Source organism: Triturus cristatus, chromosome 7 (assembly GCF_964204655.1).
Source record: "Triturus cristatus chromosome 7, aTriCri1.1, whole genome shotgun sequence".
NCBI classification, from domain to species: domain Eukaryota; kingdom Metazoa; phylum Chordata; class Amphibia; order Caudata; family Salamandridae; genus Triturus; species Triturus cristatus.
Genome location: NC_140590.1, coordinates 451,098,678 through 451,170,766, shown reverse-complemented (window position 1 = coordinate 451,170,766; position 72,089 = coordinate 451,098,678). Strand labels below are relative to the sequence as shown.

Genomic DNA, 72,089 nt, shown 5'->3' with positions numbered 1-72,089 from the left:
TCACCTAGGGAAGACAGGTGCATAGGTGTCTTTTGGTGTTGTGTCGGGTCGCGTCGTTGATTTCAATGTGAGCTGGCGAAGAAATGCTGCTGCCGTGAAGATGCAAAGTGTCCAAAGAGATCCAAGCCTGGATCGAAGATGAGAAGAACTTGAAAGCAGAGGGGACAGAGTCTGGGTCCCTAGCCAGTGATCAAGAAGGCGATGAGTGCTGGTCTTGAGCAGAGCATCGATGGTCCAGGATTCAGCTTCAGAGTTACGTCCAGTGTAATCTAAAGTCCTAAGGACTGGGTTCCCATACTTATACTAAGGTAGAGGGTTGGACATACTCTGGGGACCCACCTATGGGAGGGTTTGGAAAGAGGGGTGGCTACACCCATTTCCTCTGTCCTGTTTCGTGCCAGAGCAGGGGCTGGAAGCCCCTGAACCGGTTTGAGCTGGACTATGCACAGGGACACCAAATGTGCCCCCCCGTGCAGGACTTCAAAGCACTCAGAGAGTGCTCCCTCCCAGCCCCAATACACATAAGCCTGTCTGTGAGGTGGTTACACATCCCTGTGACAGGAAACCTATTGTCCAAGCCTCCCCTGCCGGAGTTTCGGTCAGCAGCAGGAGGCCAGACCCGTGTCTGTGGCTGCAGCATCCATTTTGTGATGCCATGGCTCTATTAAGTTTCTACTGGGTATACCAGTGCTGTCATGTCTCTCCCTCTAGAAGGGTGGGATCATACTCCCACACCAGTTACTGGTGTGGGGGTATGATTCCAAGTCGTTTGACACCAAACACGACATGCTTCCATGCAGCCAGTCCAAAGTTAGCATTTACCGTTTGGTTATAATGCACTTAAGAGTATACGGCCAAGCTGCACCGCTGACAACTCCGGAGAAGAGATTCTGAAGGCTGCAGAGGGGTTCAGCTCATGCCTGGGCACCCCTCACATATAACCAAGCACCCTGCCTTCAGGATTGATAAGGCCTGCCATAGGGGTGACTGATAGGTTTGTATGTGCAGTATATGGTGAGATATAGTGAACCTATATCTCAGTAAGGGGTGCATGCACCACCTTACTCAGGCTGGAGTAGCAGACCTGTGGTATCACTTTGGGAGGCTTTCCAGGGTCGGCATAATACATGCTTCAGTCCCTGGTAGGCCTCTGGGGTACCTATGCCCTGGGTACATAGTATACCGTATGCTAGGGACTTATAAGGGCACCTCGGATCCAATCTGAACTGTGCCTAAAGTACATGGAATCATTTTAGAGAGGAAGCAGCTAGGCTGGGGCCCTGAATAGCAGGGTCCCAGCCAGACTAAAGTCGAAACACAGTGAAACACCAGCAAAAAGTGGGGGGTAAACATGTGGAGCAGATCCTACTCTCCTACACACATGATCTCTATTTTGCAGGTGTAAATGATTCTGTAAAATCACCCAAAACCGGTCATTCACCCTGCAGTACATTTTGGGCGCTTAGATAAGTCTCAAACACAAACAAATACAGTATCCCGCCAATAAATCGCAGATTCCGACTTTATCTAACTGCCTCTCACCTTCCGAATTTCTATGAGAAGGCATACTCACTCATCCGCGTGCCTGACTCACGAGAAGCTGCCTAGGCACGAGAGGGCGCTCTGTTGGCAAACACCTCCTGGCAGATGCCAGAGTGTGCGACCAAGTGGAAGGAAGCTCTCTCAGTGACTAATTGCTGGCACAGGGAGGCGGCTTAATGCAGAGCAGATGGGGTCTTCGCAGTGTTATGATAGCAGATTTACATGCCCATCACAAACTGGCACCAATGCCTACGGGCTACCGTTCAAGCACCTTGCGAGTAGGCACCAAGCCATGGCAGCAGATGGGCACGAGTTTACAAGTGGCAGCCGGAGGCCGCGCAAATGCTCCGACGTAATTGGGAAAGCAGGCAATAACCACAATATTTTCTGAGCAGTTACGGGTCTCATTTCTCCACTTATAGCGGACAGTGTTAAATGTACTAACGAGTGCGTTCCTTTGTGATTTAATAGTCCTGCTGCTGCTTTGATGTTAGTGATGTTCCATTAATTAACAGGCTGAACACCGCTGGTTTGTGCGCGCATCTTGTAATCTAGGTTTAACGCTTTCGGACGACCTTTAGTGTCTCTTGCTAAACATGGATTTTGTCACACGTTTTAAGGCAACCACAGTGGCATATCGGGAAAGTTCTGAAGTGAATAACGGGAAAAGTCAAAATGCAAGAGTAACATATTAGTTGGTAACCAGTAACTGTGTACATTTGTGGGCCACATGTAAATGATTTACCTTCTTTCGCTCATGTTTCGTGTACCGTAAAATGGACATCCGAGGTGCACTTCTGAAACCCTCTAGATATATTTGTCATACCAGTACGACATGTCTTCCCTACTTACCTCATTTCGACTTCGCTACATCTTGTGGTCTACCTCTCACCTCTATATTTATTCATTGATGTGCCTTTTTATAAAGCACCTCCCCGGTATCAGGGCGCTTACAAAGTCAGTTTAATGGCAATGTTGCCGTGGCGAGGAAACAAAGGTACAGTAGATGGAAGAACAAAATAAAAGTTCATATAGAGCAGCAAAACATCTAGCAGGTGACTCATAAGTAAATGTATAGAAAATACAAATTTACGTCGTGAAAGAAGGGAGAATAGATCAGAGCGAAAAATAAAGTGTTCAATGGTAAACACTTGTTAATGGTGCTGGCAGAGGAGGCTTTACATCGTATTGATGGAAATACAGGATTGCGGGCCAGATGTACTAACGATTTTTGCGTCCGCAAATGGTTTTTAGACCCGCTTGCAACCGCAAAAAAGGTGTGGCCAATGTACTAATCCTATTTTGTGAGTCGCAAATCAATTTGCGACACGCAAAATAGGAATAGCGACTTGCTATTAGGTAGGGATGTTCCAAGGGCGTCCCTTCCTAATAGCGACTCCTGAAGCTATGTATGACTGTTATGCGACAGCAATTGCGGTAGCAAAACAGTTGTAGTTTACCATCCAAACCACTTGCAAACTGGGAGGGGTCCCCAGGCGACCCCTTTCCCTTTGTGAGTGGCTCTAAAAATATTTTTTAAGGGCAGGCAGTGGTCCCAGGGACCACTGCCTGCCCTTAAAAAATGAAACTGAAAAGTTTCATTTTATTTCTTAAATACATCCAGTTTTCCTTTAAGGAAAAGGGCTTCACTTTAAATAAAAACAAAAAACTGCTTTATTTAAAAGCAGTCCCAGACTTGGTGGTCTGCTGACCCCAGCAGGCCACCAATCCTGGGAGTGCCAGCCATTCCCAATGGGGTCACAAATTGCAACAGCCTCGTTAATATGCATGAGGCATGCAATTTGCGACCCCATTGGGAATCGCAAACAGTGGCTCGGACACTGTTGTGCATCCCAATTTGCGAGTTGCGAGTTGCACATGTGATGCAATTTGCATATTGGTGAGTCGTACATCTGGCCCCAGATGTACCACCATTTTTTGCGGTCACAAACGGGAATGATATGATCCACTGCGATAGATACAATAGAGATATGTTGATATACTGATATTAAATAATTAGCTAGCACTCACATGTAGCTGATGGAATAGGGGAGGGGTATTGAAATTTGTAAGCATATTAGCTGTGCAGAAGAATCTTGCGTTTACAGCATCTTCAGACAACAAATATCAAGCATGAATGTGTAGGTCTAGGGACAGTGGAGCTGTAAACAACCACACATTTGCAATTAGAAGACACAAGATGGCCGCCACTTCTCACTAGACTGAACACATGACACACTCATGCTCCCAGCATACATGGTCACCCACACCATCTCAATCTGTAGCATTTCTTTTTTTTTTTTTCATTATTTTTATTGGGCAGAGCAAAATAAACATAACAAAAACAGTTGTCAACAGAATATTTAACTAATTCTTTTCAATCAGGAAGCCGTATTCATTATACCTACAAAATCAACATGGATCAAATACCAGAACATAGAAAAAAGCATGTTGCAACAGTATTCTGGCTGCATCCTAAGCTGTTTATCAGTAAACAAATCTTACTAATTAAAATGCTAAAGAGCTAATGTGCTACAGTACCCAAAGAAAATCAAATGTATATTGTTCAAGGACCTATACATGAAATCAACATGCATAAAAGGATGGAGAAAGGCATATTGCTGCTATGGTACAGCCAGATCCTTAATTTTTGGGGGCACAACTTAAAAGATTATCGCAACCATTAACAAATGTACAAGTTTTGCAGTAAGAAGTGCTAATGTGCTAAAGTGCTATAGTGCCTTTAAGTGTGCATATCCAGAACACCAAAAGTGCAATGTGCTAAACCATCAAAGTGCTGACGTGCAAAAACTATATCATTTCTATTCCTACCATAGATTCAGAATTCTCAAAATACTTCGAAACAGCAGTGAATTTTCTTGTAGCTCCTACCCTCCTTGCATATCGTTTCATTTTATTTATCCACTTTAAATATGAGATTGCGTCTTCAGACCTCAGAATTCTGGAGGATTAAAGAGCGAGCAACAAGGGAGAAAATCACAATAAAGGTTTCCTCTGCTTTTATCAGGTCTCTCCTTACTCTGGAAATGCCGAAGAGTGCTATCTCGGCCTCTGGATGAAGCCTCTTCTGGATTGCCTGGTTTATAGCCGAGAAGATCTTAACCCAGAATTACTCTAATTTTGGACACATGAAGAATGTGTGAAGCCAATCCCCTTCCCCTTCTGCCTAGCATCGGAAACATCTATTCTCCACTTCCGGATATCTTTTGCTGAGAGTTTTAGGAGTATAGTATGCCAACCACTGAGACAGAAATGCCATCCTTTTAAAATTAACCAACAAACAACAATGGGTTTGGGTCTAATCAGTAAGGCTGAGCCCATTAAACAACAAAACAATGCAAATGCCAATACTGATTGTTCTTTTTCAAGACATTTTACCACGGCGTATGACCAGTTATCACTGACAGCCGGAACTATTAAATAGTCTTTATTTCAGATACGTTTTCCTTTTTCAATAATATCTTTTTAAAGAGTCACTTTTACACAATTATGTACAAAAAATTACAACACGACCCCATTTCTGAACGAAAAAACAAAAATCCGACAATCTGGACTCATCTCATCAATTTCATTCGCACCACTTCAAACACCCACAAACTTCCTACCACACTAGTGACATACCATGCATACATGCAACTCATACAACCATCTTTGGTCTCCTATCACCTTTGTCACTTTCATAGACCAAAGTAACACACCAAACAACATACACTTTTGAATACAAGTCTTTGTGCAATAACCCAAATTGAAAAAAACTTCCAATTACAACAAAAACAACTTTACAAAATGCATAACAACATTGCCCTCAGTTATTTGGTTCTCTGCCCTGTTGCTCTGTTGCCTTTCGCACTTGGAGCGCGAGGAGATTCCTGTTGGCTGGTCCCCTCCGCTGCTGATTACTGTGCCATTTCGCAGCCGCTGTGCGGGGGGACTAATGCCCCCAGAAGCCACTGCAGGTCGTCCCCGCTCACCCTCGCCCACGTCCGCGCCCGGAGGCGCACAAAATACCGGCGCCTCCTCCGCGTCGCGGGGGCGCCGGGCTAATAAAACAGTGGACTTTGTCATCTTCGGGACTTTAGGTTCGGTAAATATATTTGTAGTTATATTTGTTCTGGCTGTTCATTGTTCTGGTTGTTTTATTGTACTGACCTGTACTGACCTACTGCAAATTCTGTTGTATCTCCTGGTCCACCTGAGGTTTGTCGCTTACTATAGGGAAAGGGAAAGTGAAAGAAAAAAAAAGCACGACTAGTAGGACTGAAGGGTCTATTTCAAGGACCATGGACCAGTTTTTTACTAGGGCTGCGGTCGTGCTGGAACGAGAGATAGCACTAACCAAGAAGAGACTGTCATTAGATCCCATCTTCTCCAAGCGCTCCTCACTGGGTACTATTAGGGATGCTGTTACCCCAGAGCAGTTGGTCACCGATTCACCCCGTGATGATACAAGGCAGGTTACTAGCCGAGATTTGGAGGCTACTGATGTATCTAACGCTTGTTCTTCAGTAGCTCCTATGATCTCGAATTCATTACAAGGGCCCAGCTCCATAAAAGCGACTGTTTTACCTTCCAAATGCGGGAAAAGAAAGAGAGGGGCTGGGGCTCATAAGGGCAGGTGTCCCAAAATAATTAAAACCAGCAAATCTGGAGGGGCCTCAGTCATAGCACCTCATTTGGTAATTGAGAATACTTTGCCCAATCCTGAAGTTTTAGGGAAACAGACTACTGAGCTGCCTAAGCGCTGGCCTTTGAAAGCACAGTATACTGATAGCTTCTTTGACCAGACAGAGCATTTGATGAAGTCGTTAATGCTCCCCCTATTCGAAAGAATCAAACTAATCCTTGAAAATTGGGGGAATTGGGAAAAATAGTGATGGCGAATACTACTACATTAGAAAAGGTTGTGGGTTGCACTATAGTCCCAAATTGTGTTGCAAATTGTGTAGCAGAAGGAGGACCAGCGTTGGAGTTTGATGGTTTTCTTGCTGTCAGCTCCATTAATATCCCACCCCAAAACACCATGCATCCAAGACATCATGATAGTAGGGACACTACAGGGGTAATCAAGAATAGTCACCACAATAGTACGAGAGTTGATGTGTATGGGTGGGAGGGTAGGAAGGAGTCTGAACATGCCAAACTGTCAGTAGAGGTTATCCGTAAGGAGAAGGAGGTTGTAGGAACTGTTGTCAGGAAAAGGAAACATCCCTGTATCGATCTCCCCCCGATTCAGTGCCGTACACTGTGATATTGGCAGGGGTACCAGAGATCGAAGAGGAGAAACTGGAAAATCACAGGGAGCTGAAAAATAAAGTCATTTTTTGGCTTAGTAACAGTAGACCACTCCCTGGCCACATTAATGGTGAAATACTTCATGTAAGGAGGGTGAGCTGGTTGGGCAGTAGATGTAAGGACAAGGCAGGGGATTGTATTATTGTAAATTTTAGAGATCCCAGAGCAGTAAGGTTTATCTGTGAAGGAAGGGTCTCTAGAGGAGGGGGTGGGATCCAAACGCTTACTCTAAGTCACTTCTATCCTCGATCAACTTCAGGTACCACTCTGCTTACATGGAATAGGTTTGAAACACCCTATAGACATTCTAATCTTGCTTTTAGGCTAGAGAGTCACCTCCCTCGGGCTCACCATTTTGATACTTTATTCAATCACCCTATTTCTACCTATAACCAATTTGCCCCCTTGTACACTCTAGAGGAAAATGATTGACATGGGGATGGTAAGGATCTGGATAGGTTATTGTTATATGGGTGCCAGTTTCCAACCTCTGGGATAAGTGGTTGTAGTTCAGTATCACCGCCACATGACTCCCTCTTGCTCCAGTTCTCTCCTCCTATCTTCAATAATGTCGTGATGGGGAGTACTGCCTCTTGTAATATGGTGGATAGTCAGGTGGCTACGTCTAGCCCGTTATTCCTTCTGCGAAGGTAGCGTCATGGAAAATTGCGGGGCTGGAATCCAAATTACATCTACCAGACTGGGCTAGTTTTATCGATAAGACTGATATCTGGTCCTTTCAGGAAACTTGGGCAATAGCTCCACTTTTTCGCTCATGCTACTTGAACTTTTTTAAACCTGCAGCTAAGGGTATTAGGGGTAGACCTGTGGGCGGTTTGTCGATCTGGGTACGCCAACAAGATGGTGTGTCAGTGGTGGAGATTCCCATAGATAGCTCAGACATTATGGCTATTAGGGTCTGCTCCACTAAGGAGCTCAACATTATTATTATTAATATTTATTTAAGGGGGATCCCAGGCGGTAGATGTTCTCCAACAGCCCTTATATTAGAGGATTTCTTAGGAACCATAACTAAAAAAGTAAACAGGGTTGTTGTTGGGGACTTCAACACCTGATTTGAGCCTCTTGGAATGGATGATGGGAAGCTTACAGATGCTGAAGACTCTATGTGGGGCATACCTCAGTTGGAGCTGATACCCATCAAAAAATGGACGCAAGCGGCTTTGTTTATTAAGGGCTTGTGTCTCGAAAAGGGTATGCGGGCTGTTAATGGTAGATCGAAGTCTGATAGATCTGGGGTAGTGACCTTTGACAATGGAAGATCTGGGTCCCGTATCAATTATATACTGGTTAATGTGGAGTTGTGGTCGATGATAGACGATATGGTGGTTGTATGTAGACCAGAAAGCGACCATAACCCCCTAGTTTTGTCCATGCTTGATAACAGTTTTATTGATACTGTTATGGTTGACGTCCCTACTGTTCAGGCAAAAGTATTCTTAACTAATGATGAAAGAAGGGTACGCTGGCCTAAAATAGTTATTAATGAGGGTTTTATGTCCATGATTAGGATTTTGCTTATTAATACATTAGACAAACTCAATTGTTCTGAGTCCCAGGTTGAGATTAATGAAAAATTTCCCGGTATTCATATTGGGTTATTCTCAGAGCTTAAATCCTTCTTTGTTAAGAGTTTACCCCATAACTCCAAAAATAAAGAGTTGCGACCCCGATCCTGGTACGATAATGGTTGTAGACAGGCACAAAGAGCTTTGCTTGTTGCCATTAAATCTAGATTACCAGATGTTATTCATAGCTGTAGGGCTATTTATAAACGTGCCCAATTATCAGCTAAAAGGAATTGGGACGAGGATCGCTGGAAGGGGTTACTACAGGCGTGCAATGGGCGGAATATGACTGGATTTTGGTATCTCCTTAAGTGGGGTAACCACCCACAAGATGTGGTATTTACCACCCACGTGGAGCCACAGCAGTGGGTTTCGTATTTTGAAAACCAGTTCAAATTTAAGAGTAGGACTACAGCTGCGACACTGTCTCTTATGTGTAAGGAACCCTTGGTATTTCTCCCCTGTGAGGTGAAGTCTATTTTAAAGGCCATCCCGAGTGGCAAAGCACCGGGGCCCGATTGTATCCCTGCAGACCTATTTAAACATGAGCAAGACCTATGGGTCCCATATTTGACCATGCTAGCCAATGCCCTTGCTAGTGGAGTTTCAGTTCCTGATTCTTGGTTAGGGGCAGAGATATTGCCAATCTATAAGAAGGGCGATCGCTCTGCCCCGGCCAATTATCCTCCAATTAGCCTTATAGATGCGATACAAAAGATTGTTGCCCGCCTACTTTTGGGTCGTATACAGGGCTGGATGGCCGATTTCGATATATTAACACCACTCCAGGCGGGTTTTCTGTTGCATATTGGAACCGTAGACCAAGCGTTCAGGGTTATGCTCCTGTATTGGAAAGAGGTTATCCTTGGGGATGGCATGCTTTTTGCGGCCTTTGTGGACCTAAGGTCCGCATTTGATCTTGTTCCAAGGATTAAGATGTGGGAAGTTTTATTGGGGATGGGCATGCCCAAAGAGCTGGTGGCTCTTCTTATTAAATTGCATGAACATACGTATGCTAAAGTTCGATGGGGTAAACCCGGGGAGGGGACGGATAGGTTTGAGGTTTCTAAAGGGGTTAGACAAGGGTGTGTTTTGGCTCCCACCCTGTTTTCCCTGTTCATTAACGGGGTTATGAACTACTTTACTAACTTCCCCACTGATGCACCTTCCCTTGCTGGCAAGAAAGTCTCCCTGCTAATGTTCGCGGACGATACGCTCTTAATTTCTAAGACGAGACAGGGGTTACAGCTTGCTCTGTCTCGCTTTGAGTTTTTCTGCCGCGATCATGAGCTAGAAGTTAATGTAGGGAAGACCAAATTCATGGTCCTCCGTGGTCCAAGATCAGTTAAATCAAGGGTTAAAATGGGTGGGGTTATTCTTGACCAGACAGCTGTTTTTACTTATTTGGGAGTCACATTTAGTGAAAATTTGAGTTGGAAACCCCAGATAGATGTCCTTACCCTTAAGCATGCCCAACTTGGCGGAGCTCTGTTGAAGGAACATAGAAACTCGCTAACAAAACCATTGGCTCCACTGATTAAAATCTATGGTTCCAAAATTCTTCCAGCCATTATGTATGGGGCGGAGTTGTGGGGCTTTAGTGATATGTCCAAACTTAAGGTTGCACAAAACAAATTCCTTAGGGCAGCAATAGGGTTACCGCAATTAACTCCTCGTATTCCCCTATTGTATGACCTAGGTTGTAACCCGGTGGAGGACATGGTACGGTATAGACCACTTGCGTTTTGGCGGTGCCTGTGGAGGACACCGGAACTGTCTATGTATGCCAAGGCCCTCCTGGAAGTAAAAGGGCTATGGGGTTCGTCGGGGATTCCTTGGTAATCAGCAATAAAAGCTTCCCTGATTGATATGGGGCGGGGGTCCTTATGGGTTGATCCTGTTACTGCTGTTTTTCCCTCAAAGAAGCTTTTTAAAGAAATCTATTGGAGTAGGATTAAGGAAAAGAGATTAACAGCTGCTCTGGGTGGCCCCATGACAGTATTATTCCTTGTCATCAAGGATGTCCGCACTTATGATGAATATTGGGACATCATAACAAAGCCATCTGATCGCAAATTGTATCATCAGTTAAGAGTTGGCTCCCTCCCTCTTCGTGGGGTAACGAGTTCATGGAATCTATGTGGCAGTGATAAATGTCCCTTTTGTGTGGAGGAGGTAGAATCTGCTGATCACTTCCTTTTTTGCTGTCCAATGTACACTCAACCTAGATGTGTATGGCTAAAGCCTGTATGCCGTTCACTGGGAACAAGATCAGCACAGGTTGCCAGTCGAAACCTAAAATCTGACACCACTAAGTATATTGTCATAGGGGTATCTAAATTTGTTAGTTGAGCTTGGTCAAGACCCTGTGCATCTTTTAGATTCGAAAACATATGAAATTTCCCTCTCACAAGGACACGCAACTTGGATTGTTGGGCTATTGATGCCTGTGCGCCTTGACCTTTAAAGAGGTAAAGAAGTTTAACAAACTCTTTGCGCCTGCGTGCAGCTACAGCTGACATGTTAGAAATTATACGACATTTCGAGACTTCATTAATCGGAAATTGTCTCTGCTGTATTGCCTTAGCCAAGATACTTAACTTTAATACGATAGTCCGCAAAATTAACCAAGATGGTGCGTGGAATCTTATAGTTAGGCAACTGGTGAGAGGGAACTCTGTGTGCCCTTGTAATTATAAGATCTACATTGTGTTCGAGCATAACCTTCTGCTTAAATAAAAGATTCCACCTATTGTAGTGCCTGAGATCCCTCACTCCCCTCGGGAACCCCCACTAATCGTAGGTTTGATCATCGCAAGTGATTTTCAGTTCCTCAAGTTTGTTCTCTAAAATATTCTTATCCTTGGTGGCTTGGTTTACTCTCTGAATCATGGAACTCATTTGGTCCTCCAACTGGGCAATCCTTGACTCGGCTTCTTGAATTTTTGCTGGAAAACAGGCCACCGCCTCTTCAATTTTTCCGAGGCACAGAGAAGCTATTTTGTTTTCTTGAGATCTCTTCTTTTCACTTATTACTTCTAGGATCAGATTTAACATGGTCTTAATGTTCATCTGTTTAGTGAGGGCTCCATCCATTGAAGATTCTGCAGAGTCCGCCATAAACTGTTGTATACTCTCTTCCCCCTTCTGACCCCTCGGACTGGCCCGGCGGTCCCTTATTGTTTCTTTCAGACAACTGGTGCTGGGTCTGTCGCTGTGCCTGAGCCCCTGGTCGCATTTCAATTGACTCTTCCGCAGATGTCTAAACAAGCTGGGTATGCAGTTGTGGGGGCATACAGTTTGCAGTGAAAGGTACAGCCTGGCCCACCAGAGTTTGGCTGTAGTGTTGTGCTCTTAAATCAGCTGGGAAGGGAGCTGGGAAGCGAGCCTGTCCCATCGCCTGGACCTTTAATAGTGAAGATGTAGAAGAAGTCTGATGCAGGCTGATGTGGATATCTTCTGTCCCTTCTTCTATCAGCCACAGTGATTGGACAGTGAATTTGAGGGGAGTCACCTGGGATACTTTTTCGAAAATAAAGGAAAGTCTTTCGTGCTTTTCACCACATCTTTGTTGGACCCTGCTATAGAATCAGCAACCTGATTTTTCTCCATACTTGCAGGATCATCCATTTGCTGCTGCAACATGGGAGCCCCTGCTTCCAGAAGCAGATCAGGAGGCTCTTCTTATGAGCTCTTGAGTTGAGGCCAGGACGGTTTACTGTATGTTCAGCTCTGGCCGCTGAAGATAGCGCTTTGGCCTGCGCCAAGCATGTTTTAGCTTTCAATCAGCCACTGAATCAACTTTGGCAATGAGATTCACATGTGTGTGAGGTTTTCCTATTTTTGCCTCCTTTTTTTTTTAATTCCCTCCCTCCATGTCCTTAGATTCTTTTAGGGTGAACCCACACCTCAGGTGTTCTATGCCCTCTTTAATTTTAAAGGAGCAGATTTGTATCTTTAAATCTGAAGGAAGGCTGAGAAACCTCTATCGCTTTAAAAAAAACCTTACCATTCAAAAAATTGGAAAGAAATTGGAAAGCAGGTTCTGACCCTGGATAGAGAGTGCATTCTTCCCCACGTTTCGGTTAAATGCACTAAACAACTAATATGTCTAGGCATCTCCAGGCAGGCTCACCTCCTTGTAAACAGCGTCTTCCCCGCAAGTCACCGTCTCCTGCTCCCTCCAGCTCAATTTTGCGTCGCCCAGCTGTTCAGATGTTTAAATGCCTGTGAGGGCATGTGAGCCTCAATCCAACTCCTGCCAGGCTGCTGCTTTCTCTGCACGAGCCCCGGCCTCATAACACACCATAAAACACACCGAGCACTTCAGAACACCGCCAACCCACAAGACCTCTGTTCCATGCAGTTCAAGGACGCCAATCCGCAAACACCATTACCGAGGGAAGAGCTGCAGTCACCTGTGGCTATGCGGAGATGTGGTTCACCACAGCCATCCCCCTGGGATCCAATCTGTAGCATTTCTTGTTGGTTAAGTCTGTATAAGTATCATTTTATTATGAGAATGGTCATTTATCTAATCATTTGGATTGATAGCTGTGGGTTGATAATATACTAATTAATTGTCTAACATGCTGTGTACCAAGTTAATGAATCATACAAAGTTATTTAAAAAGAAACCACCTGTGTTGTTGAAGCAGAAGTCAGTTACTTTGCAGTTTCATAGGCACTATTCTCTTAAATGTTGATAATCTAAGCAGTCGACGATGTGTAGCACGTTGTGTAACAATATATAACTTTAGATTCGTTTTTTGTGACAGTCACAGAGCCAGCAACCTAGATTGTCCCTTTTTCCCATGTTTTACTTCTTCTAGGTCAAAGTGGCCAAAATGTAATTGTAGATATTTAATCTTGGGTGCCCATGCTACTGAAATTGCAGGATGTGTAAAAAAAACTGGTTTTCTGAGCACCTTGTATTGAAAACATAGTGGTTGTATACAGTAGTGATAACTGCAATTTAAAGCACCTATGTCACAATGAAATATTTAATTTCCACTAGTCATGTGACCCAACCAGACATAGGTTTCTTGTATCACTTTCTACATAGAGCCTATCTGCACCTCTGTCTACATTCCATCTCATAACTTACTCTCCCTTGGAAAAAAATGGAAATGTGCCATAACAATTATCATATACATAAAACACAAACAAAATCTCTCCTATTATAAAGATCCACAAAAAGTAGGAAAGCTGATTGACCATCTGCTCCTTGTAGCTTCCTCACCATTAAATGGCTTCGATATTCCTAGCTCTTAAAAAATAATTAAAATTGTAAAATGCTAGGGAGTTAAACATTGAAGAGTCAGATTTTCAAATTTGTGACAAAACGTGCCCTTGAAGGATTTTTTATTCAGTTTTGTCATGCTAAACCAATATGTTAATATTGCATCAATCGCTCTTCATTTCTGAGCATGTAGGCCAAATTGAAGTCTAATTTGTGATTGGCTTGATGACTGTGGTGGGATAAAGATTGTTCTAACTAATTTACTATTTTTCACTGTAGGAGGCCAGCTCTCTATATAGTGTACTAACATGGTGTACACTGTGCAGAGAGTCAAGTGAATCCCTTAGTGGTATACAGAGGCAAAAGTAAATAATACTAACACTCTTTTTGTGGCAGTGTGGGTGAGCAGTTGGAGCTAAGCATTTGTTGTACTCTGCTATACATGGGGGTCTCTATTGGCAGAGGTAAGTACCTTTGTCCAAATAGGGAACCTTACTAGTCAGGGTAAGGGGGATACACACTTTAGATAACCCCTGCTCACCCGCTGGTAGCATGGCACGAGCAGACAGACTTATCCCAAGGGCAATGTGTAAACTATTTGTACTCAAAACACACAGTAATACAGTGATAACACCACAAATGGACACCACACCAGTTTAGAAAAAATAAAGTATCTTTACCAAAACTCAACAAGACCAAACCAACAAAAACCCAAAATACATGTATAAGGAATATGACTTTTCAAAGGTTTAAAGCAACTTGTTCCATAGGAAACTATGGATGCGTGATTTTACACAAAGTACCTGTAGATGCACCAAAGTTCACATGGCCAAACAGCTGTGGAGAAGGGAAGTGTCGAGAAAGAAAGGGATACATCAGTTCCTGAGTATTCGGGGAGACAATGCGACAGTTCTGTGGCGCGCAAGAGAAGTGATGCTTCAAATCTGGACTGTAAGGGGAGGTGATGCATCGACTCCAAGAAGGTACTGGTCTGCAGGTGCATCGGCGATCAATGGGGCAAGCGGCGCTGCCTCAGTTTCTTCAGCCCCGATCCCACGATGCTTTGATTCTTGCAGCTGTCACAGGCGCTGCGTCGTCTCTGCAGTGGAGCGGCTGTGCATGGAGATTCTAGTTGCACAGCGGTGCTGAGTCAGAAAACAGCAGCAAGCAGGGTGATGCATTGATTTTCTCAGTTTTTCAGGTTTCTTCCAGCTCCAAACAGCAGGAACAACTTCCCGTCAGGGCCGGACTGGGAACAAAAACCAGCCCTAGCAATTCAGTTGGACTGGCAATGGGTAGGTGGGTTGGGGGTGCTAGTGAGAAGCACTGCTGCTGGTTTTGTTACAGGGGGTGATATTGCAGTACTGTTGCAAAACAGTCCCCCAGTAACAAAAACAGCCCCCAGCACTCAAAAAACGGCCCCACCCTTCTGGTACACCGGGAAAATGCCTTGTGCCTGCTACAGACAGTCCAGTCCTGCCTCCAGAGGCCCATAACTAGAATAGCCACCTCTGGGCAGGTCAGAACTCTCAACAGCGGAGTACAGGGGAGCTGAGGGTGAAGTCTTTGTGTCCCTGAGACTTCAGAAAAGGAGGCCAGCACAAACAGGGCCTTGGAGAGTCTTCTACAGGCAGGTTTATTTATTTTTTAAGCTTATAAAGAGCACAGCTACCCCCAACGGGGTGTCCCGGCGCTTGTGGCAGGCGGCTGATGAGGAACTAGACAGGGTCTAAGGGTTTGAAAACAGCCAGGTCTTTAAAGAACGTCGGAAAAGCGTCTCAGACTCGGCCGACCGTAAGGAGAGTGGTCGGCTGTTCCAGGTTTTGGCCGTGATCAAGGCAAAGGCTCTGCCACCCATTCTAGAGTGGCGGAAGCGTGGAGTAGCCAGAAGGCATAGACTGTTTGATCTGAGGACACGGCTGGACTGGGAGTGCTTGAGTCGAGCTCTAAGATAGGCTGGGCCGAGACCCTGAAGCGATCTAAAGGCCAGGACGAGAGACTTGAATTGGATGAGTTTGGTCACGGGCAGCCAAAGGAATTTCCTTAAGTGGGGAGAAATTGAGTGGCATTAAGGGATTTTGCAAATCAGTGTGGTAATTGCGTTTTGAACGATCTGCAGACGTCTGATCAGATAAGCAGGAGCTCCCACATAGAGAATGTTTGCATAGTCGAGATGGGAGGTTTTCAGGGCATGGATGATGGTACGACGGGTCTCCATGGAAAGAAAGGGAAGGATTTTGTGGAGAATTTGCAGCTTTCCAAAGCAGGACGAGGAGATCTGACTGAATTGGGATTTACATGATAATTCTTTATCAAACCGGAACCCAAGGTTCCTAGCCGAGTTCACCGGCTTGGGAGGGGGATTCAGCTCGGATGGCCACCACAGTGATGTAGGAGGGGGACTTGTTTGATTGAAAAATAGGACCTCCGTTTTGTGCAAGTTGAGTTTCAGCGTGTTTTGCGACATCCAAGTGGAGATATTACATAAACAGTCTCTGAAATTGACAAACGCTGCCTCGGAGGGATCATCGAACGAGAACACCAGTTGTGTATCATCGGCATAAGAGGTCACTCTTACCAGCAGCAAAGTTCACAGCAAAGTTCCAGTCTTTGTCCATTCCTTGGCAGAAACAGCAACTGCAAGCCAATCCCACTGAGCACACTGCAAAGGGCAGCACTCCTCACAATTCCCCAGCTCTTCTGCTTGGCCATGGTTCCTCTTGAGTCCAGAAGTGATCTAAAGTTCTGGGGTTTAAGGTCTACTACTTATGCCCCATTTTGTCTTTGTTCTTTTTGTGCCTGGGTCTCCGAGCCCAGTACAAACCAAGTTCTGCCCTCTCTGGTGCAGTATGACCACAGAGGGTGGAGACAGCATTGTTTAAAGGAGACGGGCCCCATTCAGGTGCAAATAAATCTCCTCCCACTACTATAAATGCAGCCAAGCCCCATTCAACTCAGCTCTGAGTCATCCAGGAAGGGCAAAGCAAACCTCAACCTCCCAGTGGCTGCCTACAGTGAATGTACATCACCAGCCCCTGTCACTTCAAAACCAGACATTCAATCTACAGAGAGAGGCACACAGAATTGTTAAACAAGAAATGCCTACTTTCTAAAAGTGCCATTTTTAAACACCATATTTAAAAACCATCTTCAATAAACTTTTTTTATCCATCTTCTCCCTATGGTAAGTTATACTTGTAAGATGTTACAAAGTCTATATTTTAGGGCAGATAGCCTTTCAATAGTGAAAAATGATATTGGCAGTATTACACTTCCAGCACATGTCACAAACACAAGTGCATGTCCTACTTTTCACCTACACTTCACCCTGCCCATGTGGGTACCTTGGGCCTACCATAGGGGTGCCTTACTTGTAAGAAAAGGGATGTTTAGGGCCTGGCAAGTGGGTGCACTTGCCAGGTCAACATGGCAGTTCAAACTGTGCACAGACAGTGCAGTGGCAGGTCTGAGATACATTTAGAGGCTACTCATGTGGATGGCACAATAAGTGCTGCAAGCCCACCTGTGGCATTTGATTTACAGACCCTGGCACACTCAGTGCACTTTACTAGAGATTTACCAGTAAATTAAATATGCTAATCATGGAAACATCAATCCATAAACAAAATTTATACAGAGAGCATATGCACTTTAGCACTGATCAGCAGTGGTATAGTGCCCAGAGTCCTATAGCCAACAAACACAGGGTCAGAAACAGGAGTCCAAAAAGCGATAGATCTGAGGGTGAACCCACTGTAAAAGCTAAGTCTAACATACTCAGAGGCAATAAATGACAACACCCTCAAGAATAAATCAGAGATCAATATGTAAAAATAGCTCTCGAGAAAGTTGCCGATTCACAGTTCAACACATAACCTCCATCATTGTCAGCCACCACATGAATCATCAATAATCACTCAAGGTCACTCAATAATCAAATCACTCATTGGTGCAATGGTTACCTGTTCAATCCAAACAAGGCGGTAGTTATAGTATCTCCCCTTTTATGCAAGTAGCAGATTTGACTTTGGCAGTCTTGTAAATGAAAAAATTATCTGTGGCAGCCATCCTAAATAATTAAAAAGAAACAGAAGGATCATAGGAGTGGACGATACAGGTTAATTAATTTTCATGAAGTAAGTTTGCAATGGCCAATTACCATTCAGGGAAAAAATTATCACCCATCACTCATGCTCCAAACATTAGAAATCAATCATCTCAAGGTTTCCACATTACAGTTCAACACACACTCTCCCTCACTGTCAGCCACCACATGATGACTCATCACTCATCTTCATACAATCACTCACTCACCATTGCAATAGTTGTAGTTGCCTCTTCCAATCCAAGGTATTAGCTATTCATTTTTTATGCAGCCAACACATTGGAATTTGGGATTGACAGACACTCTTGTAAATAAATGATCTTCTGGGGCAGACCTGCTATTGCTAAGTGGTGAAAAAGGGAGAGGCAATAGGTATGCAAGGGGGTAGGCATTGTCTCCACTGTCATGGAGGAATTGTGGAGGCTTCTTCAATGACCAATGCTCCAACTGCAATCCAACAATATATGTGACTAAAAAATGGTGGGGTAGCATAAATCTGACACAAAAAAAATAATAATCCACTAGTGTCTTTTTTGTGCAAAGATAGAAGTTCAACGAGAAATAATTAAAAAGTTCTATAGGGCCACTGGCATGCTTAGCCCGGTAAATTGAGTGTGTCTCAAACACAGGTGGTTAACCAAGACATTGATCAGTTACCACACTTGATTCAATTCTGACCAATCATCCTCCTCCTGTGCTGTTTCAGGAACTAAGTAATTGTGTGGCATATAATGTTGGTTCATTTTCATCATACTTAATCTCACCCCGTTTTGAAATGTGAAACTGGTCCTTCTGACTGTAGCAACCACACCAGCTGCATTGAAAACACACTCAGCAGATACTTTGGCTACAGGACCAGCTAGATACTTTATTGCCAGCCTGCTGAGCTCTGGCCATTGGTGCATTTTCCCATACCAATACATCAATGTTTTTGATTCATATAGACCCCTTTTGGGTCATCCATACTCCTGGGAAATCCTGTGAAAGGTCATTGGTGCTGTCACTTGCTCAACCTGTTTTGCCATCATTTCCACATTAGACTTGAGTCCTGCCGATTGAAACAAATACAATGCAGAGATTGAGTCCAGTCCTTCTGTTGCCGCTGGTGTTCTGGTTGATGGTGTTGGCTGCTGTGAGACAAGACTGCTCTCTCTGGAAGTTGAAGGTGGCACACCAGAACTGTGGGTGGGACACTAAATTCCAACCAGTCTTCTTCTAGGTCTCCAGCTTGCTCTATAATCCACCTCTTGTATTTAGAAGCATCCCCTTCAGAAAAAAGAAATTAAAGTGAGAAGAATTATTTTGCACTGTGGATCAAGTATTGTGGCAGAGATCTGCTCTTTGGATGTGATGTTGTCATGTTGCAGCCTTGTATTACAAGCCAAGCAAAGGAATACTCTTTCAATCAAGGAATGTACTTCTGTGTTTTAATTCACACTTTCGGGGAAGAACCTTTCAGACACCTTCTTTACCTGGTCCTGTAGGAGATGCAACAATGGGATAGCTTGGCCCATCATACTGTCCTTCTTGCTAACTTTCTGTGTGAGAACCTCAAAAAGGAGTAGCATCTGTGTCAGGAATTTGATTTGGTTCTACTTGTCAGCATCCATGGGCATAGCTTTCCCAACTGCAACCTTCCGTTTGTATTGAGAAAGCTGACGTTCAAGTAGAAAAATCTACTTGAGCTGCAGAAAAGAAGCAGTGCCCACTTGCGCTGTGCATGGTGCCATTTGTGCTGATTTCAAAATGTGGGACAAACACTCATCACAAAAAATCAATGCAAATAGCGTGACCAAATGCACTCTTTTTCTTGCAAAACTCTGCGTGGCGCAGTAGATTTTTGGTTCACTTTGCAGAGTTCGGCAGAGCGGAACTCCACGAACTCCAACCAGGCCTAGTAATTTCTCCACTGTGAACATTGCTGCATGCCGCCAAATGCTCTTAAAACTTTCTTCAGGGATAAGACCTGCAGGTATTTTTGCTTTCCCACGAAAAAAGATATCCAGGGTGCATTGATGCACATGTAATCAGTCGCCAGACAACTGGTCCACATGTCTGTTGTCAGGTGGATGATTTGAACAACACTTTGCTACAAAGCTTGTCCAACTACCTGCGGCACATCGTAATGCAGCGCTGCAACAGCAACTCTGGCAAATTCTGAGATACCCACTCATTCTACAAAAAAGAAAAAGGGAAGTTGTCCTGTGCTAAAATGTTTGCCAGCTTCCCATTGTACAAGAGTGCAGTTGGATAATTCCGAATGTAGGGCCCCTCTTGCCTAAAAATGCCCATAATAGTAGACTGGGTTTCCTATTTTCAGAGAAGTAAATGGTTGTGGCAGACTCAATGTGCATCGTGGTAGGGCAGTTGCTGTATATCGTGATGTTTCCTCACCACCACGACCATGTTCAGCAATAATTTTAAGGTGCTCCTCCCACTTGATTGTGTGGTGTTTTTCATATGGGTCGTTTGGCCTCCAGTACTATAATGTGCAGCAGACTTCCCTCAACGGACATTTGTGTTGCAAATGCTACATACTATGATGCGCTCTCCCTCTTTGCTAACCGTAAAAAGGTTCCAAACTGGGGAGAAGTTCCTTTTTATTGTGCCACTTACAATGCCTGAAGAAGAAATGATGGAGGTAGGTGGGCATGTCATCGATTGCCTCTCTGCTTCTCCTGAGGTAGGGTTTGGTGTAGGTCTAAGCTTGGGCTTTGCAAATATTGGAGCTGGTGGCAGTGCTACCTGTGCCACATCCCTCGGAGCAGGTTGAATAGCAATGTCAGACTCCTCTGTGTCATCTTACACAACGATTTCTTCATCATCGTCATCCTCGTCATCATCCTCTTCCATAAGCCTGAGTCTTTCTGGAAGTTTTTCTTTTCCCTGGCCTCACCTGAAGTGTCCTAGACTCTGCCGGGGTACACTCCATGTCCCTTTCATCATCATCAGAAGTGTTGATTGGAGAAGATGATGGAGCAGTACCCTTCCTTTTGCTTGCAGATCTGTCAGCCAATGATTCTAAAAGAAGAGATTTCTTCAAAAGAAGCTTAAACTCCTGTTCTGCTCCAACATCAGGAAATTGTACCATTGCTGGCTGCTGCTACTGTCCACATTACTCCGTTTCCTGAAACGATTGTGTACTACTTTGAAAGAGGGACAAATCCAATTCAACGTCACTACTCGTTGATGTCAACATGATTGCAGTGGCTGACTCACTCACAGACATAGTGTAAGAAAGTGGCACCCTTGACAGTCGACATGGCACACATCCCTGTGTGCCATACCCACAACACACACTGCCCTGGCATACCTCAGTCACCCCTCTAGCTGGGTGCCCTATGCTAGTGGTGTGGGTACAGGTGCATGAGCCCTGTGCCCCTACAGTACCCAGGTCCATTTCTGGGCACTGTAAGTGCAGTGCCGCCATTAAGAGTATATGGTGCTGGGAGATCGTCAACACGAACTCCACAGCACCATGATGGCATCACTGAAGACTGAGAAGTTTGGTATCAAACTTCTCAGCACATTAAACCCGCACTGATGCCAGTGTGGGATTTAATGTACAATGCACGACAGAGGGCAATTTAGAGTTGCCACCTGCAACAACGCCCAGGATGTGCATTGTTGCAGCCCCAGGAGAGTGGATGGCTCTCTACCCAGGGGTCCAGCAACATGTCTGTTGTGTGGTAGCCTAGGCAGCCCCTCAGGCGGGACGGGGATTGTAGGTTAGGATCAGTGCGGGTTTAATGTGCTGAGAAGTTTGATTCCAAACTTCTCAGTCTTCAGTGTTGCCATCATGGTGCTGTGGAGTTCGTGTTGACGATCTCCCAGCACCATATACTCAAATCAAATTCAAATTCACTTTATTCGATTTTCATGTTAAATTAGAAAACCATAAAAGCATGATACATAGTTACAGAATTTGTACATTTTACGCTTCAATCAATTTCTTCTCAAGATAATACAGTTATTATAATAATAAAAAAAAAAAAAGAAAAAAAAAATATACCCGTTGGAAAAATGTTTCCATAAAATAGACAATTGATTGAAACAACAATTAGATTAAAATTTACAGTTTTTTCCTATAATTAATCACTGCTTTTAAAAATAACGCAATATTTCTAGCCTAACATTCATTTTCCAGTAGTTGCAGTGCAATATAAGCCGGACGGCATTGCCTCAAACCCTAATTTCTTTAAATTGGAAGGATCCATCTTTTTCTGTGGTCCCAATAGTATTTACAAAAAAAAATAATAATAATTGTTGATTGAGGCACAACCCCGTCACAAGGACAAGGTATTACATTTTTTGACCAATCGTTTATTATAGGGAATGATACTAAACGATAAAAAATGCCTATTCTAAAACGTGTGAGTACGAATCTGTCGTACCCAGTTCCGTAATAGGTCAAATAAGGTTGCATTTCAGTAGTGAGACGAATAATCTGATTTATCTGGACTGTTGGTTTGTGGGCTTCGCTAGCATATCTGAGTTCTTCCAGATGGATCATACATTGTTTTTTAAAATCTTTTCTAGAGATATTTATCATCTTTGCTGGACTATGGAAGAATTCGGGCCTTCCCAAGTCCCCCATGAAGTCTTTGATATATTTTAGCCATCTAATAGATAGGGCCTGGTCCAGGTTTAAGGAATCTTTTATGACCCTCTGATTAAATGTTGTCTTTGTTGAGGTCCAGATTCGATGCCATAGTAAAACTGGCAGGGCCCTTATTCTATCCGTAATGTATTGTAGCCGCAGCTCAGTATGACAAACAAAATTTGTGGTTGAACGCGGGACAGCCAATATATAACGAATAAAGGCATTTTCCACTTTCTGAATGTCCTCTACATTTTCATATACCCAGATCCCAGCCCCATACAGTACTACACTGACACACTTGGCTTGGTAAATTTTAATCAATTCTAACGGTGGCCTTTTGCCTAATTTCTGTGCAAAATTTACAAGGGCTGTAGTTGTTTTCATAAAAATCAATCTTTTTGCTCTTATGGCCTGTTGCCTTGTGCCCTTATTATCCACTAAAATACCTAAATAGGGATACGTTTTTGTGTATTCAAGTTTATTATTCCCAATAAAAATTGATCTTTCTTTCTTACTGGCTTTCCCACAGCTCATTATATAAGTTTTAGTAACATGTATCTTCAGATCGAGGCTTTCCATGTAATCGTTATATTTATATATAGCCTGCTGAAGCTCTAGTGGGGTTTGAGCCAATATCACTACGTCATCGGCGTAAAGTAGGGTGGGAATGGGTCGATTTAATACTTTTGGTAGGTCCTGGCACCCCTCGAGCATCACCCTTTCCAGACCATTGGTATAGAGGGTGAACAAGAAGGGTGCCAGGACACACCCCTGTCTAACCCCCCTCTCCACTGCAAATGAGGCTGTGTATTCCCCATTTGGTCCATACCGTACTCTAGCTTTTGCATCTGAATACAACTCCCTTAGTATTTGAATCAAGGGAAGTTCAACTCACATCGTTTCCACAATTTGCTATGAGATACAGAATCAAATGCCGTTGAAAGGTCCACGAAAGCTAGGTATAGTTTCCCTTTTTTGCCTTAACGTATTTTTCCGTCAAGATTGTTAGATTCAGACCTTGTTCTATAGTTCCTAGACCTTCCCGAAATCCGAACTGTAAATCTGTTAAAATATTATTATCTTCAGCCCATTCCTAAAGACGATTTAAAATGATACAACCTAAAACCTTTCCCACCAAATCTAGTTGGGAAATTGGCCTGTAACATGTTGGGCTTTGTCTGTCACCTTTCTTGAAAATTGGAACCATTAAAGATTCGGACCAGGTTCTTAGATGTCCTATCTTACAGGCTGATTCAAGGACTTGTTTTATTAATGGGCCCCATAATTCAATGTTTTGTTTAAAACCCAGTGCCTTTCCACCCTTACTAGCTTTCAGAGCCAGTTGGACGTCATCAAGGGTAAAATCAATATTGATTGGGAAGGGCTCTATTATAGGACTAGAGGATATAGGGCATACGGTTCCAATATTAAACTCCATTTTCTTAGCATACATTTTTGAAAAATGGTCCACCCATTGGCCGTCGTCGATTGCTAATTCTAGTCTTGGAGTTAATTCTGGTTTCAGAAAAGGTAAGTTGAGCACGCGCCAAAATGTAACACTTTCGCCCTCTGCACAGGCCCTATGTAGATCGGGGTCAAAAAAGGAGAACCTCCCTTGGATACGTATATCCATCAATCATACAGCACACAAAACTTTACTTAAAAAATAGCAGGGTAAGAACCGGCATCAACGAAGCAAGCAAACAAGCTACTAGATCATTAGTGTATTAAAATTAGTCACATAAGTCTCACCAAAAGGCGAGCAGTTGTACACATTCATTAAAAAACAATTGAACAATTGTTAGGCAATTTATCAAAATACACAAAAAGATAAAAAATCAATAAAAATTGTACATATAATTCAATGACATATAGTGTAATGACACCAAAACAATAATCATCACTGTCAATATACAATAAAGAATTAAAAAACACAACAAGAAAATTGGGAAAGGGGAGAAGAACAGGAAACTTGTTCCTACTTCCAAGGGGAAAATCACTTAATCAAGGACTGAGTGGTTGTGACCCTGGTAGCATTCGATTACATTATACATTTCGCACAACCCTTATTGTCACAGATTATATCCGATTTCCCTTTAGTAAAGCATCGACGCGTTTCGGTAGGCCACAAGTAACGGCCAACACCTTCCTCAGGATTGTTTGCAGCCGTGATTGGATGCTCCTTATAATTGAGACTGCCCAAGAGCTTATTATTATAGAAAAGGAGGCAATCGACAAATTAGAGATCGAATTAAAAAACTGTCCTGCACTAGAGGAAGCCAAGAAAAAATTAGACAATATAAATAGAGACGTAGATGGCTATAGAGATTATTTGCTGAATAAGAAAACTAATAAATTAAGAAAAGATGTAGAACAGTTTTCTCAAGAAAAAATGTATCCTTTTCTTAAGGAGAACTATTTCCAACAAAGAAATGAGAGCAACTGGGAAAGACCCCAACAGAGACAAATATATAACCGAGGGGGTAGAAAACAAGTCACTTTCTCAGAGACCTCTGGTTCTAGCAGCGAAGATGACAATGAAATGAGGGATGATCCTACAAACAGAGTTAGTACCAGAGACTACATTCCTTTTTTAGACTCGCGCCCGAGGAGAGGACAGCGCTACAATGGGAACTCGGGGAGGGGCCAAATGAACTGGGGTCCTCCACAACAACAGGAATATATGCGCACAAGGAGTCAACGCTACTGGCGACAGACCGAGCACCAGTAATCAATTTGTCAAATAGATTACTTAGTGATATGGAAATTAACATCCTAAGTAAGGGCTTTAGTTTTGTTCCGTCTACTAACATAGACAAATTCCAGTTAGAAAAAGATCTGCGCTCCTTTTTCCGCAAAGTACGACAGAAGATTTTTTGAAAATCGGGTAAGTCAGGAACGGGTAAATGAGTCTGGCTTTAAACCAAAATCTTTATTCACTCCCACTCTAGCCATGGTTGGTAAAAACATAGAAGGTTTTGAAAAAGCAGTTGAGAGCGGGATCGGTAATATTCTTAGTAGACGCAATAAAACAGGCTCTGGTCAGAATAATATCAATAGGAACGAGAGACAGGCCCTCAATTCCTTAAAAGCAGGCAGAAATCTTACTATCAAACCTGCAGATAAGGGTGGAGGGGTTGTTGTCTTTAATACCATAGACTATGAACATAGAATGCTCAAACTGCTCAATGTCGAGGAACACTATAAGCGGACAAGTGCACAACGTTTGCAAGCTGTGGCAAGAGAATGTTTGGGACTCCTGACAGAGGCAAGAGACAAGTCTTGCGAAGACGAATTTAAGTTTTTAAACAACATGGCACCCAAAACTCCTGCCATATATGGCTTACCCAAAATCCATAAAAATGCCACTGATCCACCAATGAGACCTATTGTGAGTAGTATCAACTCCTTGTTAGAACCAGTAAGCAAGTATGTTGACCATTTTTTACGTCCTATCGTTTGCAATCTAAGATCATATGTGAGAGATTCTGCCCACATTATTTCTCTTGTTGAGGGACTCCCCTTCTGTGGAGAGACTCAGTGTCTGGTCACCCTCGACATTGAGTCTCTCTACACGAATATCCCACAAAACGACACGGTTGTAGTCATTCGTGAGATTCTAAGAGATCAGGATTTAGGTGGAGCCAATGCAGAGTTTATTGTGAGCTGTGTCAATTTGATCTTGAAAAATAATGTCTTCCTATTTAAGGATGAATACTTTAAACAACTTAAAGGGACCAGCATGGGGGCTACCTGTGCTCCTAGCTTGGCCTGTCTCTATGTTGGCCAGTTTGAGGCCAAACACATATACAACGAGGTGGCTCCCTTTTTCGAAAATGTAGCGGGCTGGTACCGCTACATTGACGATATTTTTTTCATTTGGGAGGGTGACACTGATAAACTAAATGAATTCTTCGATTGGCTTAATCAGGGCGATTCTAATCTGAGGTTCACATCGTACCACAGCAAAAGCAAGGTAGATTTCCTTGATATCACCATAAAGGACTCGAATGGAAGTCTGGAGGTGGAGCTGTTCACAAAACCAATGGCAAAAAACACTCTCCTCCATTTCTCCAGCTTCCATCCGAAGTCCCAAAGAGAAAGCATTCCGTTCAGTCAATTCCTTCGTTTACGAAGGAATTGTTCTGACTTACAAAACTTCTATAAACATGCAGATGATCTCAAACGCAAGTTTAAAGATAGAGGCTATCCTAACAAACTCCTCTCACACTCCCTCAAACGTGCTAGGTTCTATGACCGTGAAGCACTGGTTGAAAAACCGGTAGGTAAAAAAGAACCTCCCAACAAAGTGGTTTTTGTTAGCAAATTTTCTCACCTCAGCAACCAGATCAAAAATGTAGTCAATAAAAACTGGCATATTATTAATCACGATGAAGAAGTGAAACTGAATAAACCACTATTTGCTTTCAAAAGAAACAGCAATCTAAGCGACATGCTTGTGCATACATACCGTGAGGATAATAACTGGATACAAAGAACGATTACTAACACTCCAGCAATTGGCAACGTGAGATGCGTTACTTGTAACGTGTGCCCTTTATGTGTGCAAGCTAAAGAAATCTCCTACAATGGCGTGAATATTCGGTCTACAACACTCAATAATTGCAGAAGCAAAAATGTAATCTACTTCCTACGATGCCCCTGTGATCTTGGCTACGTTGGGGAAACAGGTAGAGAGGTTCGAGTGAGAATGCAAGAGCATAGGTCAGCCATTAAAATGAAAAAACTAACAGCACCACTTGTTTCGCCCTTTCTTGAAGTAGGACATGGTGAAAATGATTTTTCTTGGTTCATCTTAGAAAAAGTTAAACTTGACAAAAGAGGTGGCAACATTACCTGTAAACGCAAGGCCCGTGAACAATGGTTTATCTCTCGTCTTAACACCAAACGGAAATGCCTTAATACACGTGAGGAGTGGGAAGCTCTGTTAACAATGTAAATCCTTACATTCGAGTCTAGAACCTAATAGTCGTGTTTGCTTTCCACTTGTCCTTGATACCGCTTGTTTGTCTAGTTTAGGTGTCCTAGGTATTATGTCTGTTTAGGTATAGCCGTCTATGAGGGGCAAAAGCCTGAATTATGACTTCACATAAGGAGGATTCTCTCTTAATGATAATCATCCAAATAATTATTCATTTTCACACTTGCGAATGTAAACTAATGCATAGTATGAATATATATGTGCGGAGAATGTCATCCTGGCGATGATCATCATTTCAAATTTTGCCTACCATAGATTGTGTTTTGACCCATAAGGAATGTTTTAATGCAATCAAGCAAATAAACCCAATGAGAGAACGATAAAGAACTAAGATATGTGTTGCATTTGTTCCTATAACTATCTTTTGTGATGTCTTTATCGTCGCCATATCGTTTTTTCGGTTCAGGTGCAATTTAGATGCGTTTAGGTGACAAGTATGGTGAAATTTTTTCATTCCTTGAAAACGTATCCGTTTTTATTAAACATGTGTCTGGTAGTATCCCATAATCACTGTGAGCGAGCCTTGTTCCGTTTTTTATAAAAATGGCTCCCTCGAGCTTTGAGCTGACGAGCTCCTGGACGACGCACCTGCGTGCCTGTGCGGGCACTGAGGCCTTTGACGGTTGCTTGGCGGCCCTCTCTTCCACCCCTAACTATTTTCTCTACTGAGGAGGGAAGTTATCCCGAAACCCGAGCCATGTCTCGGGCGATATTTTAAAACCCGGGACATGTATCGGGTCTAGAGATCAAACAAGTACTTACTTGCACCCACTGGGGTGAACCACTCGGGAACTTCATGTACCAGCTTCCCTTGGGGCGATCCGGAGGAGGGGCTAGCGGTGTGCGCTCCATTGCGTTTTTTTATAAAAATGGCTCCCTCGAGCTTTGAGCTGACGAGCTCCTGGACGACGCACCTGCGTGCCTGTGCGGGCACTGAGGCCTTTGACGGTTGCTTGGCGGCCCTCTCTTCCACCCCTAACTATTTTCTCTACTGAGGAGGGAAGTTATCCCGAAACCCGAGCCATGTCTCGGGCGATATTTTAAAACCCGGGACATGTATCGGGTCTAGAGATCAAACAAGTACTTACTTGCACCCACTGGGGTGAACCACTCGGGAACTTCATGTACCAGCTTCCCTTGGGGCGACCCGGAGGAGGGGCTAGCGGTGTGCGCTCAATTGCGTTTTTTTTATTAAAAGAATTGAATGGTAAATATAGGAGCTAGGGTCTACTATTACAATAGTTGGATCTAAGAGATAGGGAAACTAGCCTTTTTGTTAGGGTTGATTGAAAAACATATATCTGTTTTGTATCTATGTTAGGTAACAGAATCTCACGAGGTTAATGTCCATGAATCTATCTATGGATCACCAGCTTGTGGGGCCTTGATTTATGCTAAATACAGAAAATCTTAAGGTAAAAACTTTTTTTGAAACCCTTTAAATGCGATGCAATTGGTGTGATGAAGTCCCTTGGCTACTGAGCAAAATTATAGTGCTGTTGTAGCCTTTAGGTTGAGCAGGGGACTTACTATAGTGATAAGAACTGAGGTTGAATGACCTACGGAATGGCAAAAGTTTAACTTTGTAATGCCACTATATATACGATACTATACACATATATCCATGGAGTGAGAGAGGTATCCTCCCATAACGTTACAGTTCTAAATACTATGAACGATTGACTGTATTACTCCACTTATGGTGAATAAACTTTTCTCAATTGTCAATAAGCGCTATGTAATTTCATAGTGCGGCGTGAAAGAGTGTATGTGTGTTTTTGAATATAATGGTCTTGTTAGCATGGGCTGAATCGTGGTCAATGAAGTATATTAAGCAATGTCTCAGGTGTGCAATATGGGTAGTCACTCATGTTATTTCTGTTGTATATTTTTTTCAGATTTTCTTATTTTTATTATTGGGATCAGCAAACAATCCTGAGGAAGGTGTTTGCCCTTACTTGTGGCCTACCGAAACGCGTCGATGCTTTACTAAAGGGAAATCGGATATAATCTGTGACAATAAGGGTTGTGCGAAATGTATAATGTAATCGAATGCTACCAGGGTCACAACCACTCAGTCCTTGATTAAGTGATTTTCCCCTTGGAAGTAGGAACAAGTTTCCTGTTCTTCTCCCCTTTCCCAATTTTCTTGTTGTGTTTTTTAATTCTTTATTGTATATTGACAGTGATGATTATTGTTTTGGTGTCATTACACTATATGTCATTGAATTATATGTACAATTTTTATTGATTTGTTATCTTTTTGTGTATTTTGATAAATTGCCTAACAATTGTTCAATTGTTTTTTAATGAATGTGTACAACTGCTCGCCTTTTGGTGAGACTTATGTGACTAATTTTAATAAACTAATGATCTAGTAGCTTGTTTGCTTGCTTCGTTGATGCCGGTTCTTACCCTGCTATTTTTTAAGTAAAGTTTTGTGTGCTGTATGATTGATAGATATACGTATCCAAGGGAGGTTCTCCTTTTTTTACCACGGTCTTGCTTGGTACCCCTCTCCCTTGGTTTAGGGGTCCCTCTCTCTTTCTTAGAGCCTATGTAGATCGGTCCATGCGTTCCTTTTTATTTCCCTCTTTCTTCGCCATATACTCTTAATGGCAGCACTGCACTTACAGTGCTAGAGATGCCAATTGGGTTTTGGTTGTCATGCAGTTTAAGGGAAGGAACACAGGCCCTGGGTACCTGATTGGCAGGAGCCCAGGGCACACTCAGTCAAAGTACATCAGCAATTCAGCAAAAAGTGGGGACATACCATGCAAGAAAGATGGCACTTTTTTGTCTAAGTGGAAGAACCTGGAAAGTCCATCTGCATTGGCATGGTCAGTCCCTGGTCGGTGTTCCACTTCAAAGTCCATTCCCTGTAGGGAGATGAACCACCTTAGTAGTTTTGGATTTTCCCCTTTCATTTGCATTAGCCATCTGAGAGGTCTGTGGTCAGTTTGAACCAGGAAGTGAGTACCAAACAGACTTCTTCAGGGACCAAACCACAGCAAAGGCTTCCCTCTCAATGGCACTACAACGCTGCTCTCTGGGAAGTAGCCTCCTGTTTATAAAAGCAACAGGTTGGTCTTGGCCTTCATCATTGGTCTGGGATAGGACCGCTCCTATTCCTAGCTCAGAGGCATCAGTCTGCACTATGAACTGCTTGGCATAATCTGGAACTTTTAGAATTGCTGCTGAGCACATTGCTTCTTTCAGCGTGTCAAAAGCCTTTTGGCAACTAACTGTCCAGTTAACCTTCTTGGGCATCTTCTTGAATGTATGTACAGTGAGGGGAGTCACAATGGACCCATAGTCCTTCACAAACCTCCCGTAGTACCCAGTCAAGCCAAGGAATGCCCTGACTTGAGTCTGGGTTGTTGGAGCTGCCCAGTCCAGGACGGCCTGGATCTTGGGCTGTAAGGGTTGTACCTTGCCTCCACCAAACAAGGTGGCCCACGTACACCACAGTGCCCTGCCCTATCTGGCATTTGGAGGCCTTCATAGTGAGGCCTGCCTTTTGCAGAGCCTCTAGAGTCTTCCCAAGGTGGATCAGGTGATCCTGCCAGGTGGAGATAAAGACAGCAATATCTTCAAGATAAGCTGCACTAAAGGACTCCAACCCAGCCAGGACTTGGTTCACCAACCTCTGGAAGGTGGCAGGGGCATTTTTTAACCCAAAAGGCATCACAGTGAACTGATAATCGCCCATCAGGTGTGGAGAATGTTGTTTTCTCTTTGGCTCCTGGGGCCATGCCAATCTGCCAGTACCCTGTGGATGAGGTTTGGGGACCAGAACCACTGGGCTAGCCCAGGTGCTCTCAGAGGGTTCAATAACCCCTAACTCCAGCATCTTGCTGACTTCAGCTTTGATGCTTTCCTTGACTTGGTCTGACAGATGATAGATCTTGTTTTTGACAGGTGCACTGTCACCAGTGTCCACATCATGGGTACACCAGTTTGTCAGACCAGGTGTCATGGAAAAGAGACAAGCATACTGTTGCAAGACTTGCTTGCAGTCAGTCTGCTGTTGGGCAGAGAGGGTGTCTGAAAAGACAACTCCATCCACTGACCCATCTTTTGGGCTGTATGAGAGGAGATCAGGGAAAGGTTTACTCTCTGCTTCCTGTTCCTCATCAGTCACCATCAGCATGGTGATGTCAGTCCTGTCATTGTAGAGATTAAGGCGGTTCACGTTGATAACCCTTTGGGTGTTCTGCTAGAGCCAGGTCAACTAAATAGGTAACCTCACTCTTTCTTTCTAGGATAGGGTAAGGGCCACTCCATCTATCTTGGAGGGCCCTTGGTGCCACTGGCTCCAAAACCCACACCTGTTGCCCAGGTTGAAATTCAACCAGTGCAGCTTTTTGGTCATACCAGTGCTTCTGAAGCTCCTGGCTGGCCTATTGGATGCCTTTTCCATGTACTCAGCCATTCTGGACCTTAGGCCAAGCACATAGTCCACTATGTCTTGTTTGGGCTCTTGGAGAGGCTTCTCCCAGCTCTCCTTTTCAAGACAAAGTGGTCCCCTCACAGGATGGCCAAACAGAGGTTTAAAGGGTGAGAAACCTACTCCCTTCTGTGGCACTTCTCTGTAAGCAAAAAGCAGGCATGGCAACAGGACATCCCATCTCCTCTTCAGTTTTTCAGGGAGTCCCATTATAATGCCTTTCAATGTCTTGTTAAATCTCTCAACAAGGCCATTGGTTTGTGGATGGTAGGGTGTAGTAAACTTGCACTGCACTCCACATTCCTTCCACATGTGTTTCAGGTAAGCAGAAATAAAGTTGGAACCTCTGTCTGAACCACCTCCTTAGGAAACCCTACCCTGGTGAAGACACCCAGGAGGGCCTTGGATACTGCAGGAGCTGTACTAGTTCTAAGTGGTATTGCTTCTGGGTACCTAGTAGCATGATCCACTACTACTAGAATGAATTTGTTCCCTGAGGCTGTGGGAGGTTCATGTGGTCCCACAATGTCCACACCTACCCTTTCAAAGGGCACCCCCACCACTGGCTGTGGAATTAGGGGGGCCTTTGGGTAGCCACCTGTCTTCCACTGGCTTGACAGGTAACACAGGAGATGACAAACTCATTCACCTTTTGGTGCATCTGGGGCCAGTAAAAGTGACTAACTAGCCTTTCCCAAGTTTTGGTTTGGCCCAGATGTCCAGCTAGGGGGATGTCATGAGCCAAAGTTAGGAGGAACTCCCTGTACTTCTGTGGCACTACCACCCTCCTGGTGGTTCCAGATGTGAGGTTTCTTGCCTCAGCATAAAGTAATCCCTCTTCACAATATGTTATGTGGGTGCCACTGACATCTCCCTTTGCTTCTGAAACAGCTTGCTGCCTCAGGCTTTCAAGAGTGGGACAGTCTTGCTGACCATGGCACAGCTCTTCCCTAGTGGGTCCCCCTGGGCCCAGGAAGTTCAACCTGGTAAGGGTCAAGTTCCATAGGCTCAGTTCCCTCTGGGGTTTCCAAGTCCACTCCCTGTGGAGAGAGGTCCTGAGTGGTTTGCTGTACAGAAGCTGGTCCCCCAGTGTTCTTGCCTTTTCTCTTGGTTGGTTGGGCCATACTTTCAGGCTCCAACTCTACTTTTTCACCCTTCCTCTTGCTCTGTGCTCTGGTTTGCATACACACTGATTCAGGGATACCCAGCATGGCTGCATGGGTTTTCAACTCAACTTCAGCCCAGGCTGAAGTTTCCAGATCATTTCCTAACACACATGCAGCTCGTAACTTTTAAAAAACCACTACCTGTTTCAGGCCGGTAACCACCCCCCCAGCCTAATGTCACCATAGCCATTGGATGATTAGTGGTAAAACTGTCAGCATTGGTGACTGGGTAGGTTTTCCCAATCAAGTATTGCTCAGGAGAAACCAGTGTCTCTCACCATAGTGACACTGGCACCTGTATTCCTCAGAGCTTCTATCCTAGTTCCATTCACCCAGAGGTATTGCAAATACTTCTTCAAGTTTGGTGGCCACACAGCTACAGTGGCAAACTCAGCTTCCCCTTCTGAAATTAGATCTGCTTCAGTGTGCATCCTGGTTTGCTCTGGGCACACTGCTGATCACATCTGTAGACTTGCCACTCCAGGTGTAGCTGTACTGGATGTCTTAGGGGCCTTGTTGTGAGGGCAAGATTTATCTACAGTTAAGTGTCCGAACTTCTTACAGTTGTTACACCAGGCCTTTGTGGGATCAAAGTTCTTCCCCCTATAAGGTTGAGGCACATAGGGAGTAGTTTGGGACCCACTCCACTGTACATGTTTTTAGGACCCTTTAGAAGACTCAGACTTTTTATCTTGGGGATTCTCACCACCTATCCCCTGGGGAGGTTTTGTAAACACCTTCTTCTGGTCACCCCCAGTGGTTGTCCTTGTCACCCTAGTCTTGACCCAGTGGTCTGCCTTCTTTCCCAATTCTTGGGGAGAAATTAGACCTAGGTCTACGAAATGCTAATGCAACTTTTCATTTGTGCAATTACTTAGTATATGTTCCTTCATAAACAAATTGTAAAGTCCAGTAAAATCATGCACATTATGTCCAGCTAAGCAACCATCCAGTGTCTTTACTGAGTAGTCCACAAATTCAATCCAGGACTGGGTCTGGGTTTTGTGAGCCCCCCTGAATCAATTTTATACTCCTCAGCGGTGAGCCCAAATCCCTCAATCAGAGTCTTCTTCATGAGGTCATAGGACCCTGCATCTGGCCCAGAACGGGTCAGAAGCCTGTCTTTGCAATTACCAGAGAACAGTTCCCACAGGAGTGCCCCCAGAGAGGTTTCTTTACTCTTCTCATTTCACAAGCCCACTCAAAGGCTGTGAACCACTTGGTGATGTTATCACCTTCCTCAAATTTAGGGACAATCCCTTTGGGGATTTTAGGATCAGAAGTTTCCTCCCTCCTTAGTATTGCTTCCACCATTGATGGGTGCTAAACCCATCTCCTTCCTTTCTTTCTCTAGAGCCAGGAGTCTGGACTCTAGATCCAATCTTTTGGCCAACTTTGCTAGAAAGCTGTCCTCTTCACTGGAGGGTCCCACATCAGTACCAGGTCCACCAAAGTGGTCTCTAGGTTCCCAGAGGTTGATTCTCGGAGTCAAGGGTATGGTAGCCCTCTCCTCCCTATGGATTACTGGAGGGGGGTCATTATCCTCCTCCTCCCTTTCCTCATCTGTTTGGTCATCACCATGTTCAGATGGGTGGTATTTTGCATACTCAGCCAGGATCTCCTGGAGTCCTTGTTTGGTTGGATGCAGGCCCATTGGTACATTTTTAAGTTTGCATAGGGACCTCAATTCCTTGAAAGACAAGTGTAAGTAAGGTATGGGTTCGAGCTCCTTCACCAGGTCCTGCATGGTATTAACTTCACCAGTAGCTGGGTTTCTTTGAGACATTCTAACCTGACAGTTCTAACCCTCTACCCTTGACAATAGTGACTTTTATTTTTCTAAAATTCTAAGGGGACATAAGCAAGGCCCTGACAAGACTTTGAGTATTTTGGAAAGACCAATCAGAATTTTAAAGGCAATTTAAGAGTTCTGTCGTGTGATCAGATGGTAACCAAGTAGTCCAACAAATGCAAGTTTGCATCCCACCGCGGCCACCAATGTAAGAAAGTGGCTCTGTATATACTGTCCCCAAATAGGTACAGTGTGCTCAGAGTCCACAGTCCCCAGAGTTTTGGCAGAGGCTAAAGTTAGATATAACCTTACTCTCTAAAGTGGTAGCTTGGTCGAGCAGTAAGGCAGTATCTGAGGACAGTGTAAAGCATTTGTTGTACACACTCAGTCAGCAAATGGTCTCACACACTCAAGAACTGAACTCTAGGCCAATGGTTTTGTATAAAAATATATAGTTGTTTTATTTTAGAACCAACAATAGGTATCAAAATATACTTTCTCAGAATAAGATGCTTTAGATAAATACTTTTCAATAGGCAATAGACTTTTGAATGCAATCGTTACAGTTGTTGCAATAGGCAACACAATTTCAAACACAATTATACATTGAGCTCAATGGGAATTTCTAGTTAAATGCAACTGATTACTTTTTGGATTACTTTTCTTACCTTAGAACTGGATCCTAGATTCAGTCCTGGGACATCTCCTGTAAAAAGTTGAGTAAAAACGTTTTGGTTACAGTTGTGATGTTTAAGGAATATTATTGTATTTTAAAAGTTGACACAGAAACTTGTTCACATAGAATCACCAATGTTATACTATGGGAGGAAATTCACTTAGCAGGTAAGTAGGGTTATCGTTACTTTTTCTTACTCAGTGTTGGATCCTGGATCCAGCACTGGTGCATCTCCTATAAACAGTTGAAAGAATGCGTTTTTGATATACAGGCGATTTTTAACGAATATTTGTAAGTTTGCAAAATCGACACAGAAGAATTTCTGGCAATGGAGGAAAATCAAGTTAGCGGTAAGTACGGTTGTAATTACTTTGCAGGGTCAGTGCTGGGCACCAAGATCCAGCACTGGGATATCTCCTGATTGCAGGTGAGTAAATTCGCTTTTGTTGATCGGCTGATTTTTAGTGAATATTTTAAAGTTTCAAAACTCAACACTTTAGAAGAATTTCCAAGTGAAACCAGCAATGTTACCCTGTGGAAGAAAAGTGAGTTATCGGCTTTTGGGTAAGTACTCGACTGGCAGAGTTAAGGTTCTTGGCATAGACTCAGGGGTCTCCCAGGGTCAGGTAAGTACAGTTGTTACACCCGCAGCGGCACAGGGGCAGCCATGTGCAGAGAGAGTTAGGCCCAATGTTATCCAATGGGAGGCAGGGGGCCCTTGGTTGGTGGCTGCTGGCTAGCAGGCCACGCAGCTGTGGGAGCTGGGCTCCTGTCCACTTACTCAGGGCAAGTGGGGAAGTAGATTAGGATAGAGGTTGCACTTCCAGGGGCACTCAGGCGGCTGTGTGCAGGGTGCTTTTGAGCTGTCGGGCGCTCAATGGATTTCAATGGAGAAGCTCAAGGACGAACAAAGGCTGCAAGCTCGGGACGAAGATTCTTCAGGTGCGACCACCACTTTGAGAGGTAAGTTGGGTAGTTGGAGGATAGGTAGGCACCCAGGAGTTGAGCACAGGGGGCTGCAGGGCACCGTGTGCAGGGGTGCCTTTTGGCGTCGGGAAATCTTACACTCTGCTGATCGCGGTTGGAGGGGTCCCAGGTTCTGAGGCTGCAGGCGTCGTCAGGAGTGTCAAGGTGGGTCCTTAGGTGGTGGATTCTGGGTCACAGTCGCCGGGGGGATGTCCTCTTGATGTTTGTCCACTCAGGCACAGGCCAGGCTTGGCAGGTGCAGATTGTGCAGGGTGTGCGGTTCCTGGCTGGTGCCAGGGTTCAGTTACTTGCTTTAAGCATTACCACTGCTCGTGGGTGTCCCAGTTGGTTAGAGTCACAAGGCAGTCAGGTCCTCCGGGGTTTTTGAGGTTGCTGACCACTGGAGACGCCGGGGTTTAGCAGGAGCAGGTTCGAGGGTCGACAGGCCGGCAGGGCTGGGGCCAAATCAATTGGTGTCTTCCTCTTGTTAGCAGCTGCACGGCAGGTCTTCTTGTTTCTTGATCTCCTTGCTTGTTTCAGAATCTGGATCTGAGGAAGGAAGATTCAGGGTGCAACAAATACTAAATTTAGGGTTGCTACATGTAGGTAAAGGGCAGGGACCAATGGGTCCCTTCCCTGGTGTGGGTACAAACCCTATCCTGCCACTCTCCTGTGGGAGGGGGGCAGTAGCCTAGTCCTGATTGGGCAGGGCTCCCCATCTTCAAGATGGCAAGAGCCTAGAGATGTTCTTCACCTTGGCTCCCCCACCTGAGGGGTGGGGTTGGCAGAGTCTGGCACACCCCCTTTCCTTCCTTGGGGTTTCCCACCAGTCTTCCCACCGGAGTGGGGGTCAGAACCGGTGGGGGCCAGTTGCTGAGTATAGCAAGTGGCCTGGAGAAACTCACAAAGGCGGCATGCCTTTGAATCTTCCCCTGCCAATCCTGGGGGAGGAGACCTAGCACCTCGCCCAGGATGTGCATTGTTGCAGGCCCAGGAGAGCGGATCTCTCCCTATCCAGGGGTCCAGCAACATCTCTTCTGTGTGGCAGCCTAGGCAGCCCCTCAGACAGGACGTGGATTGTAGGTTAGGTTCAGGGGGCAACTCTAAGTTGCCCTCTGTCGTGCATTGTACATTAAATCCCACACTGGCATCAGTGCGGGTTTAATGTGCTGAAAATTTTGATACCAAACTTCTCAGTCTTCAGTGTTGCCATCATGGTGCTGTGGAGTTCGTGTTGACGATCTTCCAGCACCATATACTCTTAATGGCAGCACTGCACTTACAGTGCCCAGGAATGGACCTGGGTACTGTAGGGGCACAGGGCTCATGCACCTGTACCTACACCACTGGCATAGGGCACCCAGCTAGAGGGGTGACTGAGGTATGCCAGGGCAGTGTGTGTTGTGGGCATGGCACACAGGGATGTGTGTCATGTCAACTCTCTGTTTTGTTATGCACCCAGACACTCAGCCTGCAAAGGCATTGTGTGTGTGTCAGGGTTAGGGGTGGGCGGAATTTGCGGAATTAACTTTCGCAAATTATCGCGAAAATGCTAAAAATCTCCGCAAACACGCCGGAAATATCGCGAAGACGCAGAAGTTTTTTTCCCGCCTGTTCGCGGTATTTTTTGCGTGATCGCGGGTCGCCAACTTACCCATGCGGTTGCTCAAGGGCGCGGCCATCTTGTTTTCACTTGTCCCGCCCTCTCACGATGCTTACTTCCTGTTCCGGGTCGCGCAATGCATGTTCGCGCCCATTCGCGGTCGAAATTTCCTGTTCGCGACCGCTTTTACTTGATCGCGTTGCTTTTTGCTTGCTCGGGGAGAAAATATCGCGCGAACTTGCGCACGTGGTCGCAATGGGCGCGGCCATATTGTTTTTCACTCTATTGCATGGTTCTGGGGCCTGATTTTCAATCCTCCCAAATTCCTTTCAATCCTTTGTTTATAGCCACTTTTTTTGGATCTTTATTACTTATTATTTCTCTAACTATTTTCCTGCTTCTATATTTTTTGTTTTTGTCTATTTTTTTTTGTTTTTTAGCTACTTTTTCCTCTTTCTATTGCCTGCTATTTATTTCCTTTACTCCTTTATTTATTTTACCTTTTCTTTCCCGCCCCGTCCCCAGAACCATGTCCAAGGGTAGGGCTGTTCGCCGGCGCAGCCAGAGCCGCGACCGCCTTCCTTGCGGAAGGCGGCGCCCACAAGGGGTGCAGGCATGGGCCTTATTTGGGGAGGAGGAGTCGGCTGCACTAATTTTCTTTGTGCAGCGCCACCTCCCCTCAACCCTGGCAGCAGGTGGCAGGCCTGGGTCCGGGTACGGCCTCCGGGAGCGTCGGCAGCGGTGAGGGAAGGTGCGCCGGGCAGTGTCGCGCATCTCTGGGGTCCGGCGCACCCAGGCACAGCTGACGCACCGGTGGTCCGACATCCTGGACCGTGAGCAGGACCTGCTGGACCTGCTAGGAGTGGAGGTCCCGGGGCTTAGTGAGTACATATTTAATTACTACAACTTTGGTGCCAATTCCGATCCGGTAAAAAAATTCCCCGTCCGACTCGTATCCGGATTTTTTTCCGTCCGAATCGTCAAAGTAGCGTACAAACTGCCAAGTACGATTCGAACGGAAAAAAGTCCATACGAATCGCATTGGGAAGATTTCCCCACACGTCCTCGGGTCGGGAAAAGTCACCGACACGTCCCCGGGCGAGAAACCCACCGTGCGGAAAAATAAAGTCCGACTGCGCAAGTACGATCCCTCCCGTCCTCCCCATTTCACAACCGTACGCAAAAAACACCGTCCGAACCGAACTCCCATAGCAACCATGGAGACATGTGCCCGCATACGCGCCGAACACCCCACCACCCCCCGCCCGCGTATGTACGCCCCGAACCCCCACCCGTGTATGTACGCACCAAACACCCACCCGTGTATGTACGCCCCCGAACCCCCCCCAGCCGTGTATGTACGCACCGAACCACCAGCCGTGTATGTACGCCCCCGAACCCCCCCCAGCCGTGTATGTACGCACCGAACCACCAGCCGTGTATGTACGCACCAAACCCCCCCCCCAGCCCTGTATGTACGCACCGAACCACCAGCCGTGTATGTACGCCCCCGAACCCCCCCCAGCCGTGTATGTACGGACCGAACCACCAGCCGTGTATGTACGCACCAAACACCCACCCGTGTATGTACGCCCCCGAACCCCCCCCAGCCGTGTATGTACGCACCGAACCACCAGCCGTGTATGTACGCACCAAACACCCACCCGTGTATGTACGCCCCCGAACCCCCCCCAGCCGTGTATGTACGCACCGAACCACCAGCCGTGTATGTACGCCCCCGAACCCCCCCCAGCCGTGTATGTACGCACCGAACCACCAGCCGTGTATGTACGCACCAAACCCCCACCCCAGCCGTGTATGTACGCACCGAACCACCAGCCGTGTATGTACGCACCAAACACCCACCCATGTATGTACGCCCCCGAACCCCCCCCCCAGCCGTGTATGTACGCACCGAACCACCAGCCGTGTATGTACGCCCCCGAACCCCCCCCCAGCCGTGTATGTACGCACCGAACCACCAGCCGTGTATGTACGCACCAAACACCCACCCGTGTATGTACGCCCCCGAACCCCCCCCAGCCGTGTATGTACGCACCGAACCACCAGCCGTGTATGTACGCCCCCGAACCCCCCCCAGCCGTGTATGTACGCACCGAACCACCAGCCGTGTATGTACGCACCAAACCCCCACCCCAGCCGTGTATGTACGCACCTAACCACCACCCCACCAGGGAATGTACGGACCGCACCCCCACCAGTGCATGTACGGACCGTACTGACGCCAAAAAAACACGTACTGAACCCGGACAAACCATATTTACACAAGGAGAGTCAAGTAGAGTTTCCCCACACCACCAAACAGGCCCAACAACCCCACAAACATCACATACACTCACCTGCAACTGCCAAACTGCCAAACAGAGGCCCAAAACTCAATCACTCCTCATAACACACCCACACAAATTTCAAACACAGCCACACCCACAAATGGACCAATAAAAATGGACCACACACACAAACCATGAGCCTTTGCAACAGACCCACTGCTGCCAGAGCCCACAGACGACCCACACCACCATACTTGAACCTCACACTTGCATACCTTCACACAACCACCTACACAAACACCCCCTCATCACATTCACACACACACCTCCACTACCACACCCACACACCCACAGCCATCCACACCCACACCCCCACAACCACACCCCACGCCATGTCCACCACCAAGAATCCAAAGTTCACAAAGGAGGAGCTGGAGATCCTTGTCGACGAAATCCTCAGAGTCGAGCCACAGCTCTTTGGGACATTGGTCAGACAGACCAGCATATCCGAAAAAACCGCCATGTGGCAGAGGATCGTCGATTCTGTGAATGCTGTTGGGACAACCAGAAGGACCAGGCACGAGTGCCAATCCAGGTGGTACGATCTGCGGAGGACGGTCAAGAGGAAGATGACTGACAATCACAACCAGGGGAACATCACTGGAGGAGGGCCGCCCCCCAGACCGGTACAATACCATCCCTGGGAGGAGAAGGTGATGTCCACGCTGGCGGTGGAGGGACTACACGGACTGCCAGGACTCCCAGACCCTGGTGAGTACACAAACAACTCACCTCACATGGGGGGGATGCCATACACAATCAATCATGCATGCCACCCCCCCCAAGCCACCACCGGACACAACAACACTCCACAAACACACACATGCCACTGGCACCTCCATGCCCCATGCATCAATCAGGGCCATGCCAAGTCACAGGCCACACAAAACACCAACACAACACAGGATGTGGTCGATGCTGGGAGTGGGGGCAGCAAAACTAACATTGAGCAACTCACAAGCACACAACAATGCCCTCAGCCCATATGGCCCAGGGCACAGCCATACAAACTGTGTGTACCCACACAGTACTGTCTTGCCTGCAAATGATGGCTGCCATGCAGGATGCCATGGGTCTGAAGGCACAATTTGCACATAACAGCAGACAATGAAGATGCATCGCTCTGATAGAGTCTCAGCACACACCGCCACAGCAGCAGCCTACACTCAGACACACTGCCCAATGGGTGCCCGGAGAACAGGGACTAACTCACATGAACAAGCCAATGGCCATTCAAAGACCGGCTAACTGTGTGTGCCCAGGAAGCTGGCCTGAGGTGACAGAGAGTGACAAAGAGAGGGAGGGAGAGGGGGAATGAGAGGGAAGGAGACAGAGGGGGGACACAGGGAGACAGACAGAGGGAGGGAGTAGGGTGACAGAGGGAGACCGACAGAGGGAGGGAGGAGGGTGACAGAGGGAGGGAGGAAGGGAGACACAGGGAGACTAAATCACCCTTGGGTGGTGTGGCCATGTCCACTCGTCAGCCGGTGGACTGTGTGCATGCAGACCAGGTCTGGCAGTGCCTCAACCCCCCCTTCCGTAGATGAAGACCGGTCCATGTGTCAATCTGTGCACGAGTCCATCCGTGCTGCAGGCACAGACCTAACCACACACCCAGTATACCCACCCACCGTGTCGGTAAGAACCCTGTCACAAATGCTTCAGTCCCCTACCTGCAACATCAAATTGCCTTGCCAAAACACCATTTGGCCACGTACAGTGCAACACGTAAGGCGCCTCTGCATGGCTCGCTACGCCCGCACACCACACTGCTGACTGTGTACCCAAATAGATGCATCAACTAAGATTGTGTCTCACACATGCGTAAAGCCCTGACAGCTGTGGCCAAGGGACATAGCCATGCACAAGTGCACTGTGAGAGGAATGCAGGACAGATCCAACTACCCAGAGGAAGAGTGCCAAATCAGAAATGCATGCAACATGGATGCCACATGTGACACTGTTAACATTGTCTCTCTCACACACAGGTCAACGTCGACGAACACCCCCCAACACTGGGGGGGAAGTCACACAGGACCAGGCTCCGCGGGATGATGACCCCACCGCCAGCGATGACTCTCACCACTCCGTGGATGACCCAGACCAACCTGGCCCCTCTGGTGTCCAACCACCTGCAGCACCTGCGTCAGGTACAACTGTGCCAACCACCACCCCCATTCCTGCCACATCCCAGGAGACGTCCAGGAGCCCTGCCCGCACACGACCACCCAGCCAGTCTGCCCAGGAGGGACACGGTCCTCCGGGCACCCAGGAGGAGGCAGGCGGCAACGCAGATGCCATCCCTCAGGGGTCCCGGAGACCCGATGCACCCACAACGGCAGGCCAGGTGCACGTGGGCAGGGGTGGCGGGAGTGGAGGACGGCGGAGGCGCGAACCTGACCAGGCAGCTCAGGACCCGGTAGTGTCCCAGGTCAGCAACATCCTGGATACATACCGGCGTGACACCAGGGGCATGGACCAGATTGCGTCCACCCTCAATGACATCAAGGGGACCCTCCAGGAGATGAAGACCCTGCAGTCCCAGCAACATGCCTGTCAACTGCAACACCAAGGAAGGATGGAGGATAGACAGGCTGAGCTCGTGGCGGTGCAAACCCAAATGACCGGTGTACTCCGTCGGATTGCCGACAACATGGGCAACCCTCCCTGTGGCACCAGGCGAAGGCCATTACCAGACACAGGGAGGGATCAGGAGGAGGAGGATTCATCCGACGGAGCGTCACAGACATCGTCACGGACTGCTTCCGAGGGTCCCCGCAGGAAGGTGGGTCGTCCACGAAAAAGACTGTGAGAGTCAGCAGAACATCACCATCTCCCAGGTCACCTGGCCTGGCACCTGGCCCTCTGGCCCAATAGCAGCACATGACATTCTCTGCCACATGGACTTGCTGGTCACTGTCTGACCTATGTTGACGAAGACTGTGGCATGGACTCTGACATTTTGCTACGACAAGGATACCAACTCCCCCAGTGAACTTTGGATTCTACACTCCCGCTGTGCACCTCTTGTCATCCCCACAAACCCGTACCCCACCACAAATAAATTAATCACACTTACAAGATGATGCCGTGATTCTACATTATTACAATACATGTGTGTGTCGTACAGTCAAAGCATGCCTGATCTCAGAATTAACTCCAACCATCCAAACCGTGGGGTCGCAGTCTTGCCCAGGACACACATGGGTCCCAATGTCTCATCTGATACAGACATGGAGTAACAAACTCACCTGTGCTGGGCCCAACCAGCTGAGTGGTTCCCGCACAACTGTGGCTACAGACACATTCAGGGGAGCAACAGTCATGCGCAGAGGTCAGGGATCATGTGGAGTGACCTGGCTTGCCGCTCCCAGGTATGTCTAGACATGTGTCCCTACAATGTGCAGCATGCTTGCGTCAGGCGGATGTTGAGAATGGTGGCTAGGCCAAGGTTGGATGCATGGAGATGCCAGAATGCAGTTTAGGATCACTGTGCCACATGGTTGTGTTGGGGTTGTGGGCTGCATCATGAGTGTGGGCGTGGATCTAGAAGGTCATCCTGCAGCTGGCTGTGAAACATTCCCCCCATCCCGTTAGGACGTTGATGTGGCCTGGTTGCCCGACGCAGTAGCAGAGCTGTGCAGATGCACTCCGGATATGGACAAGTACCATGGGAGTCGTGAGGCACATGTCCGTAGACTGCAGGGTAGGATTCTACACAGATGTTGTAGTTTCCCTGGGGGATGGTCTCTCTTGCCTTGAGGTGGATGGAACTGTGCATCTTGTGCATAATACAGTTCCCACTCCCTGACAAACCCCTAGCATCTTGTCACTCTACACATAGACACATATGCACCACCTATGAAAACTATGCCAGACCTGCGGCACGCACAGTGGCAACAGGGCACCATTGACAGGGAAGAGGCACCTTGGAGACAGAGGGACAAATTTATTAGTCATGTGTGTTGGAATGACAATGATACTCTGTCAACACATACACAGGTCATGTGGATGTACATGTGGGAGCAACACTGGCACCCCCCATTGCAACACAGATGCTGGCATCCCATTGACCTGGCACACAAGTGACGGATAACAGCTAAACACCCCCTGCTGCCACGGAGAGGCCGCTATACACCATTGAGGCACTGATGGGGCAATCACACACCATGTCAACCCGGTGCAACCTGTATGTTTCCGAGGCCAGTGTTACACACAATGATGGCCTCATCACAATCCCCAATCCCCTGCCACATGACAGTCACCAAGTCTGAGCATGGCTCCAGGTGAAGCCTGCCCCATGTCATGTTCCCCATGTAGGATCACCATGTATGCAAATGGAACACACATGAACCGGAGAAGTGCACACAGACTACAAACAATTCACACACCCAAAACGACGTGAGGCATCCCTTACCCTGAGGAGATTTCAACACTTGCCCGTGCATGTGACGCTGAATCAGCACATGTCGCTGTGTTCATGAGGAGTAGCAGGAGCACAACAATGCCACCAGCAGACAGCATGCACATGGACCTGTGGAAGAGAGACACACAAGGATTCAGCACAAAGGAGCACATCCGCAAGCATGTACTTAACACGTATCATGTTGTTAACATGACAGGTGACAATGATGACCCTCAGACAACATCCTTCCATTGCGCCATCACTTGAGTGACACTTCAATACACACCACTGACTCACTTGGCAGACATGCAGATGGACACACACATTGCAACACATGCCACACACGGCCCAATGCGTGCACACTCAGACACTGGAACTCACCACTAAGCAAAGAAGTTGCGTATGAGCCGACTCCGCATGTCCTCCACAGCCTCCTCCTCCTCCACATCACTTGCCCCGTCACCAAGCCCTTCATCCTCCACGGGTGGATGGTCCTGGTCATCTTGATCCAGTATGAGTGGAACAGCTTCCTCCACTGCCATGTTGTGCAGCATGCAGCAGACGATGATGATCTTGCACACCTTCACCGGGGCATATGGGAGTGCTCCGCCGGTCTTGTGGAGGCACCGGAATCGGCTCTTCAGAAGTCCAAACGTCCTCTCAATGACTCTCCTGGTCCGCCCATGTGCGTTGTTGTAGAGGTGCTCGGCAGCCGTGCTGGGGTTGCGGACAGGCGTCATCAGCCATGGCATGTTGGGATAGCCAGCGTCCCCTACAAGGAAACATCATGGACAGAAGTGTGTCAGCACAGGCAGTGAGATTGGAAGATGACGCCAAACACTGAACTGCCAGAGTCTACCCACCAACAATACATGCTCGCTCGTTCCGCAGCTGCAGCATCATTTCTGGCACCCTGCTACGCCTCATGATGAAGGCATCGTGTGCTGATCCTGGAAAGCGAACACAGACATGTGAAATCACCATGTTGGACAGACACACCACAAGGGCATTAATGGAGTGATAATGTTTGCGATTCCTATACACCACCTCCTGTGCCTGTGGTGGTACCAACGCAACATGTGTCCCATCTATGGACCCAATGACATGGGGCATCCCTCCCAGGGCATAGAACTCACGCTTGACATCTGTCAACTGCTCACGATTTGGGAATTTAATGTACTCATCCAGGTGAACCAACATGGCCTCTAAGAAATCATGCAGAACACGGCTGAACATCGTCTGGGACATGCCCCCGACATCAGCAATGGTATGTTGGAACGTACCCGTGGCAAGGAAATGTAGGGCTGCCATCACCTTCAACTTGGGTGTCAGTGCACTTGGATACCTGTGGCGCGGGAGGAGTTGTGCTTCCAGCCGGCCAGTCAACTCATCAATCAACCGTTGGCTGAATCTGTAGCGGCGTATACAGTCCCGTTCATGCAGGGCAGCAATGTCTGGCATACGTCGAGGGAGAGGCGGAGCCCTGCAGTGAAATGGAAGGAACACCTAAGAGTGAGCACTGTACAACAACATCGTCAATGCACTGAGCACATGTTACACAGCCAATACACATATGCCACGTTGTGAGTCAGGTCTGTGCCACAGTTCCTGGACACGAACGCCAGTCAGGTTACACTCCTACCAAGGGACAGCCACTAACGGAGGGGGGCAAGATCACGATGACATGGCATGAGACTAGCTGTGGGCCAGTGTAAGTGAACATGCACACGCATCACAGGATTCACAGACATCCACACATGTGCAGAGGTAGTATGCGTATGGTACAGACAGGTAGTTGGATGCGATATGCACTGGTCACATGTCATAGGAATAGGACAGGCCACACACATTGCCTTTGAGGAGTACATGTCGAGACAGAACATACATAGGGAGCATGTGGATATGTACTTGTGTTGATACTCCGTGTAGTTGGATACATACACACCTCATGGCAAATCACATATGTGGGCTGGTGTGCGGAACAGTGTGCCATGCCCATCGACACACAGACACATGTTGGCAGCAGCAACTGCTGACACATTGAATCACACACCTACAGCAAAATCATGGAAAGACATGCCACACACATGACATGGTTGCAGCATGCAACGCAGCCATACACGTGTCATATGTAATATTCCGTGTACCTGGCATCAGGGGACAGGTGCGGGTGTCCGTGACTGGGACATGCAAGTGACTCATGGCTCCACTAGTGTGTACGACATGCACACATGTCAAAGGAGTGCAGGGGATGTGTGGTACAATGCGCACCATCACACACGACATGTGTACACAGCTCATCGTACATGTGCTTTGCCCACACCTCAGGGGTAAAGTGCCACATCACATCCTGACACACCTGTGTCACACACAGGTGGTATTGCACAGACAATGCATTGGTGTCCACCCTTGGCAATACCTGTCCGCTCCATTCCTGTCTGTGTGCCGCCTGTCACCACTGACAGTTGTTATACGCACCGTACATACGCTCGGAGCGCGTGTATAGGGTCCCTGGGCCAATATTGCCGCTGGCGTATGCGTACGCCACAGTAGTACGGACTGTACACGCGCTTGTGCGGTCCGGATCACAATATGGGCGCTGGCGTATGCGTACGCCACAGTAGTACGGACTGTACACGCGCTTGTACGGTCCGGATCACAATATGGGCGCTGGCGTATGCGTACGCCACAGTAGTACGGACTGTACACGCGCTTGTACGGTCCGGATCACAATATGGGCGCTGGCGTATGCGTACGCCACAGTAGTACGGACTGTACACGCGCTTGTACGGTCCGGATCACAATATGGGCGCTGGCGTATGCGTACGCCACAGTAGTACGGACTGTACACGCGCTTGTACGGTCCGGATCACAATATGGGCGCTGGCGTATGCGTACGCCACAGTAGTACGGACTGTACACGCGCTTGTACGGTCCGGATCACAATATGGGCGCTGGCGTATGCGTACGCCACAGTAGTACGGACTGTACACGCGCTTGTACGGTCCGGATCACAATATGGGCGCTGGCGTATGCGTACGCCACAGTAGTACGGACTGTACACGCGCTTGTACGGTCCGGATCACAATATGGGCGCTGGCGTATGCGTACGCCACAGTAGTACGGACTGTACACGCGCTTGTACGGTCCGTACTACTGTGGCGTACGCATACGCCAGCGCCCATATTGTGATCCGGACCGTACAAGCGCGTGTACAGTCCGTACTACTGTGGCGTACGCATACGCCAGCGCCCATATTGTGATCCGGACCGTACAAGCGCGTGTACAGTCCGTACTACTGTGGCGTACGCATACGCCAGCGCCCATATTGTGATCCGGACCGTACAAGCGCGTGTACAGTCCGTACTACTGTGGCGTACGCATACGCCAGCGCCCATATTGTGATCCGGACCGTACAAGCGCGTGTACAGTCCGTACTACTGTGGCGTACGCATACGCCAGCGCCCATATTGTGATCCGGACCGTACAAGCGCATGTACGGTCGGTATCACTGCTTGTGGGGTGCCCTAGGGCGTGGAACGCACCGTACCTGTGTGTAAATGTATGAAAACACATAGGGGACACATGAGGGACAAGTATAAGGGCCTAAATGCCTGATGGTTGCCATGGAGACTGAGTTAAATTTTTGAATTTGAGCACCAGGTGCACAGCAGAAGTCAGTTTGAAAGAATCTACATTGTTGCAATGTGGATGTTGACTTGACATCATTATCAAAACTGAAACCATGCAAAGCCACACACTGGGGTAGGTTTGAAGGGATTGGATGAAACGTAGGATGCTAATGTGACTGACCAATCAATCTGTACTCCTATACATGAACAGGCCAGCCAGGCATATATAAGGCAGCCAGGTCCCATGAGAGAGCACTTGCCTGCACATCCATTCATCCATGACCACTGCTGCTGATAGTGATTCCTCTGGCACCATGTCCAGGACTGTGGAGAGGTCACAGCCATTCACCCAGGAGGAGAACCTTGCCCTGATAGATGTGATCCTCCCACAGTTCCAGAGCCTGTATGGTCGACCAGGGGTTCAGGTGAGTGCAGACTCCACTAGCTTAGACTGTGCCCCTTTTGTGTGACAGTGACTTCTGGCATTGTGTCCATGTGTGACAGACATGCACTGTTGTTTGGAGTGGGTCCCAGGGTGTGGAAGGCCTCATGTCACCCATGCAGAGCATGCTGTGTTTCCTGTGTGCACTCCTCACTTGCATAGTGCCTACTGTGACAATGAATGCAAGGTGCATGCCACATTCTGCCTGCATACTCCTCCTGGGGATGTTGTTTCCACAGTCCTGATGTGATCCTGTGTTCCCCCCAGTGTGACAGGTGTCAGTACCCATGGATGTGTGTTTGTTCAGTGTACCTGTGCTGTGAGTGTCCAAAGGCCGTGTTCGTCCCCTGCACATTGGTGTGTGTGTTAGTCCCCTGTCATGTGGGTGAGTGCATATGGGGAGTGTTGCACACAAGCAGCATGAGGGATGGATATGGCCTGGCCATCGGATGTGAGCAGGGAGCAGTGCTGTGTGCATGCCGTGCTGAGCCAGCCCCACACCTGTGACACCCCCGTCTACTGGCACATGGGCAGAGTGAGGTGTGTACCCGCAGTTGGCAATGCCATGTGATTGTCCTGTACCTGTGTGTGTCTGTGTACTCTGCTGAGGTAGCATCAGTGTGCTGGGGCAGGTGACTGCTGTGAGGTGCTGTACATAATCCTGGTGTAGCCTGTGAGGCACAGTGTGATCCCTGGTCAGTGAGTGTGTGGTACCCCTCATGCCACCCGTGTGCTTCCACTGGCACGTAGTGCATTTGGCCTTCCACAGTGGATAATGTCCCTATGACAAAGGTGCAATTAGTTGCATGCATACCATGGCCTGTTCATAATGAGGATTGTTCTATATGTGTGTCTCTGTGTCTTTGCTCATGTGGATTAATGTATTCTCTCTTTTGCATCCTCACAGGTAGGCGCCATTGCCAAGGGGGAGATCTGGAGGGAAGCCGTCAGTGCCGTGAGGGGTACAGAGGGTCGGAGGCGGAGCCTGTCTCAGGTGAGGAAACGCTGGCAGGACATCCGGTGCTGGACGAGGAGGATTGCACGGCTCCTGCTGGGGGACTCACCTGAGAGCCGTAAGAACCGTGGCCGCCGTCGTCTGACCCACATCCAGAAGCGTGTGCTGGCGGTGGTCTTCCCCGATATGGACAGGCGCCTACAGGAGAGGCAGCAGCAGGAAGGGGGTAGGTACATGTGTGTCAGTTGTGTGTCCCCAGCCAATGTAAGTGTGCAGTTGCATGGATACACTGCCAGGGTTTGATTGTGCAGTGCGTCAACTTCTCCACAAAGTAGCACAGTGCTGTTCTCACTCCCTCCCTTCCCCTCCTTGCAATGTGTTCCCTGGTCTGTCGCCACTCTTGCACAAGGTTATTTATGCAGGCAGTTCATGCAGGTGCCCTATGCTATCAGCATCATGTGTGGGGGTGATGTGCCACAGGTATGGGGACCTTGCGTGTGCCATGGCCAATTTCAGTCATTGTGGTGTCCATGTCACTTGGCACTGATTGTGAATCACGACATAGGGGTGTGTCTCCAAAATGTACAGCCTTCCAGCATGCATGTCCAATTGTGTGCCCTCTGACATGATGTGCCTGAGTGGGAGGCCTGCTAAGTGCAGGGACGGTTGCTTAATTTGCAGTCATGTCCATCCTGGACCATGGAGGAGTGTGGGCACTACTGTGCCCTGGGGCACCTCTTCCTAGGTATCATGTGCGTCATCCAACAATATGGCCATTCACTGTGTCTTTGCCATGGGTTGCGTAGGGTGGCATTGTACCCTGGGCTCAACTGTTAGGACCTACAGGTTGCTACATGTGTCCACTGTACAGGGGGACCCATTTTGCTTGTGCATACTCACAGTGGGCATTACCTGTGTGTGTTGTTGAGACAATCTGATGATGTTTGCCTGTCAATGATGTGTGGACATGGCCACCAGGGGCTGTGTGTTTACAGTCATGAATTAGTGGAGGCCATGTGTTTCCATCCCAGAGTAAGAGGTGTACATACTTTCTCCGTCTCAATGAGATTGTCTCAGGTGTGGGTGGTTTGTGCGTACAAGGCCTACATGTCAGAAGCTTCATCCTCCTTGCTGGGTTTAGCCTGTGTGTGATGTTTGACTGGACATACGCTCAAGGTGCAGTGACCCTGTCATGTGTGGCCTGGTTTCATGTATTGCCTTTGCAGCATGCGGCAAGAGTAAATGGATATGATTCATGCTCATCCCTTTTTGACGACGCAGTGTGGTGCAGGTGCCGTGCACATTTGTCCCCAGAGGCTGACTCCTCTCTAAAATTTCAGGTGCAGTGATTTGCTGTTGTGTCATGATCTCCATTGTGTCTCAGTGGCATGGTGGGTAGAAAAACTGTGTGTTCCATGGCCTACATGTGTACATTGTTTTGTAGGTGTTACTCCTGTTGCTTTTCAGGCTATGCAATGTGACCTATGTATATTTGACTCATGTGACATAAGTGTACAGGTGTCTGATTTTCTCCTGTCTCTTCACCTTGCCCACAGCATCGCCGGGGGACACGGAAGGAGACACTAGCACGGACCGGGAGGAGAGATTGAGCACCAGTACCAGCAGTGCTGTCCTGTCTGGCACATGGAGTGGCACGGAGGCCGAAGGGAGTGAGGCGGAGGACCTGTTGACTGCCAACACAGACTATGACGCAGACGGGTCCGAGGCTGAGCTCACAGAGGTGGCGGAGTCTGCCCCCCCAGCTGATGGCAGCCCTCCACATCCCCCCGCCACCTCAGGTTCCATCACCGGCCTCCCACATGCTCGTGGCCCTTCCCTCCGTGCTCGGTCCCCACATGTCTCCTTCCTGCCAGGCACCGCACCCCCTGCCCCTGTCACCACTGCTGCGGTGAGTGCGGAGTCTGTGGACATCCTGAGGCAGTTGCAGGTTGGTCAGACTGCGATGCTAAATGTCCTCCATGCCCACACCCAGGTGCTGACCCAGATGGAGGCATACATGGAGGGCATGTCGGCTGCGCAGTCTGACCAACGGCAGTTGCTGAGGTCCATAGACTCCACACTGACTGCAGCACTGGATCTCCTGCAGCGCTGCGTAACACCCCCTACCCCTGCCCCATCCACAATTCCCACTCCCGTGCCTGTCCCACGCACATCCAGACGTCAGCGTGCACGCACCCCAACAGACACAGGCACCACACCACCAGGGAAGTCGAAGCGCACACCTCCTGTCACGCACACACAGGGTGAGGAAGGCACACCCACTGGGTCGGGGGGGAAACGTAGAACACGCAGCCACAGTGGGAGTCCGCATTCCACACAACCCACTCCCTCCAAATCCACTCCCCTTAGCTCTCCTGGCCAACAGTCAGTGACAGCATCATCCACTGCGAGTGTGCCCCCCAGCCCCAGGATGACACCACCCCGCAAGCGGTGGAGGCGGGACCCGGCCAGGGGAGTTGAGTCCCCCACCCTGTCCACACCCTCCCCCAGTGGCGCTGCGACCCATCCCTTTGCCCCCCCCCCCTCCTTGGGGCCTGTGGTTGGATTGGGTACGGGGGAGTCGCTGGGGGAACTTGCCGACGTGTGCAGCGCCATTCTGTCCTCCACCTTTGGCGCTGGCACCCCCCCTGTGGCAGATTCATCCCTCCCTGCACCCACAACACCTACCCTTTCCCCTCCTGTCCCTGCGGTGCCTGTTTCCACCCTCCCCCCTGATGCCCCCTCTTCTGTGGATGAAATGGACTTGTGAACTGTGCAGGCAAGCTAGGGGACACACGTCCCGATGTGTACCCCCCCCCCGGACATTGCTGCTGGGCTGGCCCATGGCCCTTGTACATAGTGGACATTTTCTCTGATATATTTTCCTGCTGAATAAAGCCTTTTCTTTTTGTTTTGCACACTGATGCTTTCCTGGACTTGCTGTTGGTGCTGGTGCTCCCTGCGTTGGGGTGGTGATAATGTGTTAGGGGTCTGTGAAATGTTGGAGTGTGCTGCTCATGGGGTGTACCCTGCCATCTGCGTGCCATCACAAAGGTCTCTGCAAATGGTATTTGGTCATGTTTGCTCTCACTGTATGGTGACATTGTCCCAAGGTGTGTTCCGTCCTCTGTGGCCCAGGCCATTTTTCCTGCAGGGTGTCTCCCAAATGCTGTGCTGTGCTGTGTCTACATTTCCTGGATGTGTGAGGGTTGCCTTTCAATATAGCCATGCTGGCTCAGCGATGGCTCCGCCTGCATCTGGGGTATCACCCTTGTAGGTCACTGAACTTGTTGATGGGGTATATTGTCCGATGTCTGGGCACTGCTGGGAGTGATAGGTACACACCCCTCCTGTGTCTGGGCACTGCTGGGAGTGATAGGCACACACCCCTCCTGTGTCTGGGCACTGCTGGGAGGACCCTGCACCCACCCCTCCTGTGTCTGGGCACTGCTGGGGGTGTTTTGCACACCCCATTCTTATAGCAGGTTCGGTGCGTACATGCACGGGTGGGGGTTTGGTGCGTACATACACGGGTGGGGGTTCGGTCCGTACATACACGGGTGGGGGTTCGGGGCGTACATACTCTGCTGGGGTGGGGGTTCGGTGCGTACATACACGGGTGGTGGTTCGGTGCGTACATACACGGCTGGGGTGGGGGTTTGGTGCGTACATACACGGCTGGTGTGGTGGTTTGGTGCGTACATACACGGGTGGGGGTTCGGTCCGTACATACACGGGTGGTGGTTCGGTGCGTACATACTCTGCTGGGGTGGGGGTTCGGTGCGTACATACACGGGTGGTGGTTCGGTGCGTACATACACGGCTGGGGTGGGGGTTTGGTGCGTACATACACGGCTGGTGTGGTGGTTTGGTGCGTACATACACGGGTGGGCGTTTGGTGCGTACATACACGGGTGGTGGTTTGGTGCGTACATACACGGCTGGGGTGGGGGTTTGGTGCGTACATACACGGCTGGTGTGGTGGTTTGGTGCGTACATACACGGGTGGGCGTTTGGTGCGTACATACACGGGTGGTGGTTTGGTGCGTACATACACGGCTGGGGTGGTGGTTTGGTGCGTACATACACGGGTGGGGGTTTGGTGCGTACATACACGGCTGGGGTGGGGGTTCGGTCCGTACATACACGGGTGGGGGTTCGGGGCGTACATACTCTGCTGGGGTGGGGGTTCGGTCCGTACATACACGGGTGGTGGTTCGGTGCGTACATACACGGCTGGGGTGGGTGTTAGGTGCGTACATACACGGGTGGGGGTTTGGTGCGTACATACACGGCTGGTGGTTCGGTGCGTACATACACGGCTGGGGGGGGGTTCGGTGCGTACATACACGGGTGGTGGTTCGGTGCGTACATACACGGCTGGGGTGGGGGTTTGGTGCGTACATACACGGCTGGTGTGGTGGTTTGGTGCGTACATACACGGGTGGGCGTTTGGTGCGTACATACACGGGTGGTGGTTTGGTGCGTACATACACGGCTGGGGTGGTGGTTTGGTGCGTACATACACGGGTGGTGGTTTGGTGCGTACATACACGGCTGGGGTGGGGGTTCGGTCCGTACATACACGGGTGGGGGTTCGGGGCGTACATACTCTGCTGGGGTGGGGGTTCGGTCCGTACATACACGGGTGGTGGTTCGGTGCGTACATACACGGCTGGGGTGGGTGTTAGGTGCGTACATACACGGGTGGGGGTTTGGTGCGTACATACACGGCTGGGGGGGGTTCGGGGGCGTACATACACGGGTGGTGGTTCGGTGCGTACATACACGGGTGGTGGTTCGGTGCGTACATACACGGCTGGGGTGGGGGTTTGGTGCGTACATACACGGCTGGTGGTTCGGTGCGTACATACACGGCTGGGGTGGGGGTTTGGTGCGTACATACACGGCTGGTGGTTCGGTGCGTACATACACGGCTGGGGGGGGGTTCGGGGGCGTACATACACGGGTGGTGGTTTGGTGCGTACATACACGGCTGGGGTGGGGGTTCGGTCCGTACATACACGGGTGGGGGTTCGGGGCGTACATACTCTGCTGGGGTGGGGGTTCGGTCCGTACATACACGGGTGGGGGTTCGGGGCGTACATACTCTGCTGGGGTGGGTGTTAGGTGCGTACATACACGGGTGGGGGTTTGGTGCGTACATACACGGCTGGTGGTTCGGTGCGTACATACACGGCTGGGGGGGGTTAGGGGGCGTACATACACGGGTGGTGGTTTGGTGCGTACATACACGGCTGGGGTGGGGGTTCGGTCCGTACATACACGGGTGGGGGTTCGGTCCGTACATACACGGGTGGGGGTTCGGGGCGTACATACTCTGCTGGGGTGGGGGTTCGGTGCGTACATACACGGGTGGTGGTTCGGTGCGTACATACACGGCTGGGGTGGGGGTTTGGTGCGTACATACACGGCTGGTGTGGTGGTTTGGTGCGTACATACACGGGTGGGGGTTTGGTGCGTACATACACGGCTGGGGGTTCGGGGCGTACATACCAGGGTGGGGTGGGGGTTCGGGGCGTACATGCACGGGTGGCGCTTGGGTGCGTACATACACGGGTGGGGGTTCGGGGCGTACATACCAGGGTGGGGTGGGGGTTCGGGGCGTACATACACGGGTGGCGCTTGGGTGCGTACATACACGGGTGGCGGTTCGGGGCGTACATACACGGGTGGGGGTTCGGGGCGTACATACACGAGTGGGGGTTCGGGGCGTACATGCACGGGTGGGGGTACGGGCCGTACTTCCACGGGTGGGGGTACGGTCCGTACATACCCCTGCCCACGCTCTGCGTGCCTGGGTACGGGCCGTACCCATGCCTTTGGTGTGTGGGTACGGTGCGTCCCACCATTGTTGCGGGCCGTGGGGTCCGCACCGTACACAGGCCTTGGGGGCGTGGCTACGGGTCGTACCACGCGTACCCCTACATGACCCCAGCAATGCTGGTACGAGCTGTACCAAGGCCTTTCTGACGTGGGTACGGGCCGTACCGCTATTGTTGGAGTGACGTAGGGGGACGCGTGGTACGTTCCGTACCCACGCTCTTGCGGCCTGGGTAGGGTACGTACCGGTTCGCGTGACCATCCACTTCCGTTGTGGCGGACGCTTGCGTTGCTGGCCTTGCCCCCACCCCCTGGAAGTGACCAGGCCCTGATGGTCAGGTATGTCCAGGCCATGTGTGATTTGGTACCATGTGTTGGTGTTGTGTGTCCTGCCCCTGCCCCCCCCTTTGCCCCTGGTTGTTGTGCTGACCTTCTGCGGCGTCTGCGTCGGTTCCTGTACGCCAGGTGGACTGCTAGGAGGGCAGGGATGGCACGTAGGTTCGGGTCCATGTCTGTTCGTCGCGTCCAGCTGCTCCTTGCGTGTGTCGTCCTGATTTCCCGGCAGTTTTTGGCAGCCGGTAAATATTTTCCGTGCGGGATGACGTCGGTTCGAATCGTACTTCCTGGTTCGTGAAACGTAGGCTGGATGCGTACCGACGTCACGTCGGCTCCTTTCAGGATCGGAATTGTGTTTAGTTTCTGTTCGGTCGGTGTTTTGTTCGAATCGTACGGAAATGGTGTTTCCGTATGAATCGTACTTGCATTTTCGGATGGATTTCGCACCGGGTACGAGTCGGACGGAGAAAAGGCTCCGTCCGACGGTTCGTACCCGGTTTTTACCGGATCGGAATTGGCACCTTTGTGTCTGTTCTTCTGCTCTGTGTTATATATTGCGAATATTTTTTTTCCTTCCAACCAGCTAGAATGTTGCTGCTTACAATACATTCCAGGTTAATAACGTTTAAAAGTCTTCTGTGATTATGGTGCTCTTCTGCGCTACTACTAATCTTACTTGTTTGCAACTTTGCGTTTGCGCTTGCTTAGCGTGATTCTTTACGAGTTTATTTTAGAGAAATTAAGTTACGTAACGCTACAGTGACTCTAGTCCACTCCTTACTTTGTCCCATCACTAATAGATAGGGGCCGATTGATGTTTAGGTACACTACTTTGTATGAGCTTCTAATTTGTTATTGGTATGCGTGATGCCCCCTCACTCAGTTACGTGACGTGCTGCTAGTACGGCAGTCTTTAGAACCTTTTCTAGTTTGTTCAATGAGTGGTGGTAGGCTTAGCAGTTACTTAGCAGTAGCAGATCAGCATCAATCAAACCAAAATTTGGTGTATACAAAAAATGTAGTCATGTTCATGTGTCCTCCATGATTTGACCATACGCATTGTTGAGGAATACAGTGGAAATGCATACTTAATGTACAATTGGCATGCCTGGAATAGGTGGGCTAGGTTGGGTGGTACGTTGTACTTAGGCTTAGTTGTAACTTAGTTTTCTGGAATCAGAATGGAAGACTGGATTACTGTTGATAAATAGTAACTTGAGTAGTCGAACTGCGAATCCCCCGATATTACATGTTGACCAGATGAGATCGGTCAATGTAGTTATTGCAATTGTTGTTTACATAAGTGTTTTTTGACCGTTGTTGAAAAATATTGTATTTGTTTGACACCATCCATCAATGTTTGTCTCTTTCTTATATCTTTCCTGTTCATCAGCACCCAGGGGCAGACCGACAGGGACTGGGCAGTCGGCGGGACAGGAACAACACCACCAGGAGGACACCGCTGAGGGCTCCTCTGCTGGCCCCAGTAAGTCTTCTTGTTTTTAATAATATTTCTTATTCCATAACTTTTACTGCCCCATATTTTTCCTGAACTATTGTTGGTTTCCAAATGCTATTTTTTTACCATCAATTATCCTTCGATCTGTACGGTTTCAAAAATCTTATCCCTGTCTCCGCTATGATGACTCTGAGTACTACTACTACTACATACTATCAGTCTGTCTGTACTGTAGTAGCTAGTCTTGCCCAGTAGGCCAGTGCCACTCTTTGTGAAAGGTTGTAATATAAAACTCATATTCACCAGTAGCTCGAGCCATTGAGTCCAAACCGTTGGGTCGTCGTCTTGTACTACTTTTACTCTTATTGATCTTGAGGCTTTGAAAATTCACAGCAACAACAGCCCTACCAGATTTATTACTATTTTGATATTAGGACATACTACTGTTGTAGGGATTTTGCACATACATTTGCACCAGAAAATAGGATGTTGGTGATGGTAGGTTGGACCTTCCTTGCACACCTCAATCAGAAATTCCGCACCCACCACAATTCCACTGCTTGACTATAGTACTGTCTTGTCATAACTATTAGGTCTCGGAACCCTTCCCCCAAGATACCCAACAAGTAGACAACCCCGAACATAACACACCCAACCTCTCAGTCGTGGAAGCAATTCACATGCACCCCCTTACTTTAATTTGCTCACTCGTGTAAGTTAGTCCACACCAAATACCACCAAGTCTATGTAAGTTCTAAATGTTTATTTCAATTTGAGAAGGTCTGTACACTGTTTTCTTAGCAGCACCAACCGGAAAATCATTAACATTAAAACAATATACATTGTTACACTTATACAGTTGGGAATTAAATCATGATAACTGAACAGTGGTGGAAGGCAGCACCACCATCCCATAGCAATGTAGTTTATATAAATTTATAAAAGAAGGTGTGAGTGAAGGGACCCCTCACCTTAGAAGAACCTAGTACTGGTAGTTGTTGCATCATTCAGAAGCTCTGGTTCGTAGAAGGGAACCTTGCGGCTGTAATGCGAAAAAAGAAATGGTGTGCGTTAGTATATTGCAACTTGCAAGCATTTCGCAGCTGTGCCAAAAAGTGTAGCATCTATGGATAAGCAATATGGACTAACAGTAACAGTAGTACACCAGTACTTCCTAAAAAAGTGGCTTGTTAATGTTTGTGGACCGCTTGTACGCAGCGCGTAGACTAGACAGTAGCAGTGTGAGGCAGGTCATGTGGGCTCAAAGGTGTCTTAAGAAGCTGCAAGGTAAAGGTAACGTCACATGTGCAAAAATAAAAGCCACAAAGGTGAAATGGTAGCATGGCTAGGGCTAATTAAGCAAAGGCTACACTGATCATATATAACTATTAGTGTCTACTCTACTACCACCTGATTTGTACTAGTGATGTATGTTAGTATTAACCCATTTTTCAACCTTGCTACTGATCAATAGGGGGAGGTGTATATGACGCCTAATAAATGTGTAATTTTTTCTAGGCGCACTACCGACCACCATTGCCGGGGCCAGCGAAGGCGATGCGGAGGGCGAGGATTCGGCAGTTGCTGCAGATAGCAACGGAGCAGTAGGAGGAGTGGCAGCACCAGTGGCGGGCGGTGGTAAGTTAGATTCATAATCCTTAACTATTGTTGAACTTGACAGCACACTCACTGCAAGGGTGTACTGTATGTATATGTATACTGTACAGTTGTGACTTAAGGCCCCATTAGGATGGTGGGCGTATTGCCCCCGCCGGGCCGGCTGGAATTCACTGCCGACACCGCAGGGGCAAACCTCCCGCCATCCCTGTAGAAAATATTCAGACCCCCCACATGTCGACCAGGCGGAAAAGGGTTCAATATGGCGGTGGTGTCTCTCTTAACACACCGCCAGCCATATAATTTGCATTTTGGAATGCCTTTGCGTGGCGGCATTGCCGTCCGCCACGGAAAGGCATGCAGACATTGCAGAGTATGCTTGGGGGCCCCCATGGAGGGTACCTACCTATGCTATGGTACCCCCCCGCTTTTCAAAGCAAAACGTGACAGGCTCCGTGCGGGGCCTGTCATGTTGTGCTTGGAAAAGCAGCACAACATTTTAGCATTGCTTTCAGCAAAGCCAACCAGAATGGCCCGCTATCCGATGTCGTAAGTAAGTATGAGTTGTTGGGGACGTTTGAAGAGTGAACTAGAAGACTAGAATTCCCTTTATTTGGCATAGGACTAGGAGCCGGAGTATTGAGTAACCAATGGCCTCATCTATCTGATTTCAACTCCGCTTTGAAAGTTTTATGGAGAAGAGCACCTGGTGCACTGTTCAACTAAAAAGTGAAAGACGGGTGGAAGGAAGAAGGACGGGCGACATTTAAAATGTTATGTACTACTGTGCTTTATTTTATAGTGCTACTCTACCATGCCACTATGTGCATAAATAATTATCTTGTCCTACTGTTTTTCTAAGAGTATATTTTACAATTGTCTTGTTTTTTTTCTTTTTGATACACAGCTACTCCGAAACTCAACCGGAAGGAGTTGGCCGCCAAGGCACGGCGCCGGAAGCTGGAGACAATCCAGCGGGAATACCGGCGGCTGGTGGTCCTGGCCGAGGAGGAGGAGGAGACTGCGGCAGCATTTGTTCAAGCCTCCTCCAGTGCCCCGGGCCCCAGCCACCGCCCTCCAGCGTTACGGCGCCAATATCTGGCGGCTGCCCGCCGCCACGTGCCATCTCTGGTGCCCCCCCTCTGTGGCTGCAACTGCCGCGGCCTTAGACGCCGCGTCGCCCGTTTAGAGGACGAGATGCGCCAGATGCGTGTCCTCCTTCAGTCCCGCCCCACCACTTAGTCCCTGTCATCCTGTTCTGCCCCTTTTTTAATTCTTGTTTGGGTGGGTGGGTGGGAACTTGTTTGGGTGTTATGGACTTCGTTCTATGGACATTGGTTGTGGTTAGGTAGGGGGGTGGGTCAGCTTTTGTGGGTTTAGTTTATTTTTGTTAGGGTAAATTAAATATATTTTTCTATGTTACATGCAATGTTGTTAATTTTTTGTAGGTGGGGTAACTGTTTTACATCACACTGTTTCCTTGCTGGTACATGGCCGCCCATAGCCTGTGTTTGATTTCAATAATTTGCTGACTGTATAAGACACAAACAGATAGATGCGACACACCTCACTCATTGACTGGTCCTTCTAGTACTTTCAGTCTGTCCTCTAGTCTATGCATTCTTTGGAGTGGTGTGTGAAAATGAAATCATTGACAACATGTCCATTATTAATTCTGCCTCCCCCAAACTTCTCTCTTACCGGTGCTTGATGTTTATGTCCAACTGTGGCACAGCACTGGCTGCATGGTGAAGATGGTTTCCTTTTTCATACATGCCATGATTGGGGTGGTGGTGGTGGTGGTGGTAGTATAGTAGTAGTAGTAGAAGACACTGGCAGGGCGGCAGCATTTCCAAAAAAAGAAAAGGAAACAGTCAATCGCCTTTGAGAGACTGTTAGAGGAGTAGTTGAATGAAGTACAGTACAGAACTTACCGAGCAACAATAATATGCTCAAATATTTGACAAAAAAACTGAATGGTGGTTAGGAGGATAGCCTACTAGACAGAGTTACAAACTATAGTTGTGTCGAGTCACTTGACTATGCCTACAGTCTAACAGTTAGTGCTGTATATGAGGAATGAAAACAAACAAATCCAATCAATGCCGGCAATTCATGCTGAGGTATATGTTCCTTTGTTAAATAAAATAATCTCTGAAATATCCTACTCATGGGTGGCCAAGCAGAAGAAGATCATCGCTCTGCCTTGAAATTGAAGTAGTGTTGCTTTCACCACATCCGCCCCAGCAAGTGTGTGATTAAGTATTGGTGTACATTTAATTTAGTTACACCTCGACAATAAGTCACACAGCCCGGGGGAAGAGGGTTAGGGTGTGTTGAATGGATGGGAAGGGGGTTTTTGAGAAAGGTTTGACATAGAAAAACAGTATGCATACATAGACAAACAAACGACAATCATTGAAGACTACCATATCCATATGTTAAGGGAGAAAAAGGCAATGCATGCATGATGATGAGAGACCCGGATTACATACACTTCTAGTTCTTGTTCTGTTGTTCCGGCCTCTAACTTTAACAGATAGCAAATAGAAATTTTAAATATTGGTAGGGAAGAATCGTAAACACAGAGCAAACCTAATGATGATTGATAATAACAACTCCAAGAACACACTGTTGTAAAGATTGTATACAAGATATTAATCAAATTATTTAAAAGAAGTTAAAAGTGGATACTGTTACTGTCTTATCCTGGTCAAAAATGTGGACTGGATTTTTGCATCTCGGCATTCCTCTTGCTCCTCTCGTCCATCAATCTTGGGTGTGTCGCCTCGCCACTCGCCACTGCCCGGCTGGAAAAAAAAGGTGATTGATTGGTAAGGTAATTAATATGCATTGTAATGTTTTACAAAGTTTTGGGCAAGGCCTGGCCTGTAATTTTAGATGGAAAACCAAAGGGGATATTGAGAAAGAAAGTGAAAACAAATGCACAAGTGATGGTGTAGTGCAACAAGAACACTTTCCGAGGTGGCATGTATGCATATGCATCATCTCTACTCTAGTCTGTTTCCAGCATTGACCTTCAACAGTAACAGGAGAGAGTAGGCCCACAGTGCTTAGCATTAGCACATCCTACGTTAACACTTTAGAGTCCTTTTTTTTTCTCTCAAAGAGTTGGACAAACGCAAAGCACATTATCCATTCCAAACATAGCATTTTACAGTTTAAGTTAGTAAAATCAATGCACTGCAGTCATCCCACCGCTACACTCTATTCAACTTCTACACAGACATTTGGGACTGCTGTGGTTGTTGTTGACGTGTTTACCTTTAGGCTTTTCCGTTTTATGCCACTCCTGAAACATCCTCCTGAATTCATCATCATCTCTGATACTTTTACTGACTGACTGAAGATCGGCCTGCAGTATAAGTATAATTTTTATGACACAACAAGAGTAGAAATATAAATATTACTGACTTGTGTCATTCTTTATTGTGTACAGAAAGATAGATTACTACTAGTACACTTTGAAATCACTTTGTGCACAACAAACAAACCACGCAAACACAAAGACCAATAGCTCAGAGTCAGGTGTCCAATACATGCCATTAATTGTCATCATTCATTACCTGTTCCTTCTCAGGGGAAAATTAGTGTGTTCTGTAGAAAGTTGATTAGTGGCAGTGCACAATTACATAAATTCATGCGCAACAAACACAACAAAATCTACATCATTCAGTCTGCGATTCTGCGGCCAATGCATGGCATCAATCATTACCTGTTCCTTCTCATCTTAAGTTAACGGGCCATCTTTTTCGCCATCATCATCATGGACGGTGCTGTTGTGTCACAGTCATTTGCATTGCGCAGATTGAGTGAGTCCCCTTCCTGTATTGAATTAAAAGCAATGTATCACCAAGATGCAGGAGAAGTACACATTCCTTATTTGCAAGAAGGGGAAAATTAGTGTGTTCTGTAGAAAGTTGATTAGTGGCAGTGCACAATGACATAAATTCATGCGAAACAAACACAACAAAATCTACATCATTCAGTCTGCGATTCTGCGGCCAATGCATGGCATCAATCATTACCTGTTCCTTCTCATCTTAAGTTAACGGGCCATCTCTTTCGCCATCATCATCATGGACGGTGCTGTTGTGTCACAGTCATTTGCATTGCGCAGATTGAGTGAGTCCCCTTCCTGTATTGAATTAAAAGCAATGTATCACCAAGATGCAGGAGAAGTACACATTTCTTATTTGCAAGAAGGGGAAAATTAGTGTGTTCTGTAGAAAGTTGATTAGTGGCAGTGCACAATTACATAAATTCATGCGCAACAAACACAACAAAATCTACATCATTCAGTCTGCGATTCTGCGGCCAATGCATGGCATCAATCATTACCTGTTCCTTCTCATCTTAAGTTAACGGGCTGTCTCTTTCGCCATCATCATCATGGACGGTGCTGTTGTGTCACAGTCATTTTCATTGCGCAGATTGAGTGAGTCCCCTTCCTGTATTGAATTAAAAGCAATGTATCACCAAGATGCAGGAGAAGTACACATTTCTTATTTGCAAGAAGGGGAAAATTAGTGTGTTCTGTAGAAAGTTGATTAGTGGCAGTGCACAATTACATAAATTCATGCGCAACAAACACAACAAAATCTACATCATTCAGTCTGCGATTCTGCTGTCAATGCATGGCATCAATCATTACCTGTTCCATCTTATTTTCAGTTAATGGCCAGTCTCTCTCGGCTCTGAAAGGAGGATAGATATAGTAGTCATCTGATTCATGGTCCACTTGTTTTGGAAGGACGAGGAAAGTTTGAATTTGTTGTTACCATCATCCAAACATCATTCATGAGGGAAATGGAATTGAGCAGGAGATTCAGTATGATCGAGCGGAGGAGCTGGATTCGGAGGACTGTACTGTCAAATGGCAGACACCTGAAACTTATATATTAAATTAGAAGAGTAGAAGACGGTGATAATGGATTTGTGGCGATTCACAAGTTTATAACCGGAACGACAGACACATAAACAAAGGGGGAAAAAAGGGAGGAAGACAGTAAGTGCGAGCCTAATTGTCAGGGAAGTATAGCTCGTCCTCAAACTCTGGGGGTTCTTCTAGTAGTAGGTAATCATCTGACACAATACTTCCATCACCTGAGCCGCTGTCCTCATCTTCCTCTGTTGATTCATGCATTGTGTAATTCGGTGGTTTGAAGTGCTGATTCATTTTGATCATTGTTAACCTCTCCACGTTTTTTGGAGATAGACTGGTCCTTCTCAATGTTACAATGGAACCAGCAGCACTGAAAACACATTCGGAAGAGACACTTGCGACAGGGCAAGCCAGATAGCTTATCGCCAGCCTGCTGAGCTGTGGCCATTCAGACCTTTTCCTATACCAATACTGCAATGGGTTTTGATCAACGTACACCTCTGTTGGGTCGTCCAGATAGGCCTGGACCATCCGCTCAATGTTCAGGGTTGCTGATGGTAAGCTTTTGTGCTGTTTTTTCTGTGCATCAGCACTGTGCTTACAATAGCCCACCTTTACATACCAATCCTGTAATGATGATGATTGTACTCGGCCTAATGATCCAGTTTTTGTTTCTGTAGTCGACAGTGATGGTGAGTGTTGTGATTGTGAGCTAACCGCACTGCCCTCAGCCGACGAAGTTGCACTTGATTCTGCATGGCCTGCTTCACTATCAGTACTTGTTGTGGGTTGATGTGGCGGGCTTTTAATTAGCAGCCCTTCGTTTTCAAACTTAATGGCTGCTTCAGCTATTCAACTTTTGTAGCGGGCAACATCATTTTTGGAAAAAGCAAGGAATAGTCCTAATTTTGCATGTGGATCCAGAATTGTGGCACAAATGTAATGTTCTTGTGACAAAATTTTATTTTGTATCCTTACATTTTCAGTTAAGCACCTGGATACGCTCTCCACCAAGTCATGGGCTTGCCTTCTGTCCTCTACACCTTTGTAGGATTCAGACACATTATTCAGCTCATGCTCTAGCATTTGCAACAATGGGATAGCTTGGCCCATTGTACAGTCCTCCTTGCTGACTTCACGTGTGAAGACCTCAAAAGGAGACAGCATCTCAGTCAGGCATTTAATTAGGGTCCATTGCTCCCTCTGAAGCGTCATGCCTTTAACACCAGCATCACTGCTTCTGTACCAGACATATTCATGGAGGGACCTGTGCTGTTCGTACAGACGATCAACCATGTAATACGTTGAGTTCCAACGTGTTGCCATCTCCTGGATGAGTGCCTTGACTGGCATCCTAAATTCACGTTGAATGATCCTCAGCTGCTTCCGAGCTTTAAAAGAATGGCTGAAATGAGTGCATATTCTTCGGCAGATGGCCAATAAATTGCTGACTGTGGGTTCTTTTTTCAGAAAGTCTTGCACTATAATGTTTATGCATTGTGCCAAACACGGAACCCTGAAATAGGAACCAAGTTCCATGGCCTTAAGTACATTACTGCCATTGTCTGTGGCAACAAAACCAATACAAAGCTCTCTGGGCCGCAGCCATTCCAAAACCTTGGTGTGAAACTCTTCTAAAATGTTTTCAGCCGTATGAGATTTCTCCATGGCGAACATGGCTACAGTTGCATGTTTCCGAGTACCTTCAAAAATCGCAGCTGTGTCAACAACACCTTGTGCAGATAGTTTATCTCTAACCCCCACACAAGAGATCCAGTGTGCAGTGATGCACATGTAATCTGTGGCTTGGCAACTGCTCCACATGTCTGTTGTCAGGTGGATATTGTGCACAGCACTCTTCTCCAAAGCTTGTCCAACCAATTGCAGCACATCACGATGTAGTGCCGGAACAGCAATTCTTGCGAAATAGGACCGGCTGGGATCTTTCCATTTCGGGCAGATGGCATACACAAATTCAAGGAAACCCACCCCTTCCACAAATGAAAAAGGAAGAAGGTCCAGCGCTAACATTTTAGCCAGCTTCGCATTGTACAATCGTGCCGTTGGGTGGTTGCGTTGGAACTGCCCCTCCAACCTAAACATGCTCTCAATGGTAGGCTGGCTTACTTTCCTTAGTGGTGCTGTTTTCATTAACCCACTAAGGCTCAACGACACAGATTGTCTCATTGAGGTACTCGCCGGTCGCCTTGGTGTCTCACCCACACTCTGAGTATGGCTCTTACTGCGGTGCCACTCTGATGTTACTGAGGAGGATGTGGGCGTTACCACTGCAGTGACTGCACTACTGGAGACAGGGCTAGAAATGCCTCCCTGTTCTTCACCTGCCACCACAATAATATCGCTCCCTGATTCTGAATCCTGAGCAACTTCAATGGGATTAGTTTTTCTACTTTCTTTTAACTTAAGTAGGTGATCCTCCCACACGATAGTGTGGTGTATTCTGAGATGACTTGCTTGTCCTCCGGTACCATAGTTTGTACCATGCTTACCACGCCGAACACCTTGCCGACAAATTGAGCATATAGCAAAGTTCTCCTCCTTGGCGCTAACAGAAAAGAAGTCCCAAACTGGGGAGGAGAATTTTCTGGCACTGCTGGATGTGCCACTTTCAACACCAGATGAACTTGAGGGGGTGCTTGAAAATATGTGACCCTGTCCACCTACACTGTGACTTTTACTACCACTTCCTACTGAGAGGGTTGAGCTGGATGTAGGTCCCTGCCGGGCCTTGGAAAATATGGCAGCTGGAGGTAGTGGTGGTGTAACCTGTGTTGGTGAGATCCGTGCTACATCCCGCTCAGTAGCAGCCTTTCTGGATAGGGTGAGAATGTCGGTCTCCAATCCCTTTGGGGCGGGAGTAATGTGCGTGATGACTGGCTCGTCTTCATCAACATCATCACCCCCCTCTTCTACATCTACCTCCATAACTCTAAGTTTTTCTGGGACCTTCCTTTTCAGAAGCATTGTCTTGTGGCGTATATCACTCTCAGACCGAGCTGGTGGGACCCAAGTGTCATCATGATCATCAGAAGCGGGGCTTGAAGAAGAAGATGATGGACTAAGCCTCCTTTTCCTTGCTGGTGGTCTGGAAGACAATAGATCTTCTAAAACAGTGGTTTGACTTTGCTCCACTTTGTCTGCAGGAAGCTCGATTTCCTGAAATGCCCCTACGTCAGGAGCAACAACTACTATGGTGGGCTGTTGCGGCAGCTGCTGCTGTTCTTGTTGCGGCGGCTGCTGCTGTTCTTGTTGTGGCGGCTGCTGCTGTTCTTGTTGCGGCGGCTGCTGCTGTTCTTGTTGCGGCGGCTGCTGCTGTTCTTGTTGCGGCGGCTGCTTCTGTTCTTGTTGCGGCAGCTGCTTCTGTTCTTGTTGCGGTGGCTGCTGCTGTTCTTGTTGCGGCGGCTGCACACTGATCTGCTGAGTTTGCGCCTGCGTTGAACTTGATTGTGTACTACTTTGCGGTAATGACATTTCTTCAACATCGCTGCTCGTTAGTAGACTGGCTACCTCTGCGACACTAAAGCCCTTGGGCCTAGGTTGGTGGGGTTGGACTGCTGTGCTGCTCCCAGCTTGGTTCCCGGACATCGCTTTGGTGCCAAAAAAACATTGGCCGGCACACCACCAGTCGTGGTTAATGGCACTTCCTTTTTCTGTTCCTTCGCACGGCAACTTTCTTGGTACTGGACCTGGTACCTTTCTTTGGAGCCATCTTCTTCAGACGTCAGGCAGGATGCAGATGCACAACAAGTTCTGGTCACACGTGGACGTGATGCGCAGCAGGACTTCTGGCTGGCTGGCAGTACAACAGGTAGCTACACCTAAAAGCAAATAAGACAGGAGAAGAACATCAGTGAAATGTTGCATTTGTTGTTGTGGTTCAGTTACTTAGTACTGTACTAGTGCAAACAAAAGATAGTCTAGCCATTTATGACTTTTTTTTTAACTACAGCTATGTTACACTACTGTGTACAGCCACACACTACACTCTCAGGGAGGATAGGAAAGTTAATAATAACCACCAAAATAAAAATGTATTGAAAGTGGGGTGGGCCATTAAAATATTTGAGCATCTCAGCATCCATGGAGCTGCTGCTGGCAAAGGGGGAGGATGGATGGAAGCAGTAAGCCAAATAGCCAATAGGAAAACCATGCAGGCCTATGGCAAAAGCAGGACACTAATAACTCACAGTCCAAACACCAAAAAAGGCCACCACCCACATGGACACTCACAAATCACAAACAAGCCGGGGGCCTCGGAAACACCAGGAGCTGACAAAAGGCCTATAAAAGCCAGGTAAAGGATGCATGCTAAAGCACACTGCTCTGCCTTTTTAATGCAACAAAATGGAAATACGAACATTCACAGGCCCCAAAAAGGTCTGCAGGGTGCATGCATTGCACACCAACACACCAGACACATACAACAAAAGCATGTCTTTAAGACAACCAACATCAAAAAGGCCACCTCAAAAAACACACTTCCCCAACTCAATCCAATGCCATCCATGCCCTAAATGATGTCTAAATTCAACAGATCACACAGAAAACACTTGATTAATAAAGCTGTGGCTACCTGCTCTGATCCTAGTGGATGAAAAAGCAGGCCTGTTGGCAGACAAGGCCCGGCAAGCTTGCAGGCCTAGGCCTCAAAATGGCCACCAGCCACATGGCCAGGCCCAACAACATCACAAAGGCCACCCCAAAAAAACACACTTCCCCAACTCAATCCAATGCCATCCAAGCCCTAAATGATGTCTAAATTCAACAGATCACACAGAAAACACGTGATTAATAAAGCTGTGGCTACCTGCTCTGATCCTAGTGGATGAAAAAGCAGGCCTGTTGGCAGACAAGGCCAGGCAATCTTGCAGGCCTAGGCCTCAAAATGGCCACCAGCCACATGGCCAGGCCCAACAACATCACAAAGGCCACCCCAAAAAACACACTTCCCCAACTCAATCCAATGCCATCCATGCCCTAAATGATGTCTAAATTCAACAGATCACACAGAAAACACCTGATTAATAAAGCTGTGGCTACCTGCTCTGATCCTAGTGGATGAAAAAGCAGGCCTGTTGGCAGACAAGGCCAGGCAAGCTTGAAGGCCTAGGCCTCAAAATGGCCACCAGCCACATGGCCAGGCCCAACAACATCACAAAGGCCACCCCCCAAAAACACACTTCCCCAACTCAATCCAATGCCATCCATGCCCTAAATGATGTCTAAATTCAACAGATCACACAGAAAACACTTGATTAATAAAGCTGTGGCTACCTGCTCTGATCCTAGTGGATGAAAAAGCAGGCCTGTTGGCAGACAAGGCCAGGCAAGCTTGCAGGCCTAGGCCTCAAAATGGCCACCAGCCACATGGCCAGGCCCAACAACATCACAAAGGCCACCCCCAAAAACACACTTCCCCAACTCAATCCAATGCCATCCATGCCCTAAATGATGTCTAAATTCAACAGATCACACAGAAAACACTTGATTAATAAAGCTGTGGCTACCTGCTCTGATCCTAGTGGATAAAAAAGCAGGCCTGTTGGCAGACAAGGCCAGGCAAGCTTGCAGGCCTAGGCCTCAAAATGGCCACCAGCCACATGGCCAGGCCCAACAATATCACAAAGGCCACCCCCCAAAAACACACTACCCCAACTCAATCCAATGCCATCCATGCCCTAAATGATGTCTAAATTCAACAGATCACACAGAAAACACTTGATTAATAAAGCTGTGGCTACCTGCTCTGATCCTAGTGGATGAAAAAGCAGGCCTGTTGGCAGACAAGGCCAGGCAAGCTTGCAGGCCTAGGCCTCAAAATGGCCACCAGCCACATGGCCAGGCCCAACAACATCACAAAGGCCACCCAAAAAAACACACTTCCCCAACTCAATCCAATGCCATCCATGCCCTAAATGATGTCTAAATTCAACAGATCACACAGAAAACACTTGATTAATAAAGCTGTGGCTACCTGCTCTGATCCTAGTGGATGAAAAAGCAGGCCTGTTGGCAGACAAGGCCAGGCAAGCTTGCAGGCCTAGGCTTCAAAATGGCCACCAGCCACATGGCCAGGCCCAACAACATCACAAAGGCCACCCCAAAAAACACACTTCCCCAACTCAATCCAATGCCATCCATGCCCTAAATGTGCATGAAAATGAAATACATTCAAAAAACAACAAAAGGAACAGTTGCTTCATCATGCACACACACAACCATGAGGCCATGCCCATGGCTAGCTCGGGCCTACTACTACTACCCACAAAATTAAAAAAAAAAAAAAAATGGAATGATGATAATTAATTATCAAAAATAAATTGTAGTTACAACAACTGCAATGCCCACAATCAAACAAACACAACAACCACGTACTTGTAAAATATACTATTCCAAAAATCCTCAAATCCAATTGCAATGATGCAGCAGACAAAAAGAGTGATCTTTCCAGCTCCAAATCCAAAGGCAGACTGAGCAGGAGATGGACAAAGCACTGGGAGGAGCCTGCTGGACAGGAACAGGAAGTTGGAGATTCTGTGTCACTTCCTCCCTCTCTCCACCTTTTAAAAATTGACTCCTTGCACAAAAAAGGAAAGCTAAATGTCAATGTAAGGGTTTCTTTTCATCCAAAATCAGCATTTGCAGATGGTTTCATGCTGCTAGAGCCGATATTCCTCTCCAAATTGAAAATTTTACGTTGTTGAGTTCTCGAGCTTCACATTACTTCCGCCGGCGTGTCGAAAACGACATGATCGCGTTCTCTTCTTTGTCCCTGTCGCGTTGGATATGACGTGTTCGGGGTCTCTTTCTCCTGTTCGCGTTCGATTAGACGTGCCCGCGTCCTCATCCTCTGGCTCGCGATGTAGAATGACATGTTCGAGATCTCAATCTTCTCATACTCGTGCGTTGCATGATCGCGAGAAGAAAGATGTGATCGCGCGGCAAATGACGTGATCGCGCGACAAATGACGTTAATGCGGCCGCGAACTGTCGCGAGACAGCGCAAAATGTCGTGGAGAACGCGACCGGGTCGGGAAAACTTGTCGGCGAACGCGGGGTTTCAGGTAAGGCGATTGCGCGAACGCGAGAATGTATTTTTTTACAGCGCGAGCAAGAAACAAATTATCGCTAATTTTGACATTTTCGCGCTTTCCGCGGAACGCGAAAATGCCAAAATATCGCAATTTTCGCGAACGGAACGGAATTTTGGCCCAGGCCTAGTCAGGGTACAGGTCCTCTAAGGGTGGCACAATAAGTGCTGCAGCCCTTAGGGGCCTTCTCTGGTCGCTAGGGTGCCATTTATCAGGGGCTAACATGTGGCCAGAGATGCCAATTGGGTTTTGGTTGTCATTAAGTTTTAGGGAAGAAACACAGGCCCTGGGTACCTGATTGCCAGGAGCCCAGGGCACACTCAGTCAAAGTACATCAGCAATTCAGCAAAAAGTGGGGGCATACCATGCAAGAAAGATGGCTCTTTCTCACACATAGTCCTGGGCTTAGGTTGGGGTGGTGCTGTTGATGCAGGAATGCTGGTCCCAGCTTGCTCCCCAGAGGCCAGAGCAGCAGGCACAAGTTTGCCGAAAAAGGTGCTGGCTGGCACTCCAGTGGTGGAAAGTTGCTTCTTCTTACTAGTCATTTTCTTGGCAGCATCTTTCTTTGGAGTCATCTTCTTAAAGCTCTGAGTTATCAGTTGCACCAAGCTGCAATAGCGGGGGTGATGGGGAAACTGGAGTGTGACTGGGCAGGACTTCACTTTGGCAGTACTGTGGGTGATGTCTCTTCTCTAGTGCACCTAAAAACAAGCAAGGAAGAAGAACCACTAGTTTGAAATGTGACATTGTTTGCAGTTTGAATTAGTACAAAGGCAATGTTAGTGTGGTTGTTTTGTTGATTGAGGTAACCACCTTAAATCCAAACCATACCACCATTCCATAATTCCCCATCAGAATATACCACACAATATACAGAATGATAGAGCTCTTTCCTTAATGTTCAATATATTCTAAAGGATACACCTGTGTGATTCAGAGAACTAAACAGGTAAATGGAAAACTAATCTTTCACAAAATTAA

At 47.4% G+C, this 72,089-nt stretch overlaps 1 long non-coding RNA gene across 1 annotated transcript; it reads right to left on the bottom strand.

The window, feature by feature from the left end:
* Positions 1 to 45,394: 45,394 nt before the first annotated feature.
* On the bottom strand, positions 45,395 to 46,237 carry LOC146809910 (uncharacterized). Its single transcript, XR_014965593.1, has 3 exons — positions 46,151 to 46,237; positions 45,669 to 45,755; positions 45,395 to 45,577 (listed from the first exon to the last, which is right to left on the bottom strand). It is a non-coding gene; the product is annotated as an uncharacterized LOC146809910 (long non-coding RNA).
* Positions 46,238 to 72,089: the final 25,852 nt, after the last annotated feature.